Source organism: Chelonoidis abingdonii, chromosome 2 (genome assembly GCF_003597395.2).
Source record: "Chelonoidis abingdonii isolate Lonesome George chromosome 2, CheloAbing_2.0, whole genome shotgun sequence".
NCBI classification, from domain to species: Eukaryota; Metazoa; Chordata; order Testudines; family Testudinidae; genus Chelonoidis; species Chelonoidis abingdonii.
In genome coordinates this window covers 185,477,855-185,547,591 of record NC_133770.1, presented here as the reverse complement: position 1 = coordinate 185,547,591, position 69,737 = coordinate 185,477,855, and the positions used below count along the sequence as shown (strand labels likewise).

The 69,737-nt window shown below is 44.5% G+C and overlaps 1 protein-coding gene across 2 annotated transcripts; it reads left to right on the top strand.

Annotated features, from left to right (window-relative positions):
* The first annotated feature begins 9,692 nt into the window (after positions 1-9,692).
* MYLIP (myosin regulatory light chain interacting protein) lies at positions 9,693-32,740 on the top strand. Of its 2 annotated transcripts, none has more exons than XM_032781203.2 (7): positions 9,693-9,969; positions 11,521-11,711; positions 27,458-27,643; positions 28,782-28,979; positions 29,480-29,644; positions 30,302-30,722; positions 31,256-32,740. In XM_032781203.2, exons 1-7 carry the CDS (start codon positions 9,868-9,870, stop codon positions 31,343-31,345), a joined length of 1,353 nt encoding a protein of 450 aa, XP_032637094.1. In that variant the 5' UTR covers positions 9,693-9,867; the 3' UTR covers positions 31,346-32,740. The 2 variants fall into 2 exon arrangements, with proteins under 2 accessions (XP_032637094.1, XP_032637095.1); XM_032781204.2 differs by lacking the exon at positions 9,693-9,969 and adding an exon at positions 26,343-26,566 and having other exon boundaries at positions 11,626-11,711.
* The last annotated feature ends 36,997 nt before the right edge of the window (positions 32,741-69,737 follow it).

Sequence of the window (69,737 nt, the reverse complement as noted above, 5' to 3'; positions counted from 1 at the left end):
CCATAATGATAAGCACCATAAAAAAGCCTCTGAGGAAATTCATAATTTTATCTTCAGAGCAAGGTTTGAAGTAGGCAGTAAACAAGGCCTGGAGCCACATATAGGACAATGAAGAAAAAACAATAGATTGAACAGTTGCTCACGCATTGAACACCATCCATTCCATGCACTGAATGAGGCAGGGGTCATAGGCTATAGAAAAAAAATAGTGTGTGATCATGTAGTTAGACTGTATTCATGCACAGGCGACCTTAATTCAGGCGTTTCCTAACTTTTGAGTGCTTTGACTTTTCAGCCTTAATTAAGTTTTTAACCAATTTTTTTGCATGTGTGAGTTGAACTTTGCATCATACCCATAAAACCAGCAGCAAAGCATAATAAACCGGTAGTTAAGCCATAAAACAAAACAACTAGCAGTACAATTCTGGCTAATAATGATCTGGCTGTAATAGTATTACATAAAATGAAGCTGAAAGCCACATGACTTTACTGACCAGGATAGTGAAGTTACCACCTTAAAACTCATTTTTCGGTTTGTATTGTTGTTAGTATATGGAACTACATAAGAAAGGAAAATAGATCCATAAACTTAATGGACATTATATAAATATACATTATGTTAGCAGAAGTATTTATCAGCAGAAAATTAAGATGCTCCAATACTTGTCATGATATCTTTACAATGTAGTTTAATAAGCTGATATCTGGGCTTTATAAAGTAGGTAATAAATCAAATAACAATGTTATTTGGAAAATTGTTCTTTAGCAGTGCACAAACAACAGCATTGAAATATCAAGTCAATATAGGTCCACATTATAATAGAAACTAGGTCATTGAAATGGGACATCCAGCTCTGCTTTACCGAAAAGTTTAGGTACACAATGTCATACTGAAAGTGGATCTCAGGATATTTTTAACAACTGTAGGTGTCTTTCCATTTTCTGTTAACTGCTATCATGAAAGCACAACTGCAGCCGAAAGCCTTCCCTTCTGCCTCACCCCTAGAAAAAGACACAAAATCAAAACCGACGTTGCAAAAACACAGCAAAAGGAAATAGAACGTAAGAATGGCCAAACTGGGTCAGACTAGTGGTCCATCTAGACCAGTATCCTGTCTTCCAACAGTGGCCAGGGCCAGAGGTTTCAAAGGGAATGAGCAGAACTGGGCAATTATCAAGTGGTCCAGTCCCAGTTTCTGGCAGTCAGAGATTATGGGACACCCAGAATGTGGGTTTGCATTCCTGACTGTCTTGGCTAATAGCCACTGATGGTCCTATGTTTCTTTATGAACTTGTCTAATTCTTTTTTTAAGTCACTTATACTATTGGCCTTCACAACATCCCCTGGCAATGAGTTCCGCTGGTTGACTGTGCGTTGTATGAAGAAGTACTTCCTTATGTTTGTTTTAAACCTGCTGCCTGTTAATTTCATTGGGTGACCCCTGGTTCTTATGTTATATGAAGGGGTAAATACTTTCTCCATGCCATTCATGATTTTACAGACCTCTCTTATATCTACCCTTTGTTCATCTTAGAAAAGAGATTACTGTCTCACTCTTTGTAACTGACATGTTCCTGAAAGCATCTCTTACATTACCACACTAATCTGCTATGAAACATGCTCTGCCACCAGATTTTTACACTTTTAACTTTTATCAGTGAGTGTGATTTTATTCAAACAAACAAAAGGGGAAGATGACTAATTAATAGACTTCACAGGGAAAATAGTGAAAATTATTATAGACAAAGTAGAATAAAATGCACAAAGTAATATTTATATTCTCTAATCTCTTTATTAGGTGTTATTTGTAATAATAATGTATTAAAATATGTGATTGTGTCCCTTTAAAAATTTAAGGGATACAGCAGAAGTCATTATAAAATCAATATTTGGTAGCTGACCATACAGTTATCACAAGTATTTTCTATTCTAAATATGGGGGAAACTAGTCATTTCAGCTATATCTCATTTACTGTGTGGTAAATGTCAAATATTGACTGTGTCAGAATCAGGTCTATTGTTCATTACATATTGGTCAGTCATGATCACAGAAAGCTTTTAATAGCTACCTGTTTGTTTTGTGTTTCCTACTTTTATTATTTTGGCAACATAATGCCCTCAGTCCTAATTTTTCTAAATGGTGTTTGTTAGTTTCCCAGGAAGATGAAGATAAATGCTGTGTTATGCCTAAAAATAAATGTTGGTGTGCTTTAAGTATCACTATATTGTTCCCAAAATCCCAGCAGTCATGGATTAAGGGTTAGAGATTTGATTTATCAAATGATGTTAGACTTACAGTAGTGAGGACTAATGTTAGGAAAGATTTTTGTCATCTGGGTAATAATGGCTACTGATGTGAAATCCAAAAACTTTGGCTCAGCATTGCTAAAGTATGAAAGAACATTTTAAAGACATGAAAATAATCAATTATGACTCTATTTTGAGAACACTAAAGAATGTGAAATGCTCAGAAATTAAATTAGTGACCTGGAAAACAAGCTCAGATTAAAAGGTGGCATGCTGTTAAGAACTCCTGAAGGTGCAGCGAGAGGGGGAGGATATATTTTTCTGCAAGGAATTTTAAAAAGGTTGAAGATGACATAAGAGAAGCAGATCCTACATGTACCAGCAGATGGTATGTCACAACATCTGCACAGAATTTTGCAGTGATCAATTCTGGGCTCAAATTGAGAAGGATACTGGGGAAGGAATACTATCCTACTTCATAAAGTAATCAATATAGGAAGAAGAGAGAAACTATAGAGGCCCTGATAATTCATTTTAATAACTGGCATGTAAATCTGAGCATCAGAACCACATAAAAAATTATTGAATGCTCATGAAAAATGTTTAGCTTTTATAGATGGAAGCAAATACAAAAAATATGGGTCAACTTCTAATCTCAGTATTTAGAGAAGAGGACTGGGTGTCAGCACTTGTATGTGCTATTCCTGACTCTGCAACTGACTGTTGTATAGTTTTCTGCATGTCACTTAACATCTCTAGGCCAAGTTCAAGGATGATACATCTGATAAAAGATACGTTAGTATAAATTGGGTCAAATCATTGTAAATGGGTGCATATTATATGCTGGTGGCAGAAGGGTGGGGTTTCAGCAGGAAAAGTAACAGAGGTGTAAGAACATATACAATAAAGAACCTCCTGGGGATTTCTTACATCCACCTGCTGCAACTTCCTCCTCCCACTCCCATGTAAATTATTCCAGCTTGTACACACTTAAACCAACTTACTGACATTTAGCACCATGTACATCACTCCTGAATTTAACCCTCATTTCTGGGTCCCCATCTTCAGAGACATACAGAGGGCCCAACATTCAGAGGACTCATTTTCAGTATCTTAAGTAGAGCATCCTAAAACTGAGCTATCCAAAATCACTAGTCGCATCTGACAGTCTTGGTGAAGACGTCTCTCTGATAGTGCTTGGTGGAAAAGAAAGGTGACAACCAAATAACTGCATAAAACTTCTCATTGTAAGATGCTATGTGCTGTTCTGTTTTCATTACACAGCAACGATTATGTTGGTTATGGCAAATTTGCACTAGTGGAAGCAGCAACATCTTTCAATCATTGACATTTACTTCCCCAGAGAACCTTATTCAGCACAACAGGCCTGGAAGTATTTTTTTTAAGTTAAGAAAGAGATATGTGAGAATTTTAGAAGGACCTTTTATGTGCAAAAGAGAGTATTTATGTATATATGGATGGATAAGTGTGCCCCTCAAAGCATCAGTTCAGTATTTTCATTAATGACTTGGATAATAGAGTGGAGAGTATGCTTATACAAGTTGTAGATGACACCAAGCTGGAGGAGTTGCAAGCAACTTGGAGGATAGGGTTAGAATTTCAAAACACCCTTGACAAATTGGAGAACTGATCTAAATTCAACAAGATGAAATTCAATAAAGAGACATGCACAGTACTTCACTTAAGAAGGAAAAAAAACAAATGCACAACCACAAATTGGGGGGGGGGACTGTTTAGGGGCTAATACTGCTGAAAAGGATCTGAGAGTTATAGAGAATCACAAACTGAATGAGTCAACAATGTGAGGCAGTTGTGGAAAAGGCTAATATCGGTCTGGGGTGTATTAACAGGAGTGTTTTATGTAAGACATGGAAAATATTTGTTCCACTCTACTCAGTACTGGTAAGGCCTCAGCTGGAGTACAGTGTCTAGTTCTGGATGCCATACTTCAAGAAAAAAAGAAGACAAATTGGAGAGATTCCAGAGAACAGCAACAAAACAATAAAAAGGTTTAGAAAACTGCACCTATGAGAAAAGTTTACAATAACTGGGCATGTTTAGACTTGAGAAAAGAAGGTGTCATAAACAGATGGTTAAGGGTTAATGTCTCTTTTACCTGTAAAGAGTTGAGAAGCTCAGTGAACCTGGCTGATACCTGACCAGAGGACCAATAGGGGGACAAGATACTTTCAAATCTTGGTGGAGGGAAGGTTTTTTTTGTGCTTTTTGTTTGGTTCGTTGTTGGCTCTCGGGACTGAGAGGAACGGGACATCATTCCAGGTTCTCCAAATCTTTCTGAATCAGTCTCTGTTTCAAAACAGTAAGTAATAGCCAGGCAAGGTGGCTTAGTCTTATGTTTGTTTTCTTAACTTGTAAATGTGTCTTTTTGCTGGAAGGATTTTTACCTCTGTTTGCTGTAACTTTGAATCTCAGGCTGGGGGGGGAGTCCCTCTAGTCTATATGAATCTGAGTACCCTGTAAAGCATTTTCCATCCTGATTTTACAGAGATAATTTTTACCTTTTCTTTCTTTAATTAAAAGCTTTCTTTTTAAGAACCTGATTGATTTTTCCTTGTTTTAGAATCCAAGGGATTGAGTCTAAACTCACCAGGGATTGGTCTAAAACTCACAAGCCAGGATTGGTGGGGTGTAAGGGAGAGAAAGGGATGGTAACTTCCTCTATTCTGCTTTTAAAGATCCAAGAGTTTGGACTGTGTGCCTCTCAAGGCAACCACAGGGGAGGGGCGAGTCTCTGGGGGAAAAGGTGGGGAGCTGAATTGTAATTCTCTTCTCGTTGTTTTACCAGACACAGCAGGAGTTTGGGCTTAATCTGTGGCAAGGAGAATTTAGGTTAGAATATAGGAAAAGTTTCTACCTTATAAAGCTAGTTAGGTTCTGGAGTAGTCTTCCAAGGATGGTTGTGGAATCCCTGTCACTGGCAGTGTTTAGAACAGGCCCTGGACAAGCAGCCACTGTCAGGAATGGTCTAGGTCGTACTCGCTGCCGGCCGCTGAGGTAGTGCATGTGACTGAACGTGGATGAAAGACGTTCAGCACACCTTTCTTTCAGCCCTGAACATTTCCTATGACCCAGATCCCTGATGTTGCGACAGCTTCTATATGCGAGAGCCTGACGCCATCTCATGGATTGCGTCCGCCGAAACCGCGGGACCAGCGGACCCTCTGCAGGCATGCTGCCGAAGGCAACCTGCCTGCCACCCTCGTGGTGACCAGCAGAGCGCCCCCTGTGGCTTGCTGCCCCAGGCATGTACTTGGCATGCTGGTGCCTGGAGCCGCCCCTCGTCTATGCTCATCTTGCTAGATTAATCAACAGTGGTTGACACCATAAATCATGGTGTGCTGCTGGTTCACTTAAGAGAGCTGGCAGGAGAGTGCAGTCACAATGAACAGAGTCTAGTGAGTCCTCTCAGAAAGATCCCAAAGAGTTATAACAGGTAGTTGCATCTCGGCCATGAGAGCTCTCTCTTGTGAGGTGTAGCTCAATTCTACACTCCATTTTGCTCAGTATACGTGTAAAACTCCTAGAAAAGATTATGAAATGAAATTTATTTCTTTCCCGGCAGTATGGAAATGACACACACATAAAGAAATGCTTGGTTTTTTAACAATGCTTAAGTAACCTATGCATGCTATTGTTATATGATATTACTGAGGCCAAGGGCTTAGCATGATTAAGAAAAGGATTAGAAAGGATTAGACATTAATATATTGGAGCTGTTATGTACATAAAATAAGGTTAAAAGAAAGGGAGGGAAAAAACCCAGTAAAGGATATAAATATTTACAGAGATTGTAAGCTCTTTGGGGCAAGGCTCTTTTTGTTTTGCTTTTTAGTTCTGTATGTGTACAGTACCTACCACCATATGCCCCTGAGACCAGATTAGAATCTCTGTGTGTAACCATAATGCAAATAATAATAAACTCTTATGCTTCAAGTATAAATAGGGCCCTACCAAATTCATGGTCCGTTTTGGTCAATTTCACAGTCATAGGATTTTAAAAACTGTAAATTTCATGATTTCAGCTATTTAAATCTGAAATGTCACTGTGTTGTAGGGGTCCTCCTGACCCAAAAAAGGAGTTGGGGTGGGGCACAAGGTTATTGTAGTGGGGGTTGTGGTACTGCTATGCTTACTTCTGTGCTGCTGCTGGCGGTGGCGCTGCCTTCAGATCTGGGCAGCGGGAGAGCGGCAGTTGCTGGCTATGAGCCCAGCTGTGAAGGCAGAGCCACTACCAGCAGCAGCGCGGAAGTAAGGATGGCATGGTATGGTATTGCTACCCTTACATCTCCACTGCTGCCTACAGAGCTGGGCCCTGGTAGCAGCCACCACCCTCTGGCTGCCCAGCTCTGAAGGCAGCAGCGCAGAAGGAAGGATGGCATGGTATGGTATTGTCACACTTACTTCTGTGCTGCTGCTGGCAGGATGCTGCCTCCAGAGCTGGGTGCCCGGCCACCAGCCTCTGCTCTCTTGCCACCCAGCTCTGAAGGCAGCGCAGAAATGAGGGTGGCAATACTGCGGGCCCCCCTAAAATAACCTTGCAACCCCCCTGCACCTCTCTTTTGGGTCAGGACCCCCAGTTTGAGAAAAGCTGGTCTCCCCCATTAAATCTGTATACTATATGGTAAAAGCACACAAAAAAACCAGATTTCGTGGTCCGTGATGTATTTTTCATGGCTGTAAATTTGGTAGGGCCCTAGGTATAAACAAACATTAACTGCCCCGTGATAGGAATAAAGTTCTCTTGATGGCAAGTTCTCATACTTCTCAGGTAGGGGTTTCTTGCACCTTCCTCTGACCATTGTCAGAGAGGATATCTGATTAAATGGACTGCTGGTCTGCTTCACACTGATAGCTCTTATGTTCCTGGGTAAGCGTTACCTCAATAACAATTCCAAGAATACTTTGGTTAGATGCAGAAATTATTGAAACTATACTGACGGTGAAGTATAAATACCTGGAAAAAAAAATCTTAGCCCAAGCATCCACCTAAACTGTCTGTGAAGAAAGGATGGTGAATACAAGCAAAACTCCTCCTAAATAATTTTTTAAAAATTAATCCTGGAACTAACATGTAGTTTGCAAACCTCTTCACTCCACTTGCATTTTGTATCCTTTCCCCTCACCCTGCATGTGTCTTATCTATTTAACCTTTTCATGGCAGGGATTGTGCATTACTCCATTTGTACAGTTCCTAACACAATGGGGACCTTTCTGGGGTGGCATCCAGGAGTTCCTGTAATACAAATTAATAATAGTGGTCAGGCACTATGCTGATGGATGCAGAACAAATACCCAGATAGACAGAAGCAGATGAGCCATGCAGAGTAAACTGCAGCAAGAACATTAATGTCCACCCATGTGGTGACAATCCACTAGTTAGTTCTGTACTCTTTTCATTTTATTCTTAAGATTTTTTTCCAGAACCCCATTTTTCCCTCTCAACTTTTATTCTTGTCAGACTGCCTATTCTTATGCACTCTGTGCTGCCTATTATTCACCTGGACTGCTACCTCTTTCTGGGACCTCCCTTGTTTGCTGATGTGTTCCTTACTTTCATACTGGCTTATGTGACTCCCTACATAGGTTAAAGCAGCTAGAGCAGTGGTAGGCAACCTGTGGCCCACCGGCCACACGTGGTAGGGTAATCTGCTGGTAGGCTATGAGATAGTTTGTTTACATTGACTGTCCACAGGCACAGCCACTCGCAGCTCCCAGTGGCCACGGTCCACTGTTCCTGGCCAATGGGAGCTGCTGGAAGCAGCGGCCAGCACATCCCTGTGGCCCGTGCTACTTCCTGTAGCTCCCATTGCCCAGGAAAGGCAAACTGCAGCCATGCCTGTGGACGGTCAATATAAACAAACTGTCTTGCAGCCCACCAGCGGATTACTCTGACTGGCCGCAGGTTGCCCACCACTGAGCTAGAGACTATTTTACTTTACACTTGTTCTGTGCCTTTGTCAAATGCATACTTCTAGGTAATTATCTAGTGCAGGTGTTTTTCCTCTGGCCAGCCCACACTGTCTATTACAATAGTTCATATCTACTGAGTTCTGTATGCAAGGAGAACAGCCCATCATCCTTTGTGCCCAGGTGCAGCATCACAGTGCATGGAGGTTCGTGAACTTTAGTCTGTGGCACTTTCGCACACAGTTTGCCCCATCTCCTGTGCTTTGTGCACTGTGCAACAAATGGGATAATCAGGACATAGCAGAGATAATAGTGTTAATCTTAATATTGCTATTTCAAATTATTTTCCACTCACAGAATCAGATGAGTCATTTTAGCCTAGAAATAAGATACCAAAATACATTTTTATAACTGTATATTGTACTCTTAAATGAATAATTCTGAGACAGTCCTTGCTGTTGGCTTTTGCCTCAACCTCCTCCATCACTACCACGCAGTGCTGACAGGAGGGAAGGGAGAACAATTGTACCAGAGCCCCAAGTTCAGAGGATCACTTGAATGTAGTAGCATCTGAATAAATAAAGTGAAATAAGAGGGGATGTGGTCACAGCAAACATGATGTACTACAGCCCAAAAGTTCTCTCACCGTGCCTGCCACCACATCCAGCCTGGTCACTTTACACAGCAAGACTGTGGCCAGACACCTATCGTCAGTGCAGACACACTCCCAGACCCACCAGCAGAGACTCCAGACTGAACTCTAAAGCAGATTGGACTAATTTGGGGAAAAATCCCTCTTATTCCAGAACAGAAGTGTCCACACAGGCCGTTATTCACGAATAGCTATTCCAGAGCAACTTCACAGGAAGACAAGCTTTTAGGTTACTTCTATGCTATGGACTCTATGCCAGCCCAGCTATGTTGCCTCAGCCAGGTAGGGTAGAGGCAGCCTACACTACCAGAAGGGGGTTTTCTGTCGGTGTAGGAAGGCCACCACCCAGAGCAACATTCACTTTGGCGAGAGCAGCTCACGTCCATTGAGCCAGCTGCGTCCACACGAGGGGGTTGGTAGCACAGATGGATTAACAGGAGTGTGAGTAAACTTCTAATACAACCAGATATAATGTTTAAGGGCAGCCCAAGCCTTAGCGTGGCTGGCTCCCTGCTTGAAGAGGTTCAGGACGGCCTGGCTGTGTGCAGGCTCAGGGACCTCCACGACCTGCCCTTGCTGGGGCCAGCCGGCTCCCTCTCCTCCCTCGTGGGGACCGAGTCCCGCAGGACGCAGCAAGCCCCACCCCTCCGTCGTCGGGAGGGAGCAGCAATAACAAACCGCCTCCGTGCCACCACGGTCGCAAGAGAACCTCACTCTGATTGGCGAGAGCGACTGTCTGCAGCGATGAGAGACGCGTTGTGATTGGCCTGTTGTTACCGGTCGGCAGCGGAGGCGGGGCGGCGGAGCGGATATATGGGGGAGTTGCCCGCGCCGGCGGCCGGTAAAAGCGTACCAGAGACTAAAGAAGCGCGACGGGCTGGCAGGGCAGGGGCGGCACCGCGGGCTAGACCGGACGAGTGCCCGGGGGGGACCGCGGCGCATTGGGCAGGGTCTGTGGCTCGGGGGGCGGCGGCGGCGGCGGCTCCGGTGTCCGAGGCGGGGGCCGCGCTGGCGGTGGATGTCTGCCCCAGCTATGCTGTGCTATGTGACCAGGCCGGACGCGGTGGTGATGGAGGTGGAGGTGGAGGCCAAAGCCAACGGCGAGGACTGCCTCAACCAGGTGAGCCACCGCCCCGGGGCTCGCGCCGCGCGGCTCCCCAACGGCCCTTGGCGCCGCAGCCGTTGCGGAGAACGCGACCAACCCCCAGTCCCGCACCCTGGCCCCTCCCTTCGCGAGGCGGCGGGGGTTGGGGGGCCGACACTGCCCTGCGCGGGGTTCGCGCGCCTTTGCTAACGCTCCCCCCGCCCTCGAGGGGGGTTGCTGCGCGGGAGAGGGGCAGGAGCCGCCGCTGGTGCTTTTGCTGCTTTCCTGCGGTGCGTCTCCCCATTCTGCCTCCATGTTGGCCGCAGAGGTTGCTGCGCCCTCGGATGCTCGGTCTCACCCGGGAGGGGACCCCACGGGGCGGGGAGAGGCCTGAGCGTCTCCCCTCCCCTTGCGGCGAATTCGCCCTTCTCAGGCGGAGGGGTGAGGGGGCGGGACCCCCTACGCATGGAGCCCACCCTAGCCAGACCCCGGCTTGTGCTGCGGGTGCCCCTCGCGTGGTACCGCAAACATGCCCGTAAGCATTAGACACGTGGCCGGGAGGGGGTTACGCTGGTGCCTCTGATCTGCCCGTCCTGCCTGCCCCAGCTGAACCCTGCTGCCTGCTCAGTTGACTCCACGTTGGCCAAAATAGCCAAACCTGGGTCACTCCGCCTGTGTTAGGCACCTAAACGAGTGGCCTGGTTTTCAGCAGTGCCCTTGGCTTCCTTGGGAGTTGCTGATGCTCATAAGAAGGGCTGTCAGACCAATGGTCCATCTAGTGCAGTATCCAGTTGTGCAGGCAGTGACCAGTGCCAGGCGTTACACAAAGCATGAACAGAACAGGGCAGTTACTGAGTTATCTGTTCACTGTGGGTTCCTTGTTATCCAATTCTAGCAGCAGGCAATCAGAGGCTAGGGACACCTAGGCTCTGAGCATGGGATAGCTTCCCTGACCATCTTGGCTAATAGCCATTGATAGAGCTATCCTTGGTGAACTTAACTAATTCTTTTTTGAACCCTGTTGGCCTTCAAGATATCCCCTGGCAATGACTTTCACAGGTTGACTGTGCCTTGTGTAAAGAAATACTTTCTTTTGTTTGTTTTTAAACCTTCTGCCTATTAATTTCATGGGGTAACCTGGTTCTTTGGGGGTAAATAACACTTATTTACTTTCTCCTCACCATTCATGGTTTTATAGATCTCTATCATATCTCCCCTTAGTCTTCTATTTTCCAAACTCAGCATCATGGAGAATCAAGTCACACTTGCTTAGGTGCCCAGGTTTTGGGGAAAAAATAGTGGTAAGTCCTGTGATGTATATTTGGAGCAACAGAGATGCCTCCTGTTTTTATTGCCATTTCATATAAATATCTGCAGGTTCCCATCTGAAAAGCTTCTTTAATGCTTTGGTTAGTTTTGATAACTTCTTACTGAAAAGTGATTCAGTAAGATAACTTTTTTATTTGAGCTGAGGTTTTGTAATGTGTATGAGCATTTTTTAAAAAGCTACACTTCTGTGTTTGGGAGATGGCTTTGGTATTAGCTATGTTGTAGATCTACTTGTACAATACTTCCATTTTTTTATAGGTATGCAGAAGGTTGGGGATTATAGAAGTTGATTACTTTGGACTGCAGTTCACTGGCAGCAAAGGAGAGAGTTTATGGCTGAATTTGAGAAATAGGATCTCCCAGCAGATGGATGGACTAGCTCCTTACCGATTGAAACTGCGTGTCAAGTTTTTTGTAGAACCACATCTTATTTTGCAAGAACAAACAAGGTAAGATTAATCCAATCTTGAGTGAACTTCATTTCACATTTCCATGTTCTGTAATTTAATACTATAAAGTAGCTATATGTTGTCTGTATCAATCATTTAGTAACTTATATTCAGCTTACTTGCTTTTGAGCTGTATGTATAGCTTGCTGTGAAAACCTAACCTCACTTTAAATGTATTGTTCTGTCTTTTTGGAGATTGAAGAGGAAGGGTGCTACTGTAACTTATTCACCATATGTAGCTAAATATGAGAGCTAAGAACAGCACAGTTAATTCCATACATATTTAATGCTACAAGTGAAAGAAAAATACAGGAGGTAGCGTGTAATATTTATATTGCTTTTGCATGCCCGATAGTAACCTCTCTTCCAATGTGTTACTGCAGGTCATTCTAAACTGTTTGTGCAGGAAGTAGTTTCTACCACAATACTTAAGCTTGCTAAACTCCTCTTAGTCTGGTGTCATATTACAATAATTTTCCAACAGCTATAGGTCTTCTCTCAAGCTACAAAAGGAACAGCTTCTCCTGTAGAAGACTTACAAATAAAGCATAATAACTAAATTGATGATAAATTACAGTTCAGAAAAATGCATAGTTAGCAATCTTTTGAGTTCCAGACTCCTGCAAATATAGTAATGAAGTCTTATTCATTTTAATTTACACTAGAAAATGTCACACACATCTTTACTTGACGGGTCAATAACTTTCTTGCTTTTGAACTAGCAACATAAAGCATTTGTATATTTAATTTCTGTCAGCCATCAAGTTCGTGTTAAATGGGGACCATAAACTGATGAAAAAAGCAGCACAAAATTACGATGATCCACTATCTTAATGCAGCAGAGAGTCCAGTGGCACCTTATAGACCAACAGACATTTTGGGGCATGAGCTTTTGTGGGTGAATACATGCATATGACGAAGTAGTTTATAAGGTGCCACAGGACTCTTTGCTGGTTTTACAGATCCAGACTAACAGGGCTTTCCCTCTGATAAATGACACTATCTTAATGTGATATTCAAGTCTGACAACGCATATCCCAGGATTGTTGGGTATTTCATTTGTTTTACCAGAAATGTTCAGCTAATTCATTTGTGCAGTGTGGCTGACGATCTGATCTGAATGCTTATTACACAGGAGAACTACATATTAGGCATGTCCTTTTCCCCCCTCTTTATGATGTATGAAGACCTGAATTTTTTTCTTTTTAAAAATTTGTGTTTTATAATAGAAATTCCAGATCCTTTCTATCTTGGAAATTCTTGGTCATCCAGAGATTTAGTGAAACTGCTTGACAATTTACTGAAAATAGAGCAGTTGAGAGGGGAAGGTGTTTGAGAGTGGTACTTTAGTTTCCATATTGAACTCCAAAGAACGTTTGAGAGCAAGAGACTCTTATATAAAGATAGAATACTCCTGGGTATTCAGTTAAGGTGTGAGAGCTCACAGCCTAAAGCCTGAGAATCTCCAAGAAGTCCTCTAAAACAAGGGAAGAACTGGCTTGATGTTCTTGATATTTCTCTAGTTGAAAAGACAGGAAAAAAATGTATAGAATTCCTTTATAATAAAAAAAACACAAACTTAGTTTAAACTGAGGGCTTGTCTACACTCCAAGTGTTAGTGGCCCAGCTATGGTGCTGCAGCTATGTGCCTGTTATAGAGTAGTGTGGATGCTTGCTAGAGTGATGGAAGGGATTTTTGTTGATTTATTGTTAATTCACCCCCTTAAGAGGTAGTAGCTAGGTTAACAGAAGAGTTCTTCCACTGAAGTCATAGCGTCTATATCAGCACTTAGGTTGGCTTAACTATGTCTCTCGGGGTAGCTAAGTTAGCCTAAATTTTAGGTGGTCTCAAGCCTGGTCTAAACCTATATTGCTTGTGTAAATTACACAACAAAACTTTTGTGCACTCACATATTGAGGTAAATAGGTGTTTTAGGCTGCATCTGCGATAGATAATTAAACTACTAACTGAACTGGTGGGGTTACAGTGGTGCAAGCTGCAACAATGTAGACCATACTAAGCAATGCTCTTTTGGGTATACATGGCACAACAGCACCTTTGAACTGCATAATGTCTGCTTTTCTTCTAGTCACATTTCTAGTTTAATTCAGTTAATTCCAATGTTTCTGTTCTGCGGAAAGTACTATGTGTGGGCTGTGAAGTCCAGGAGCTACAGCCATACACGTTTACATTCTCAAACTCCAGATGCCATGGCTGTTCTCAGGCCTGCATGGAATAAAGGGAGGACATTGAGGAGGGAGAGCAGGCCAGAAGCTTGTCTAAGCTATCACTGAATAGTGAGCAGGTGCACTGTCATGTTTAGAGGATTATTTGTACCATTACAGCTGGGACACCTTGTTTCTTCATTGACATTGCAACCAGCCAGATAATACAGGGATGAATGATATGATAGTCAGCATTATTCAAAGCAGTTGTGTAAATACCTGTCCATTGTTGATGATGAAAATTTTGTATGTAAAAATGTTAGTGGTGTCAGACGGTAAAAACGGTGGTTAACATGACAATTTCTCTAGTGTAGATAAGGCCAGGATGTCTAGCTTGTGCCACATTACATATTGCCTCTGAAGTTAGCCTGTGTTCTTCACACCTCAACATGACACATGCAGATCACAGCATTGGATTTTCCTTAAATTAACTAAATATCATAATTGTTTTTAAATTGAAAAAGCATGTTAGCTATAAATTACTAGACCCTACAATATTGAAGAGCTGGAGTGACACAGTTGCAAAAAAGTGTTTGAAACCCCCTTTTTTGAATGGTTTTAAAGACAACACAAATAGACAATTTTACTGTTTCATTAGAAAGGTCTCTGTATACTTATACTTATGATTCAACTTAAAGGCCTGGTCTATGCTTAGAAGTTAGATTGACCTTGCTACATTGCTCAGGGCTGTGAAAAATTTCATGCTCTGAGCGCCATAGTTAGGTTGACTTTACCCCTGGTGTGGATGTAGTAAGGTTGAGGCCATGTCTAGACTACGCGCCGTAACGGCGCGTTAAAATCAATTGCTCGGGGATCGATATATCGCATCTAATCTAGACGGGATATATCGATCCCTGAGTGCGCTTATATCGATTCCGGAACTCCACCAACCCCAACGGAGTTCCGGAATCGACATGGCGAGCCGCGGACATCGATCCGCGCGGTTGAGAGAGGTGAGTAAATCGATTTTAGAAATTGAACTCGCTACTATTCACGAATTTGCTGATAACGTATCTAATCGATTATCCACTTAGGATAGACCAGCCCCTTAGAGAATTTTCACTTGACCTAGCTAATCATTCTCACGGGTGGATCTACAGTAGGTGATAAATTCGATTAGATACGAAAATCAGCTATGTGAATGTAGCTGAAGTCGAATATCTAAAATCGATTTACTCACCCGTCCTCACCGCGCGGGATCGATGTCCGCGGCTCGCCATGTCGATTCCAGAACTCCGTTGGGGTTGGTGGAGTTCCGGAATCGATATAAGCGCGCTCAGGGATCGATATATACCGTCTAGATGAGACGCGATATATCGATCCCAGAGCAATCGATTTTAACGCGCCGAGACGTGGCCTCAGACAGGTGGATTAAGTACATCAAGAAAAGCCTTTCATTGATGTAGGTAGCGTCTGCACTGTGGCTCTATTGCTGTAGTGTAGTCATGGTCTGTGTGTTTAGTGTCTATAATTTTCATGTCCGTTAAGTATTCAAAACAACTTCTATAAAATAGATACCAGAAAGCTGTTTTGACTGCTGAGTACTAGCCTCTTTGTTGCCTATGTGGAAAATAGTGTGACTCTTAAATATTTTCTACAGTCTTTATTTTTCTTTGCATTGCTGGGCTTTCCAGGGCATAGCAGATTGTTAATTTGCCTAATCTTTACAGCCATGAAACAGCTTCCATTAGTTAAATAAGTGAAGGTGTTGCATGAAGTATCTTATGCTTGCTTACTTTTTCTTCCTTTTTAAGAGTGGGGAAACAGTTGCTTTTATTGTTGGTGCTCTAGCGTGGGTTTCGGTTTATTGGCTGGCTGCTGGGTTTTTTAAAATCTAAATCCTTTGTTGTGGTGAATGATGGCTGCAAAGTTAACCAGTCTAAACTTGTATCCAGTGAAATAAAAGGTAAAATGGATCAATGCAGGCATAAATCTATTGAAATAATATGCTGTGGCAACTCAAATTTCACAAGCAAGTCTTCTCAGACATAGAAAGGAGCAGGCCTGTTTCAAAGACATATGTTGTATACATTTTTAGTCTTTGAGGCTTCTATGGTGTTCTTTGAGTAAGAAATATATTCCTTTGAGAAAGAGAAAATACTTTTTCATTTTATCTGAAACATTACCAGTTTATGTTCTAACACAGTTTAAAAGACATTTCCATCTTTTGTGGCTTTCAAAATATATTTTGCATTTGTAAATAGACATTTTAACAGATGGTCCAGGCTTTGTTAAAGCATTTTGTTCATTAGAATAACCTATGCTATCAAGCGATCACTTTAACAGGGTTCTTGCTCCATTGAATTTGAAGGAATCAGGTTTTAAGGAGTGGTATTTGCTGTATCAAAGAACTTGCTATAAAACAGTTCTCGTAACAGAAGGCAAACAAGATTTTAGAGCAGGGAAGCAAATGGGTTTGAAGTTGTGATCCAAGATGACTGGCACACTTAAGAAGTTTTAGCTTTATATTTTCAGATGGGTTTGTTAAACTTTAAAACCTCAAAAGTGACTAGGAGTGGCTCTTCTGTTCTTGTTTTAGTGCTGAGAGGCTCCAGAGGCAGCTGTATGGCTCCCCATGGTAATGTAACTTTAGGTCATTGACTGCGAGTAACCCCTGACTAATAGCTACTAGGCATGTCTGACAAATCAGTGACTGCTGCATTGGAACACAGCCCAGGATCTGAAGACATTCAGTTCCTGATTGGCTTAGAACTCTTGTCTCGAGGCAGAAAGTTCTGTTTTTGTGGTTAAAAGGTTTCTTTATGAAACAAGTACAAGAAGCAAAGAAGTCTAGGAACTTGTCAGCTTTATAACAATAAGCAATGTTTGCCAGACTGTATGAGGGGGCAAATTGCTGTAAATAGTAATACAAAATAATAAAACAGTACATTTCAAAAGGAGAAGTATGGTAAGATAAACTCAAAACTTGAGCCCATATGTACAAAATGTGCATTATTTATGAAGTATAGCATTCAAATTAATTTTACAGTAAGTATTATTCTGAATAACATAAAACAAGCATCATTTTTATTTTTTAAGCTCTTTATTTAGAAAGATTTAAACAGACTTTACAAATCCTTACCTGGTAAATATCAGAAACTAAGCTATCATTACAACAGTTCTCTTTTGTATAAAGAGACATTATACCAGAATTTAATGATCAAATCTTTCTATTAAACAGTCTTACCATATTAGAGTAAGCATTTTCACAATACCTGTATTGTTTCTAGTGATTTTATTGAATGAAATCTCTATATACACCTATTTAAGACAAGGCATGTCTATCAAATGTTAATATTTAAAAAAAAGGATAGGTGTATTTTGTCTGAGTATTGAATAAAAGCTAGCCAAATATATAAGTATCAGTCTGCTTTGCTGGGTTAATTGGTGTTCATTTTTCCATAACCACAACCTCCCATATTTCTTTGAACCATTCCTCTGTGGTTGTCTGTTTTTTCTTTTTCCAGTATGAGGCTGTCAGTAGTGAAGTAGCTAGATGAGACCAGTTCCACTGGGAAGCCCCAACAGGATTACCAAAGGAGGCTTTGGTAATAAATATTCAACAATTTGTGATATTTGGCTATGGATTGCATCTCAATACTCTGAGTGGACATGACCACGGGATAAGCATAAAATCTCCTCTTTGGCCATAATTTCTCCAGCATTATTTCCTTTTTATATTTTTATCCTGACTGATGTGAGGTACTGTTGGAACAGTATCTGAAAGAAATTTCATTGTGTTAGACTTAGTCTTTTCCAAATCAAACCCCATTCCTCTGGGGTAATTTGTCCACATCTTTTTTTCCATTATGTAATATGTGGACACTTAATTTTGTTAAGAAAGCTTTCTGCAAAGATTGATGTAAATTAGTTGTTTTATTTCTTAATGGACCAGAAGCCATCACTTCTATTAAACTTAGCTTTCTGTTTAAAACCAGCTTTCTAGAAAGCTGAGAAACATAATGCCTGACTAAAACAAATTTTATTAATGTTATTTCAGTAACCTGACACTGAGGCAAAGTAGGTTATATAATTTACTTGTGTGAATGGGTTGAAAATCAGATATTCATATACAGCTATTGGCACCTTTTTGTCAAACTGACATATTACACTGAAAATTCTAATGAATTAGTATTTAAAATAACTGTTTTACTTGTTTGAAAACCATTTTGTTCAAAAATATGGCATTGCCATATTCCATTGAGAAACGTTTTATGTACTTGTGTATTTTTTAAATATATGTATAATGACTCAGAAAGGAAAATAAGCATTCTGGTTTAAAGACCAGTACAGTGAACTGCTTCATTGCCACATTACCTAGTTGCACTTGTGGGCTAATTTTAAAGAGTGTCTGATTTGTTGATGTAAATTTATAGCTATTTTAGACATTTGATTATATGGGGGGTGGGGTAGAGTGAGGAAATGGCCAGTTTCTCACTTTTTTTACATAGTAACACTGGTTACCCAGGGATTTGGATTAGATATGTTGCTCTCATTTTATTAGAGCAAATAAAAGCTAACTGCTGCCATTGTTTGTTAAATGCATCTAATTGTTTATCTGAAGCTGAGTTGAATAGCTGTTAGGCCATGTCTAGACTACGCGCCGTGTCGGTGCGTTAAAATCGATTGCTCGGTGATTGATATATCGCGTCTCATCTAGACGGGATATATCGATCCCTGAGCACGCTCATATCAATTCCGGAACTCCACCAACCCCAACGGAGTTCCGGAATCGACATGGCAAGCCGCGGACATCGATCCCGCGCGGTGAGGACGGGTGAGTAAATCGATTTTAGATATTCGACTTCAGCTACGTTATTCACGTAGCTGAAATTGCGTATCTAAAATCGATTTTACCCTGTAGTGTAGACCAGCCCTCAGTAACCTTTCCACCCACTTCTACAGAGAGCAAACTAGGATAGAGATACTGGGAAATATAATAGGAGTACACCAGGTGCAGAATTTTAGTTTCTCATATCAGGTGACTTACATTGGGTCATCTTGTTGAGGGGGGTGGGCCTTATTTTTTCAGTGTTTCAATCAGTGATTATTCAGCAGTACTCCATTTTGAGAGATTATACTTCATAGTTCAAATTCACATCATGCAAGGAGCTGCAAATTACATTTCAGCATCAGTGAGAGGGCCTCCAGGTACTGGAGCAGTTTAGCCCCAAAGGACTGGCAGTATTTCTGCCAGGAGCACAGCAACTGGAGATTCCAGGTTGTGCCGCCTATCTTTTGGAAACACTGGTCACTATTGCCTCTCCCACTGCAGAGTGGAGATTGCAGCTCTCTTTTTGCTACTTCAGCCTCATTTCCTTGTAGGCACCATTCAGCTGGAGCGTGGAACAAGAAAGGGATTAAGACAGCACTGTTGGACTGTTCCCATATGTACCTTTCTAGACTAAAAAATTTTAATTACTTTTATGTATGCAAAAAGAATATTTTGAGGTCAGAACTTCCATATTACGTGTGAACTTTTTTCTTAAAGGGAAAGTAGAATTTCAAATGTGACTTAACATCTGGAATAGGTACAGTTATACTTTCTGTGGGCTGCTGAATTTTGCCCGTCTAAATTTCATTATGGCTCCTAAGTAGCTGTTTCTGTTTGCAATAGCTGTCACTTCAGGGACTCTGCATAAATCACATATTAAAGGGAGGAACAGTAGACACAACATGTAGATTTGTGTTACTGATTAGGATTGGTAGTTTTCAGTACCCTTAATTGTTACTTTTTTGTACTGTCAACCATTCATACAAAAATCCTTATGTTGACCACCTTTTCTGCATTAGTAGTATTACTTTTTTACATTGGGAAAAAAAATTAGGTACTATCAAAAAGAAAAATCTAATCCAGTATGCATTTGATTCGGAAATTTTTTTTCTAAGGCCTGGTCTACACTATGGGGTTAGGTTGAATTTAGCTGTGTTAGGTCGATTTAAAAATGAATGCGTCTACACAATCGACCCTTGTTCCGTCGACCTAAAGAGCTCTTAAAATCAACTTCTGTACTCCTCCCCAGCGAGGGGAGTAGCGCTAAAATCGACTTTGCTGGGTTGAGTTTGGGAGTAGTGCAGACACAAATTGATGGTATTGGTCTCTCGGAGCTAGCGCTTTGAACTCTGATGCACTAGCTGGGTATGTAGGAAAAGCCCCAGGCACTTTTGAATTTCATTTCCTGTTTGGTCAGCGTGGCGAACTCAGCAGCACAGGTGACAATGTAGTCCACCAGAATCGTAGAGCATAAAATATTTCTACGCTCCCCCATCATCTCCGTCCCTGCAGTTATCGCAGATTAGAAGGAGGGAAAAAACCCGCTCGCGATGACATGTTTTCTGAGCTCATACAGTCCTCATGCACTGATAGGGCACAGCTTAGTGCATGGAGGCATTCAGTGGCAGAGGCTAGGAAAGAATTGAGTGCGAAGAGTGGAGGCAGAATGCAATGCTGAGGCTAATGGGGGAGCAAACGGACATGATGAAGCATCTGTTAGAGCTGCAAGAAAGCCAACAAGAGCACAGACCCCTGCTGCATGTGCTGTATAACCGCCTACCCTCCTCCCCCTGTTCCATAGCCTCCTCAACCGGATGCCCAACAATGTGGAGAAGGAAGGCACCCAGTCACTCCACTCCAGAGGATGGCCCAAGCAACAGAAGGCTGTCATTCAAAGAGTTTGCTTATTGTAGCCACACTAAAAATCAAAGTGGCCTTGTCCTTCCCTCCTCCCCCACCCCACCCAGGTTACCTTGTCCATTATCATTTTTTTAATTAAGAAAGAAAGAATGCATGGTTTCAAAACAATAGTTACTTTATTTTGAAGGGGTGAGTGTAGTTGGCTTACACAGAATTAAAATCAACAAAGGGGCAGGTTTGCATCAAGGAGAAACACAACTGTCACACCAAAATCTGACCAGTCATGAAAGTGGTTTTCAAAGCCTCCCTGATGCACAGTGTGCCTTGTTGTGCTCTTCTGATCGCCCTGGTGTCTGGGGTGAAATGATTGTCTGCCATTGCTTTCATGGAGGAAGGGGCAACTGATGACATGTACCCAAAACCACCTGCGACAATTTTGCCCCATCAGGCATTGTGAGCTTAACCCAGAATTTCAATGGGCAGCAGAGACTGTGGGAACTGGGGGATAGCTACCCACAGTGCACTGTTCCGTAAGTCGATGCTAGACACATTAGTGAGGACACATTCTGTCGACTGAATGCGCTTAGTGTGGACTATATGCAATTGATTTCTAAAAATCGACTTCTATAAAATTGACCTAATTTTGTAGTGTAGACATACCCTAAGGGTTTGTGTATGCTGCTAAAACATCAATAAAAATATGAAAAAGATTAGGGCAGTATAAAAGACAAGATTAAAATAAACTAATTTTAATGTTGTAGGTGCTTGGTCAGAAGCCACTTGGTACCGTTGTTCCATCTGCCTGAAATGCTTTATTCAGTCAAAAAAGCCAGGGAATCCTGAGTCCTGTGTGGGCTACAATTAGCTAGAAATGTCAAATTGAAGACTAAGGGCTTCTCTACATGGGAGTTGGCATACTAACTAAAGGTGTAAAGTTAATGCACATATATTGGTGCATTAAATCCATGTGTGGATCCTTGCATTCAGAAGTAAAGTGTCCTTAATTCCAAGGATCAAGCTACAGCAAACTAAGGCCATTTTACTTCCAAATGAGAGCATCTACTTTGGGGTATAATGCACTTTAATATATGCACCTTCACTTCACCTTTAGTTAATTCTCTTAACTTTTGTGAGTTATCCTGTATGGACAAACCTTTAGATACTTTGCAATTCTGACAGTAATTCTGTAGATTATATTTTGAAGTAGTCTACTTTATATCCAGAAGTATCCTGGAGCACCTGGCTTCATTCTCAAACAAAAATTTTCATACTCAAAATGGAAGGCAAGCTTTAATATCCTAAAGCTATACAATCTTGAGTGTATTACACTGGAGGCAAGAAATTTTGGATTGTCATGCAAGAATACTACAGCTAAACTTGGAGTATTTGTCCTACACTTCAGAGTAGTAAAAGATTAAACTCTTAACTTCAATTTTTTCCTATTAGTGTTACAGCCTTATATGAATCCAAGGTGGCAGCCCTTTGAGGAAGGTATGGTGACTTTCTGTTACTGCACTAGAAAGCAGTTTTTCTGTATACAAGTGATTTCAGAGTTGCTGTTTTTTCACAGGCTTAGTAATGTCAGAAGTGTGCCAACATCTGGGAGATATTAAAGATTAACACAAGCCATGGTAAAACTTCATTTAAGAGTGAAATTTTGCATTATGAAGATTTGCTGTGGTTTTTATAGCGCTTTTAAAGTTCAAGTGAAACTGTACAGCTGGTTCAGAAAAATAAATTAAAGAGCTACTTGTTTGAATCAGTCACATGATATAAGAGAAGCAGGAATCTTGTAACTCCTAAAGTACTGACTTTTTTTGTAGCAGTTCTAATGAGATTAAAGTAGTGTTTTTCCAGCATGTTTCTAAGTGTTACTGTATCCTTGCATAACTAAAATGTTAAAATATAATATAGCTATGTAACTGTCAATGACTCTTTAATTCAGTTTTAATAAACCGGTTGAACTGAAATAGTTTATGGCAATCAGTGCAGTTTGTTTAAAAAAACTGAAAAGAAACCAATTTAAAGAAGGCTTCAGTTTTTGAATTATTGAACTATTACAGGAATGCTCCTTGGGACTGCCACTTCATTTTTGTCTTGACTTTCCAGTCAGTATTCTGAATGTGCTGAATATCTCTGCCTTGTTGAACAGAGTGTCCTAGAAATGAATGCATTGTTCTGAAGAATTGTGCACCTTTTACCTTAGAGAGCCACCTGAGAATGCCTATCCAGGGAATTCCTGAAGGAGTCTTACTTGGGATATTGAAACAGCAGCTATTCACTGGTTTTTGGAGATCCAATAAAAGCTGTGTGCTCAAGCCCCAAAACTACCATAGTTCGCAAAAATTTGGCTAAATGCCTCCTGGTAGTTAAACTCAATAATAAGACTCAAGAATGCTACAGACAGTCCATTCAGCCCTGCAGATGAACTTTGCAGGATTAGGAGTCTAGCTGTTAAGTCAGGGTCCCAGAAGGGGACATTCTAGTTTTACCTTGAATATGTCCAGGGGGGAAAAAACGCTTCTGGTTCACAACTCTTCATGTTAAGTTACACACCAACATTTTAATTTGGTGATCTGCCCTGAGTAGTATCTGCTGACTTCACCAGATTCTGTGGTTCTGGTTGTTGCATGTGTATCAGGCAACTGGAACCTAGATATTGATTAAAGTTGACTGATGAAAATGACTTTGGGGAGTGTGAACAGAAACAGGTTGTATGAAGAGAGCACTCTGGTCAAAATAATTAGCATTTTAAACTGAGTGCTCTGTAACCACTGATTGGACGGAAAAATTTCTAAAGGCTTTAATCAATTTTGCTTCCTTTCTGCTCCATTCAAGTGTTCTTGTATGAAAATAAAGGTGAAAAAGCTACAGTGGGCTTCTATCTGAAGTATTTGTCTGGCCCCCATTATCTGAATACCTCATAACACCTCTGTAAGCTAGGGAGCTGTTAGCTCCATTTTATAGATGAACTGAGGCACAGAGGCTAAGTGACTTGCCCAAGTTCACACTGGAATTCTGTATCTTCCCTGCATCTTCACTTTTTAGGCTTGATAGGTCTTTAGCAAGAGAAAGTGGAAGTGGTTCTAGAACAGTTGCCTCTCTTGTAGTTGCTTCTCTAATACAGTTCTATCTGCTGGAGAAATCTTGTAGCTTTTTCAGCTCCCTGTTAATGTCTGTAGAGTCTTTTCAGTAACTGTAGAGATTGTCTTCCTGTTTCTCCTGTATAATCAAAGTGCTGTCAACTGCACAAAGCACACTGAAAATTTTTTTGCCTTTTTTCACGTGTAATCTTGTCGCTTGCAACTATAATAGGAGTAAATTTTTTCAGGCAAATGTTTTCAAGTTTGTGGTATCCCTTTAAATGTGTCTGATACATAAATCACAAAGTACAACTCTACCCTGATATAATACTGTCCTCGGGAGCCAAAAAGTCTTACCGTGTTATAGGTGAAACTGCATTATATCCAACTTGCTTTGATCTGCTGGAGCATGCAGCCCCACCCCCTCGGAGTGCTGCTTTACTGGGTTATATCCAAATTCATGTTATATCAGGTCAAGTTCTATCAGGGTAGAGGTATATGTTCAGAGCAGTAGAATGCAGAAGTATATGAATAGGCTTTTCATTTTTCTAATCTGGGGGGCAAAGCTGAACAAATGATTACTGATAGACAGCTATCCTGGCCAGAGCAAGTCTGAGTAGTTTAATTTAGATAACCTGCATTAATTGCTCTTAAAAAGTTAAATATATTGTCAAATTCCATGCATGTGGCTAAAATTTCAATTTGATATGACACCTACAGTTAAACATCTTGCAATTTTTTAATAATGCTTCAGTTTTTGGTTAGAAATAAACTGCACAGCAAAAATAAAATGAATTAATTTTTGCCTTTTCTTTCATGGTGCATAAGGATTGCTTTATAAAACATTTATTTTGGGTAGTTTTTATTTGGTGTATCAGTTCTCACTCTGGTGTGTGATGGTACAGTCAGGTTGAAGACCTAAGCATCGCTTCTCCTACTCTTCCCCCCCCCCCCCCAAGGGGTGTGGAGGAGGAAGAAAGCTGCAACTCGGGTTGCAACTCATCACACTCAGGCCTTGGCTAGCTCACATTATTTTTAGCCTTTACAATATTTTATTCATTAGATAACTTTCTCATTCTAACTGTAGCAAATGTGAAATCTGCTGCTCAGTGCAGCAAGTTGGGTGGCAAATATGTAATGATTACCAAATGTAAAAACTTACTTGACTCAGCATGTCTAAAGTTAAAAACGTAGGGAACTGGTGAACAAATTAGCAGAAGTAATGAAAATGGATAATTCTTCTAAAATAAACATAGTCAAAAATTGTTTAGCAAGATTTAGATAGGTTTTACGTTCATCTCAAAATGTAGAAAATATTTAATTCTTCAAGATCAAATATGCCATTGCATAAAACTTTCACTATTGAAATGGAAGAGCAGAATATTGATTCCCAAATAAGGTCTGGTCTACACTGTAAAATTAAATCAACCCAGCCACGTTGCTCAGGGGTGTAAAAAATCCACATCTGTGAGTGATGTAGTTTAGCCAGCCTAGTCCCTGTGCAGACCATACTAGATGGGTGGAAGAATTCTTCAGTTCACCTAGCTACCCCTCTCAGTGAAGTGGATTAACTACAGCAACAGGAGACCTCCTTATGTCACTGTAGTGAGAGTATATACACTGAGGTGCTACAGTGACATACTGTTGTAAGTGTAGACATATCTTAAGGCCTGGTCTACACTGAAATGTTAGGTCGACCCAACTGCTCAGGGGTATGAAAAATCCACACCCCTCAGCAGCATGGCCACACTGGGGGCTAGGTCGGCTTACGCAGTGTTAGGTTGATAGAATTCTTCTGTTGACCTAGCTACTACCTCTTGGGGAGTTGGATTGCATACCCTGACAGGAGAACTGCTGGCATAGTAGTGTCTACACTGAAGTGCTAGAGTGGTGCAGCTGTAGTGTTTCAAGTGTAGACAAGCTCCAAGACTTTCAGCATGATTGTCACTGTTGAGATGTAACTACAATGATAACTGCAGTCCCTGTGGCAGACTTTGGAGTGGCTCAGCATCTTACTTCAGGATGAGTCTCTGCTTTAACACCCAAAATATGGCAGATTAGTCTGTGATCACATTGATTTACATCACCAATTTTAACTGATTTAAATTGGCAAGCAGGACACCATGACCCTTAATCTTGTTTTGCATTTGTACTCTGTAGTTCAGGGTTTCTCAGACGGGTCACCGCTACTGTAGGGAAAGCCCATGATGGGCTGGACCTGTCCCGTCTGCAGGTCTGGCTGATCGTGGCTCCCACTGGCCGTGGCTCCCACTGGCCGCTTCCAGTAACTTCTATTGGCCCGGGTTCTTAATTTTTACATTTTTATTATCTTAAAAAAGTGAAACATTTTCATATTTAGTTGATTCATTTTTTTACATGAGTTTTGTTTCAGGCTGTATGTGGATGGAAAACTAAATTAAATGCACAGAACCAATATTTTTTAAAAATTTGGTTTTATTCTATAAAACTATGTTGTGTGCTGGATACATAAGATAAAGTTTATCAAACATGTTTTGCATTTAAAACTGTTTAATAAAACAAAGGAAGTATTATCTGTAGTTAGTGAATTGAACTGGTGGTTTCTGGTCATCAAACCTATCAAGATTTTAGAACTAGGACATCTCATCTTCACACCTCATTTTTATTTATAATTCAGAATATTAAAACAGGCTTTCCTACTTTTTTCAGTTCCCTTTCGGTTTCTCAACTTTGAATAAACTTGTCATTGAACTGAACTGGTTGAAGCAACTGACATGAAGAAAACAGTCTCTGCATCTGCAGAAGAGACTACTGTCAAAAGCTGTTTTAGCATTTCAAACTGATTCCCGGTGCTTAGTGAGTGACTGCCACCAGTTCAGTGGTTTGACTTCTTTTAAAACAGCTGAAATTATGTACTGCTTGAAGTTTTTTAGGTACTGTAAATTATTTTAATATCTTATAAGTAGTTTAGGTTTAAATATAGGTTGTCAATTTTAAATTGGTTTAATTTAAATGGATTTAAATAAGTGAATTTTTTTAAAAATTGATTTTTATCCATCTTGTTTTTTTCAGCTGTTTACCCAACATGACAAATACAAATCTAAAGGTCAAAAGTTAAGTCCAGAACAGCAATAACTGGCTGAATAAACATGCTTACAAAGTAAACATAGTATATTTTCACAGCATCTTTGTGGGTTTTTCAAGTATTTTTCATTGGATTCTTTCAGGCTGGGGAACATCACACCACCTCTCTAGGAGTGCTATAGGAGAGCTGTTTGTTTTGAATAAACAAGGAAACCTCCCACAGATTTCTCAACTGAAATTTCACAGAACTGCATGTGCTGATTTATGCTTAGTATTTTACAATATTCACTTCATTTAACTATGAATAATAGTGCATACTGAAGTAATGCATATTTATTTAGAAATGACAGTGCAGCAACATAACTACATGGTAGCCTTTTACATGCTATGAGTGCTTTGTTTCTTTAATCTGTAATTCTCACTTGATGAATGTAACATTTTCAGATATTAACTGATAGGGAGAATTTTTTAATGGCTGTAAGATATTGAAGTATTTGCTCTTTTTGGATTTGCTGGACAGTTCAGTATTTAAATTAAGCTACTGAAAGAAACTCATCTTTTAATGTAGGCTGGCTTTTGAAAAGATAGCATAAGCGTTAACAAAACCAAGTCAGTTTTCTAGTGCTGATGCCAGAACTATTGGGTATTTAATATGCTCAGTGACCATTCTAGAGTGTCAACCAATTATTGACTTCTGTGCTGGTCAAACTTTTTAAAAATAAAAAGTTATTCTCTTGCAGGCATATGTTTTTCTTGCATATAAGAGAGGATCTTTTGGCTGGTAATCTTCAGTGTTCTCCAGAGCATGCCATTGAACTTAGTGCATTGTTGGCTCAGATGAAGTTTGGGGATTATAACCAGAATACTGCCAAGTACAGCTATGAAGAGTTGTGTGCAAAGGAGCTCACTACTGCCACCTTAGACAGGTAAATAACTGCTCCAGCTACTCTAACAACCAGTGACAAAAGTTGTTTGTCATTTACTAATTTAAATTCTTAGTGTCTGGTTATTTGGTGCTACAATTTAAGTGTGAGTGGTATTGCAAAAAATATCAAAGCTAGTGTTAGTCAGCTATTCTTTGAAAGGAAACCAAACTCTAACCAGAATGTTTTTAATGAAAGTGATCCTACATATCTGCTGCATTTGTAGATGGTAGTGTACATTTCTTTTTTGGAAATGGAAAGAGGTAACTGTTTAAATTTTCATTGATTCGGAAGTAAAGGCAGGCTAAATAGTCTGATCAGGGTAATTCCAGTTACCTTGTCCAGCTGCACACTGTGTAAGGACACTGCTCAAGGGAGAGCCAGAACTATTGCTTTTTGATGGATATTCAAGTAAAATCAACATCCCAAAGAAAGAGAACTTGTAAACTATCAGCCAACATTATGCATGTACTGTACAGCAAAAAAAAATTTCCCTGGAACCTAACCCTTCCCCATTTATGGGGAAATTGGATTCACTTAACATCGTTTCACTTAGTAGCATTTTTAGAAACATAACTACAATGTTAAGTGAGGAGTGACTGTATATAATCAAGTTCAAGAATGTCATATAGAAGACTACATTTGTCTAAAGGCACAATACTTTAGATACCTAGACCCTCCATAATTTTAATACCCTTAGATTTTGTTGTAAACTAGCCCAAGACTACTCCCTGCACACGCGCATACATTTTTGTAGTGTAAAACCTGAACATCAAGGAGAAAAATGCTGAATGTTGTATTTGCATGCATGTGAATTTTTTACTGTTAGGAACTTTGTGGTCCGAGAGCCTTTCTACACAAGGGATATGGTTTCTAAAATAGCATGCAGCTTTTTCTTTTATAGTCAGTCAAGTAAATACACTATATGGATCCTTTAAGTAGTCCAAGAATATGTAATTAGTTCTGTCACTTTAATGATCGAAAACACGTAGCCAGCTATAACTAAACAGACCAAGTAATTTAGTACTTTTATATAAGCACCACCTAACTTGATCATTTAGAATCTTGTTAAAATGAGATGTTGCTATAGATTACTGCATATGGCTGAATGGTTCACCTAACCGTCTTTTTTTATCCACAGTATTACTGCAAAGCACAAGGAACTAGAAGGGCTGAGCCAGGCTTCAGCAGAGTACCAGGTTCTGCAGATTGTGTCAACGCTGGAGAACTATGGGGTGGAGTGGCACTCAGTGAGAGACAGTGAAGGGCAGAAACTTCTTATTGGTGTTGGACCTGAGGGCATCTCCGTCTGTAAAGATGACTTCAGCCCCATTAACAGGTAAGTTACTGGGGTGAAAGAATCTAATCTTCTGACTTTTCTGTGAGCTATACTTTGTTTCTATATCTATATAATCAAAACTGTGTTCTTCTAAAGGAAGTGTGTTAGAATCTTTTGTATCTTTGTTCTGGTTTGGACCATGCAAGAGCTGCTGGACCATGCAGTGACTAGGGATTTATCCACTTCTGATAGCCTTTTCATCAGGAGACCTTTGATGTAAAACACTGTTTGGGGCTATACACATAAGTTATGTGCTTACATGGGGACTGTATTAGTGGTATAGCTGTCCTGTACTTGTTCAGTGCAGCATTTTCAATCTAACATTATAGAAAATTGAAAAGGCCTCTTTGTTTGCAAAGTAGCTGTTAATTTCCTCTGGGTAGTCTTAGAGTATGTTTCTCATAGTACACTATGTGAGTGGCTGTAGAAATTGCCTTAGTTTTTAGAGGGAGAATAATCTGCCACACACACATTACTCATCATTTTTTATTCATATTTAGGATTTCTTATCCTGTTGTTCAAATGGCAACCCAGTCTGGGAAGAATGTGTATCTGACGGTCACCAACGAGTCTGGTAATAGCGTAGTTCTCTTGTTTAAGATGATCAGTACCAGAGCAGCTAGTGGACTGTACAGAGCAATAACAGAGACGCATGCATTTTACAGGTTTGTATTGCTAGTGGAGTAAATCACTTGTCCTACCTTTTCAACAGCAGTTGAGTCAAGGATTTAAACTTGGCACAGGATTGTCGGTATTTGACATTTCCTCACACTAACTTGCATTTTAGATATTCCCCTGCAGAATTCCATCATATCTTTGCTGCTACTCCTGCACACTCAACACCAGGAACAGCAGCAGTGGTATGAAACAAAATTCAGACATAGTTCTATTCTGCTTCTGTTACATTCAAGAGCTGGATAGATTCTTATTGCTGAGGTTTTCTGGGGTGGGAATATACAATTCAAGATAAGCAAACAAGATTTCTCTGCACTATCACAATATAAATAGCACTTCCTCAGAATGAAAACTAAATCAGTTTCTAATACAGATACCTCAGTAAGCAGTAGACACTTGTTTTCATTTCTAGCATATATGTTTATAATTTATTGAAAAGATCAAAATCTATAGCTTCATTCCTCTAATTCGGTTTTTAAAAATCCTTGCAAATACAGCTGTCATATAGAAACAAAATTATGTAGGGTAAGCATGCTATGAATGATTTCACCCTTCGTGGGTGTCTGAGCTTAGGGAACAAAAGATACATTGAGGTTTCAGTATTAACTAATCAATTTTTTCACTTGTCTCATGGGTTTGTCTTGTAGGTGTGACACTGTTACTAATGCTGTTATGATGCAGTATAGTCGAGATTTAAAGGGCCACCTGGCATCCTTGTTCCTGAATGAAAACATCAATCTTGGTAAAAAGTATGTCTTTGACATTAAACGAACATCAAAGGAAGTTTATGATCATGCGAGGAGGACTCTTTACAATGCTGGCATTGTGGATCTTGTTTCAAGAAGTGATCAAACGCCACCAAATTCTCCGCTTAAATCTTCAGAAAGTAATATGAACTGTGACAGCTGTGAGGGTCTCAGTTGCCAGCAAACAAAAGCTCTTCAAGAGAAGTTGCGGAAGCTGAAGGAGTCTATGCTGTGTATGGTGTGTTGTGAGGAAGAAATCAATTCTACCTTTTGTCCTTGTGGCCACACAGTATGCTGTGAGACCTGTGCTGCCCAGTTGCAGGTAATTGCAGTGTCACTTGGGATATTCCACACTAATGTATTTAACAGCTGATTTCACTTTACAGTTCATTTTTTACTAGTATAATTAACTGATCTTGACCAATATACTCAATGAAGTTTGGTATTTAAATTCAGTTTGCATAATATCTTAGTTCACAAGAATATGTTTAGATGATAAGCTAAATAGGTGGCGCTGTCATGTAAAAGACAACGTAGGTGAGGTAATTTATTGGACTAGTTTCTGTTGGTGAAAGACAAGTTTTTGAGCTTGCACAGCGATCTTCAGGTCTGTTATAGTATGTAGTCATTCTTTTTGATGAAAATTAATGTATTTTTTGCAGAGAAGTTAGGAATTAGTGGCATAAAAGTTTCTTGTTGTGTCTATATTGGAAATATGGAGACAACAGATCTGAATACTTCAGTCTCACCAACGTTTATTCATTAAGGAGATGACTTTGTGCTCATGAGACATATAGGGTCTCAAAATTGTGGTGAAGGAGCATTCCCTAATACTTTCTATCTCTTTTTCTCCAGTCGTGTCCAGTTTGCAGGTCTCGGGTAGAGCATGTCCAGCATGTGTATTTGCCAACTCACACCAGTCTGCTCAACCTGACAGTGATATGATCTATGTGTACACTTCTAAAGCATCATGTACTTTTTACAAACTGCACTAAAATGAACTACAGCCATTGATTGTGAAGAAGGCAATCACTCCAGCTCCTGCCTGCAATGAGAAGCAAAAACCACACTACATCTCTGGGTCAGAGAGGGGTCAATATTCTCTGTTCAGCATGCCCAAGAAGAGGTTTTGGGACATCTTGTGAAAACAGAACTCTAAAAAAATTCATGTCATCTAAAGGAGGAAAGTTCTTCTTGATGCATGAGCTTGCAATGTGGCAATAGTGCCAAAAGCTAGGTAATTCTGGGAAATGTGGTGTAAAGTCTATTTGATATACCCAGCAGGGATAATTCAATATGTAGTTTTACACATTTTATAATTGGTTTTAAGTTTCTTTTTATTTTGTTCCTTTAGTGTGATCACTCCATTATTTTTAATAGCAAAACTAGTTTTTTTACAAATTTGTACGTCAGTTTGTGTGATGATCATAGTTTCTGTGTTTAGTAATTGTTCTAAAGTGAGGGGAAATTATTTTAAAAAACAGTATTTTTAAAAAACTGAGGTTGCAAGGCCTTAAGCAAGCAGTTGCATTTAAATCAGCAATCTAATGAAAGCTTAATTCATATGGCAGTGATAATTTTGGAAGGTTTTTTTTGCAGCAAATTTTAATTTCTGGATCTTGAGATGTTAGTCAGGGAAGTCTGTCCTGCTTAGTAATGATCCTCCACTGAGGAACTGTTCTGGGGCTTTGCTTGCAAATCAAAAGGGAAAACCATTTCCTCCTCTTGGGGAGGATATAAATTAGCCAACCCTAGAGATGTGTCCAGGTTGCCACAGATTCAACTCTCAGCTGTAAATCTGCCTTAGCTGTGGAGGCTGATTTTGCTTGAATGATCAAAAATCCATTTTGGCCTAAAATAGTGTAAACTTCGTATAATTTTTTAAGTGCTTTCATGAGTTTAACTTTTGAGTTGCTTGGTTATCTTTCTTGCTAAAACTTCTCTTCCACCCCCATTTGGGCGTTTTGGACTTTGGTCAACTAGTGTATTCTCCATGATTCAGAGGAAACTAGAAGACCATATTTGGGTGCAATACTAGCTAAATTAAAGCTAGAAAACTACACTGTCACTTTACTGAGATTTTCTGAGTATACTTTTCATATTGCCTTAATGTAGCAGTAATGTGTATGAATGCATTTGTTTCTTTGCACAGACTTTTGTCAAAATATTAAAACTCTACTTTTTTATCACACATATTAGCGCATAAACCTTACTCCAAGAAGTATTTATTTTTTCACTTTGTAAAGAAATTTTGTTTCCACATGAAGCAAGAACTCTGTCCTATATCATAAACAACTTCTGTCTTTTTATATTCAGGTTAATAAAGGACTTTAAATCAGATGTCTTCCTACATTATTGATAGTGTTTGGAAGTCTGCTTATTAGCTTTGTTGTGAGAAATCCTGCCATGTCGTACATAATTTAACCCATTCTTTTGTAGTTAGCATATTGCCCATTCTTTTTCCTAAACCTGCATATTTTGGGACGGATCTAAGAGGTACTGACCATTTGTAACTGCCATTCTGGTTAATGGTGGTCAAAATCTTTCTGGATCAGACTCTTTTCTCTTCTGTGTTCTTCTCTTGAGCTAGCTGGAGGAGGAAGCTTTTCTCATGTTGTAGCTACTTTTTGCTTTCAAGTGATATGGCCCACTAGTCGCAGGGTCCTTAATTTTTCTTATAGAAACATTCAGAAGAAATAAAAGGTTTCTGTGACTAGAAACTGAAAAATAAGATACTGTTTGACCTAAACAAGCTGCTTTCAAGATTTAGAACTTAAACTTTGAGTTTCATCAGTCCAACCGAAGCAGTTAAAAGAAATCTTTTTATACTAGGGTGTAGACATTTAAAGTTGAGCCACTAATCATCAGCTATATCACTCTTCAATTTTGAATGCTTCATTTAGCACTACTTATCCTATTGAAGCTAAAATCTTTCCTCATTTGGCCTCTACCTGAACACAGTTTAAATTGATAATCCAAGAAACCTTATTACTTGAACCTATTAATGTCATCTAGAGCAAGTGAAATGATATTCTAGCTCAAAACAGTGTAGTGGGTGAAAGTAATTTCATGGAATTTTAATATGTATAGCAAATCATAGTGGCCATTTCTAAGAACGTTGGAATGGCCAGGCCTGAACTAAGCAGTGTACTTCTGCTTTTATTTTATGCAGTTATATGTCCAAAAGGCCACTATTGTTAGGGTGGATAGGAGAACTACAGTCCCTCTTGAAAGCTGAGGCAGAACTTAAGACACTTCTCTGAAGAGTTGTTCAGGGCTGCCTCTACATCTTCTGCTACTTAAGATGAAGTAGCACTTGTCACTGGTAGAAGATACTGAACAGATTATTGCCAGCCACAGGTTAGCTGTCAGACTTTGGCCTGCCTTGCTGTGGACTAGTACATCTTCTGTTGCCAGATGCTCTATTCTGTTAGCAGGGTATGTCTTTGCACTGTTGTCAGGCCCAGCTGTGAGGGGAGTGAATCAAGTTCACAGACTACAGTGATGAGTATGATGTAAATGCTTGGAGCTAGATCTATGGGACTGAATCAATAATGCACAGATCACTCCCCCAAAGACAGGTTCACATTTGTTTTCAAGGAAAATTCATTTTGATGAAAGCTTCATCAGTCACTGGCAAATATATTCCAGACCTTGCTATTTTTACTGATTTTCCTTTTAATACTTGGAGTTTTGAGGATCAAGGAGTGCAGAGTAGCTCTACTATCCTTAAGGGTGTGGAATGCTTTATCATTACTTAAGCTTAAGAGCTCACGATACTTGAATGGTAAATCTGTGATGGTTGTCTGAGCATGAGAACTGTAATCAGGTTCTGCACATTGTAATGTCTGTGGCCACCAAATAAGCTGCCATGCCAGGCATCCAAAGTTGCCTACAAAGTTGTCTTCACCATGTGTTGCCCTTCTGACATGATCTCTCAAGTTCTGCTCTGGTATTTTGTGCAAATGTTCTGGTGTTCTGTCTTATATTAAATTATATTTTGCCAAGCAAACTTGATAATGCATGTTTGTAGTGTCACAGAAGAGTAGGCTTTTCTGCTTAGCAGTTTTGCTTGTCGGTGTCTAGCATTTGGGAGTCTAAATGGTTTTTTCCTGCACTGGAGAGAGGAGTTACTAGAGTTTGTGTGGGAGTAGAAGTACTTCAGGCTCTTGTATGGAACTTGGTTCCTTTTAGCTGCCCTCTTGCAGGTTGTTCCTTGTTAAATTTTCTGGAGAAAATGTCACTAGTGATGAATGGTTGGAGTGAGTGGGTTTTATGGGAACTAGTAACTACAGCCTATTCATGTCTTAACATGATACTGTAACTATAAACAGTTTAAACAACTTAAAAGAATTAGCATTGGAGAGAAAGCTATGCTCTTGTTAGCACTGTTCAAGAAATTAGAGCTGGGCCAATACCTAATCTTTCAATTAACTGGCAGCTCCCATAAAGTTGTGTGATCCAAAAAATTCTTGAATTGTTTGACTTCAAATAAAAGTTGTCAGCTTTTCCAGTGAAAATGAGGAGTCCTTGTGGCGCTTTAGAGACCTACACATTTATTGGGCATAAGTTTTTGTGGTCTAGAACTGACTTCATCAGCTGCATGGAGTGGAAAATATCGTAAGGGGGTATACAGCACATGAAAAGATGGGAGTTGTCTTACCATGTGGGGGGGTCAGTGCTAACGAGCCCAATTCAGTCAAGGTGGATGTGGCCCATTCCCAACAGTTGATAAGATTTGAGTATCACAATGGTCACAACTGCTGGGAATGGACCACATCCACCTTGATTGAATGGGCTTTGTTAGCACTACAAAATTATTTCCGTTTGTTCCAGTGTGTGTATAAATAATCATTGGTACAAAGACCAAGGGCCCCAAGCACTAGGTTATAAATATTCTCTCTTGGCCTGTGACTATTTAAGTATTTTATACAAATACTTCTCGGATTCTGGGCACAAGTCTTCTACTTAATAGGCTGAGAAAAGTATCCAAAGGTGTTGCTTCATGCAGCAACAAACATTTAATTTAACATAAGCATCTTCCCCTATTAAGAGCTTGGTGCATAGGTACGTGAAGTGAAAGTATTGTCATCCCTGAACTAGGAAATGATCTTCCCCACTCTTAACATTGAAACATTTGCATTTATAAAACATGATCACTGCCTCAGTTTCAGTGTATTCACATAAACAAATACACAACACAAGCTATCATCTTCATTGCCTTCAGTTACATCTTTGAGAAGAAAGAACAGCGTACTGCACCAGCCTGAAGTCCAAAACAAAACTTGCCACCTAAGTGGGTATCCTAAGTAGCTAGTTGGCTCTGTGGACAACACTGATAGAATCTAAATCTCTATCACAAGAAAGCTGGCTAAAACTGATAACCAAATTGTAAAGTAACATCAGGCTTGATTGTTTTAAGTCAAGGTAGTTTAAGTAATTGGTAATCTTTTTCCATTTGTATTTTTCTTTTCTAAAGAAAGGTGCATTCTCATTAGTCCGTATACTAATTGATTTATAACTAAATAAGCCTTTATACTAGACTTGGTATATCTGGTGAGCTAGGATGGTACACTAACTAATTTAAGCAATATTTTCATTTTAATTGTACATTTTTAGTGTTAGAAAATGGTGAATGATATACTGCTTAGTTACTAGACAATTAACTTTTTGCTCATGATTTGTCAGCCTGCATTAGAATAACTGGACTTTAAACTAGGGCTGTCAAGCAGTTTAATGGTGTGATTAATTGTGATTTTAACAATAGAATACCATTTATTTAACTATTTTTGGATGTTTTCTACATTTTCAAATATATTCATTTCAATTAAAATGCTACAAAGTGTACAGTGCTCACATTGTATTTTTATTACAAATATTTGCACTGTAAACAAATAGTATATTTCAGTTCACCTACTGCAAATACTGTAGTGCAATCTCTTTATCATGAAAGTTGAACTGACAAAGGTAGAATTATGTACCAAAAAAACCTGCATTTAAAAACAAGTCCACTCAGTCCTACTTCAGCCAATTGCTCAGACAAACAAGTTTGTTTACATTTATGGGAGATAGTATAAATAAGAAGCAGTCAGCAGTGTCACCTGAAAGTGAGAACTGGCATTCGCATGGCACTTTTGTAGCTGGTGTTGCCAGGTATGTTAAACATTTATATGCTCCTTTTTGCTTCGGCCACCATTCCAGAAGACATGCTTCCATGCTGATGCTTGTTTTAAAAAAAAAAAAAAATGCATTAAACTTGTGACTGAACTCCTTGGGGGAGAATTGTATGTCTCCTATTGTGTTACCCACATTCTGCCATATTGCATGTTATTTCAAGTAGGAATGAATGGACTTGTAGGCCCTAAAGTTTTGCATTATTTTGAGTTCTGTTATGTAACAAAAAAAATCTACAGTTATAAGTTATGCTTTCACACTAGACTTGTTTACAAATATTTTCACTGTAAAAATGATCAAAAATATAAAGTGAGTACTGTACACTTCATATTCTGTTGTACTAGAAATATTTGAAAATGTAGAAAAACATCCAAAATACTTAAACAATAGAATGCCAATTGAATTTTAATAGTGCAATTAATCACGATTAATTTTTATAATCGCAGTGATTTTTTTAATTGTGTGAGTTAACGGTGATTAATCAACTGCCCTACTTTAAACATAACAGCATATATCTTTTTTATTAAACAAAACTGCTATAAATGTTTTAGATACTTTTCAAAAATTGTTTCACATTTACAACTAAATGATTTATTAAAGGAACAGCAGGATTAACAGTGAATGGTTATTTTAGGTCAGCCTGCAGAAGTTTTCAAATACACTAGAATTTTGTTCAGTTTATTATAGCTTTACTGCTACTTTTTAAGTATTCTGCTGTATGGGCATTTTCTGATGTAGCAGTTGTTTCTGTAAGAGACAACTCCATCTTCTGTTACACAAGCACATATTAGTGGATCATTGGCTCCACCTGTCAAGACAGATTAACGAATTTACTGTCAATGGTTTTTGCACGCTGTTCGATTTCCTTCTCATAGACTTCCTGCAATGTCTGCTCAGCCAGATGGAGCATAGCTTCAGCATAAGGATTGAACCATATCACTGAAATGTTTGTTCTGAACAAAATGAAAGGGAGAATTTGTTGCGTAAATGAACCGAGCGTTCTCTTCATTTGAGTCTTGCTGGAATTTGCTGGTCCTGATTATGAACTCATCCATGGTTTTCCTGGATGAAGAATTTTTTTGATACTGGTATTTTATTGTCTGATGTATACCTTGTTGCAGCACTTCCGGTGGTAACCAGCAGATTATGCGGAAGTTGTGGGCACTGCAGGTGATGGACATTCATAACCCCTTGTGTCCAAGTTGGACCATGAAACAAAATGGTAAAAAGGCACTCTTACTGAATTATGCAGTGCACTGCTTTAAAAATAAAATTATAAATGAAAAATTCTTCCTACTGCAGCTATTAGTACCACGGTTTAAATGGTATAACTTATTCTAAACCTAGTTTTATACAGAAAATAAAAAATCAACTATTACCTAAATCTTTTAAAATACTTATCTCTAGCAACATACCTAGTAAGTTGGGGTGGGGGATGGGGGGAATTAAATGCCTAATAAAACATTAATCAGGAAATGTTCACCTAGGATGTTTGTTTAAATTGAGCAATAAAACTATCAATTTCAGAAATAATGGTAAAAATGTAATTGATAAATACTTCCAACATACCAATTATATTTTGAACACAGTTTGTTAATAAGTAAGCCATCTCAACCACAAATTTATGACAGTTATTTACTGACACGTAAGACATGATAGGCTGTCCAAGGGAATGTACAAAACTAGGTTTATTAACCAATTGATCCATTGTTAAACTCATTACCTCCTGAGGAGCATTGTTCATAATGTTTCATTCTGACATCCAGGCCTTGCATTGCTTTGCTGCAATCTTTATATTTGGCACACGTTTCTTTTTCACTTAAAGGTACAGAAATTTCTTGAAAATATCTCATAGGGTCTTTTTTTTAACAACCTGCACCTCTGGCAGTTTTTTCCTGCAGTTCCCCATGCTAGAGGCTGCCTTCTGAAGAATATGGTCCCTTCTTCAGTGTCCTGCTTTGACACCAGTGATGTGCCTTCCTTGTTACATAACTCCCCCACCTCTAGAAAAAAACAGGAACCAACAACACTGAAAACTTCATCTCTGTAACCCACATGCCTTTTACATGGCAGTTCTTCGTGGAGAAACTGAGACAGCTGATATAAATTAATGGATTTCTGTTTCTTTGTCTACACATACAAGGAGAGACAGCAAGGTTATCTACTTGAAGTGCCCAGAATCATCCAGAAGCAAGGGCTGGTAGTTACTGGCCTGATCATTGTTTTTCCATAAGCGGGAGACTAAATTTCCATGATAAGGTGAGTCATAAATATTAAAGTGAGAACTGAGCCAGAGTTCAGGTAGGGAGAAGTTATAAAACAGGCCTATGAGAGCACCTGGGCAGGGGAGTTAGTGGATGATCTTGATGAGATACATGAGGGCATCCCCTGGAGTCAGAGGCTGGATCCTGATACCTATGATGACTTAGCCAGTCTCTTCCAACCAGAAGCAGAGCCGCTAGCTCCTCTACAGGAGCAAGCCCTTAATAGTGTGTCATATTAATAAAAATTGACTTCAAGAGTTAGCTGTCTTTCCCCTGACACTTTGTTTATATAGAAATGCAGCCTTTAAATGTCAAGTTTTGGGCTCGGTGCTCATGGATTCAGCATATTTATTTAAATTTTTAAACAAGTTTAGACCTTTATATTCAGATTTCTTTTTAAACAGGTTTATTTTTAATTAGATTAAAATAGATTTTGAATTCATCCTGATTAGCATAGATATGATTACATTGACAAAGGGAATGAGGTAGTATCTTTATCGAACCAGCTTCTGTTGGTGAGAGAGAGGGACAAGCTTTTGAGCTTACACAGCTGGTAGGCCAAAATATGCACCCATGTTTTGAAATGTTTGGCTTTCTACAAAAGCAGATTTTAAAATAGGTAAGCAGGATTTACACTGCACCTGTACTGAACTGACTAGGCAATTTGTTTGACCTTGTGATCGTGTAGAGAGATTATAACTGCTGGAAAAGGGCTTAATGCTTAATTAAGAATTGGGGTTTAGTTGATCTTGCATTGTAACAGACTCAAGCTTTGTCTACACTTACAGTTTTGCAGCGCTGGCAGTTACAGCTGTGGTCGTACAGCTGTGTACGGCCAGCGCTGCAGTGTGTCCACACTGACAGCGACCAGCGCTGCAGTGTGTCCACCTTGCATCATGTTGGCAGAGTGTTGTGAGTGGTGCATTGTGGGCAGCTATCCCACAGAGCACTTCGTCCATTTTGTCGCTGTGGGTTTTGGGAAGGGACGAAAGGGTGCGGGTCATTCGCTTCCTGTTCCAACGAACCGTGCTGCCAGACGGACCCCACCTAAGAGGCCGCACTTAGGCCTTTTAATTTTTTTTAGCTTACCCGTCCCAGCTGCGGTCTGCTCCATGGTCCGCTCCTTTGAGTGAGCGGGCGGGAGGCGGCATGCCCGCTCTCCCACGAGTCCAGCTGGGTTGCGGGGCTGCGCGTCCGGCGGGGGTCCACCATGAGAGTGGGGCGGGGGCTGTCGCTGCCGGCCAGGAAGCGGGGTCGCGGAGCTTGCCGCGCTCTGACCGGGGCTCCAGCCGGAGATTGGGATTCGCGGAGCTTGTCCGCGCTCGGGACAGGCCTGCAGTCGCAGCGCGGCAAAGCCTGTTTCCGGCTGGACTCCGGCGAGCGCGCAGCCCCGCTCCCTGGCTGGAGCTCTGGGCCTTTAAAAGCCCCTGAGCCTGGGGCAGTGAGGGGTATTTAACAGTCTGGGCTCCCGCTGCTGCCACCGGTCCTCAAATAGCCGCTGGAGCCGCCTCCTCTTGATTCCAGCGCTCCATGGCTATTTAAAGGTCCCCGGAGTAGAAGGGGTTTGGGGCTACTTAAGGGCTGGGGTCCAGCTGCTTGCTGCACTGCTATGACTGCCACACCAGTCGACCCCCCTGCCTGCAGCAGCTCTGCACCCCGTGCCCAAGCCACCTCGCCAACATACCCTGTCTCTCCAGTGACCCTGCACACACCTGCAGCCCTGCCAAGCGCCAGCCCCCCAACACTGTGCCGCACCAGCTGCACACTCGGCCGCCCGCACCCTGCCCTGTCTCCAGTCACCCTGCTGCACCCAGCCTGAGCCAGCCCGCCCCAACCTTGCTCCACCAGCCACATCCTTGCCCTGCTGCAGCCAGACCCTACCTCCAGTCAGCTCCTGCCCTCACCATCCTGTCCGGCTGCCTGCAGTTTCCAGGCATAACCCTGCAGGGAGCAGCTGAACAACACATGTGCCCCAGGGATGGCGGGGACAACATGTGAAACAGCATCATTAATAACAATCAACAGCATATATGATGCAATTAATTTTATTATTCATATAGTTATGGAAAGTAAAATATACATGAAAGAATGAGGTTTTTGTTTCCACTTTTTTAAGTCATCGCTGATCTGGTTCTGGTAGTCAATTCCTTTCTTGGCAGCTCTCTTTATTGCAGCCTGTTCTTCATGGTTTCCTTATCTCCTAGTCTGCAACTTTTTATTTTCTGGGGAATACAGATTCATAACTGCTTTCACCATCTTTTAGTCTTCCTTGGTTTTTCTTAAGCGTGCAGCTTTCAGAAGTCTGCACTGATGACGTATCAGGTCACTTTAAAAAAAAACACAGAGATAAACTGTTAATACAGAGCCTGCATTGTTTAAGAGTTTTTGTAGCAACCAATTACAATTCTGAGCATAGCAAGAGAGGCTGAGCTGCAGCTAGGATGGATCCCACACCGCTCACAGGGAAGGGGGGCTGCCACTCATCTGGCAGGGGTGGGGGTTGCTTCACTGTGGAAGCCATGGGGTTCTGTGACTTGTGAAAGGCAAAGAGCAGCTACAGGAATAAACACTGAACCTACACCACATCTGCCAACGCAGAGTATCTCAGAGCATTCTGTTGCACACGCAGCTCACCTGGGAAGGGGTGGGTGGGGTGTGGGTTGCTTCACTCTGGAAGCCATGGGGTTTCCTGTGGCTTGTGGAAAGCAAAAGAGCTACGGTGAAATCAATGTGGCTATCCACAGCTAGGCATGCTTGCAGCAAGCCATAGCCCCCCTGCTCCCAAAACATTGCACCTATATAATAAAAGCTCTACCAGGAACAGGCTCCTGCTGGTTCCTCACTACAAGTCCAGCGGCTGCGACTGAGTAGCTCTTCTGGCTGAGAAATAGCTCCTGCCTGCATTCGACTCCTGGGAGTCTCCACACCTCAGTAGCCTCCCCTCGGGTTCCTCTACACCCCCCCTCCTCTCCAGCTCTGAACCACAGAGCAGGGAGTGTGAAGGAACGACCAGGGGCTGAAAGTTAATGCTCGGATACCTCCTATACCCTGGAGCCCAAGACAGCGTGTGAGTGTCCACACCTGATGACCAGCGGCTGCATCACAGCGCTGGGTCTCGCTACACCGGAAGCAGACCCAGGTGTACAGCCAGCGCTGCAAACAGGGAGTTGCAGCGCTGGCTGAGCTTTTAAGTGTAGACACCTGCTAAGTTGCAGCGCTGTAACCCCCTCGCCAGCGCTGCAACTTGCAAGTGTAGCCAAGCCCTGAAAGTTTACATGGGAATGCCCACTTAACTAATTGAGTGGCTGCATTCCCTTAGGAGCTGCCTACATTTAGTAGTGACAGTGGAAAATGACACACTCTAGATCAAAAGTCCTATTCCCAAAATGGCTATTACTCACTGTAGTATGCTATAATTAAAGTAAAGAACATGTAGCCGGCATGTTGAGTGTGAACTGTAATTAGAAAGCAGAACAAAAACTACTTGAGTTTTTTTTTTTTTTTATTGCTCTATATGTATAGGCAAAAGCCCTTCCTTTTCTCTGCAAGGCACGCACTGCAGAAATCCCCTGCCCTGACTTCCTCTTTCACACCACAAAACCCTGGCATACTTTCTGATGATCACATATTGTGCAACTGAAACTAGCTGGATGTGTAGAGCAAATCTTTTGATGGTTTAAAAAAAAGTGTTTTTTTTATATTTTGCTGTAAAGGATAGGATTTTTTAAAATATTGTTTTAGGAAATAGTGTGAAACAAAGCCTCCTCAGGATTTAATTTAGTCTCCAGTGTTTCTGGGTATCATAGTGCCAGAAAGGTGCCTAAGCACTAAATAGAAGCTGATGACAGCAGCAAGAAGGGAGGAGATCAGAAGTACATTCAAAGTTAGTAAAAGCTGATGTCTAATCATTTACTCATTTGAGAGGCACTTAACATACCTATTTTGGTTTTAAACAGTGCAGATTGAAATCTCATCAGAAGTTTAAGAGGTAAAGTAAAAAATCAAGCTGCACGCTGTGGCACCAGCTACCTTTGAAAGGCTGAAAGCACAAGGGTATTTGCTTGGTTCATATGGCTTTCTCCAAGAGCCTTGCTTAAAATAACATGACAACACACTTGAAAATAGTTTCTCGTAGTCACACAATGCAGAGTTCAGCTGATAGATTATGGTGGGGATTTCTGACGATACTATGTATTCCATGGAAGGAGCACTACACCCAATCTCCCAGGAGCAGAAATCTGCTGAAGGAGGCTAAAGAATTTAAAAACAGGAAATAAACCAGCTAGCATCTCTAAATTAAACTGTGTGCTGCAGTACATATCAATTGTTCTTTACGGTGAGCACTAGTCCCTATTTCCCAAGAAAATATTGATAAAGTTTGCCTTCTCCCCTTCCAAAAATATTTCCACAATTTAAATATTAGCAGCTATAGAAGTGGTGTTAAATAAACACTACTGCAAATTTGATTAAAATTAGTGAGGTTAAGACTATTTGTATCTCTTTTTTTGCAAGTGCAGAGGGCCTCCCCTGTATTTATGTTCTTTAGTAGTCATTTTTCTCCTTCCCTGGAGACAGAATTTTTAGTATTATACAACAATGATCCTGTATTCCTTGTGCACCTAAAACTCCCAAAAAAGTCAAGACGACATGCTCTGCTTAACTCCATTCCAATACAAAAAGTATATTTAGGCTAACTTATAGAAATAATACATATATAGCACTTTTAATTTCAAGCACATTACAATGTCATCAGTGTCATTATCCCTATTGTACAGATGGGGAAACTGAAGCACAACAGTGATGTGACTTACACAAGATCATTTGGCAGGTCAGTGACAGACACACAACTACCGACCAGGTCTCCTGACTTCCAGTCCAGTGCTCTATCCATTAAGCCAAATTCTCTACATACACAATGAACATTGTGTGAAATATTCAGTGGGCCTAGTGACATGCAACACATTATTTTAAAGGCTATAGTCTCAAGTTTTGCTACAAGTAAAAACTGAATGGAGGAGAAAAGCACCAGCACTGGAGCTAGCATGCTTGCTTATTTGTTGGTATGAAATGCAAACCATATTGTTCTGTATCACCTTCTACCTGACAATTAATAGGATTCCTTTTTGAGTGTTCCAGTCGAAAACGGGATATGTGGCAGCCCTACTGAAAGAGCTAATCCACCTTTTCTCAGGCTAAAAAAGATGGATTGTCCCACTCTTTTCTGAGGTGGGGAAGGAAGAATTCTGCTGATTGGCCCCAGGCTGATGGAGGCAGCTGCCTGTGGCTTCAGCTTCCCTCATTTTCTCCAGGCAAAGGGAGATCTGCACACTGAAGACCCACTTTGCAAAGTTCTACAGTGTGGCCAAAGAGTTTCTTCTTTTTATTCACTTATGAACAGGAGTGGTTCTAGCTTTTTTACTGCCCCAAGTAGGGCAGGCAGGCGGCTTTTGGCGGCATGCCTGCGGGAGGTCCCCGGTCCCACGGATTCGGCAGCTTGCCTTCAGGAGGTCCCTGGTCCCATGGATTCGGCAGCTTGCATGTGGGAGGTCTGCCGGTCCCACAGTTTTGGCATACCTGCCGCTGAATCCGCAGGACCAGCAGAACTCCCATAGGCATGCTGCTCAAGGCTGGCCTGACTGCTGCCCTCGCAGGGACTGGCAGGGTGTCCCCGCGTCTTGCTGCCCCAGGCAGGTGCTTGGAGCGCTGGTGCCTGGAGCCAACACTGCTTATAAATATCTTAAATATACAAGTTAGCACACAGGCTTCAACCTTACTAAGGGTACGTCTACATTAGAAATGCTACAATGGCACAGCTGCAGTGCTGTAGTGTAAACACTGCAAGCATGGAAGGGGTTCTTCCATCACTGTAGTAACTCCACCTCCTGAGATGTGGTAGCTAGGTCAATGGAGAAATTCTTCTGTTAACTAACCCAGGCTATGCTGTTTAACTACATCACACAGGGTGTGAAATTTTTCACACCCTTAAACTGATGTAGGTAAGATGACCTATAAGCTTAGGTTTCCTTGGTTTCTCTCCTGTGCTCTATGAAACCACGTTCAAAACAACTGGCTGCATGAAAAGTAGTGGACATAAGTTTTGAGCTTTGTTTTCTATGATATATCAGGACTGTTTTATGTTCTCAACAAAACACCCTTAGGGACAATTCTCATCGGTCAGCCTGCATTTCCCTCGGGCTGCATCTGTTTTCTCTCAATTCACAGCCAAGCAATATGTGGGCACACTGATCATAGAGTCAGAAGGGTACTGTCTCTGCAAAAGAAATATTTGCAAATAAGATTCTTAAATAGAGTTTGAAGCTACAAACAAGAAACTCTATATTCTTCTTCGAGTGATTGGCTCATATCCATTCCAGTAGGTGTATGTGCCGCGCGTGCACGTTCGTCGAAGACTTTTACCCTAGCAACTCCAGCGGGCCGGCAGGTCGCCCCTAGAGTGGCGCTGCCATGGCGGGTATATATACCCCTGCCGGCCTGCCCGCTCCTCAGTTCCTTCTTACCGCCGTGTGGTCGTTGGAACTGTGGAGCGCGGCATAGCTGACCTCCACGTCCCTAGCTTCTCTTCGTTCATCGTTCTAAAGTGTTAGTTTTAATTATAGTTTACCTAGTATAGTATAATTGTAGTTCCAGTGTATATAGTTAGCGGATTCGGGGCGCTAGCCTCTCCCGCACCCCGCGCCGGGCTCATGCCTGGTTCGCCGAGGTTCAAACCGTGCTTGGCCTGTAAAAGCCGATGCCCACCAGCGATCCACGACGCCTGCTTGAAGCGCCTGGGTGAATCGCACATATCTGAGAAGTGCCACATCTGCACAAGGCCTTCAGACCGAGGACAAGAAGGAGCGAGACCAGCGCCTCAAGACGCTCCTGATGGAAGCGGCACTTAACCCTGCGTCCTCGCACCAAGTGCCGCTTCGGCTCCGGCGCCGCGAAAACACCCACGGCACCGCCTTTCTCCGGCACACCGGCTCATGGGAAGAGGCCCTCGATGTCCTCTACCCCGGCTAAACAGCCCCGAAAGGAGCAGCCAACGCCGGCCATGTTGGCCGTGCCAGGGACTTCGTCGACTCCGGGCCCGGCGGGTCCGTCGAGTCCGATCCCTCCCAGCTCCCGCCAGGCTCTGGGGTAGAACTGATGGTCCCGTCCACGCCGAGACCTTCTCGTCAGCCAGGGACCTCATCGGCCTTAACGGAGCCTGTGCTGCCGCCAACCCCGGCACCGCGGTGCGGGTTTTACAATCAAAGGGCAAACCTACACCGATGCGAGACACCGTCCCTGGATTCTCCGGCTCGGCACCGGTCAAGATCCCGGCACCGATCTCGATCCCAAGGGAGGTCTCGCTCACGGCGCCGCTCGCAGTCCCGGCACCGCTCTCACAAGGCGGCACCCGTCGTACTCCGCGGCGCAGGTCGTCTTCGCACCGGTCCTGATACTCCCGGCACCGTTCCGGCTCCAGCCACTGTTACTGGCACCGGGACTTGAGGAGCCGTTCCCGTGCCATCGACGGTCCAAATCCGGTCGACCTCCCGGCACCGAGCTGGTGGTAGGTCCCGGTCTCATCGCGGCGCCGGTATGGCTCACGGCACCAATCTCCGGCACCGAGAGGTCTTCGCCGTCTGCAACGCGGGACCCTCGTACCACTCCACTCGGCTCCACCATGGCCCTCTCGCCAAGGCTCTGTCTCTTCGCGGGCGGACAGTGCGTACACTGGAAGCTGAAGGACCTGCCGCCCCTTTTCGGAGGTCAGCAGGAGCAGGGTCCACAGCAGTGGGGCTTCTGGACCCCTGGGCATATCATCAAGCCCAGGGCCCTCAGCAAATTCCCCCCCGATCGTCGGTCTCAGAGCACAGGGTTCCGGAGGCTACTTCTTCACGCCCTCCTCCATCCCCTGCGGAAGAGCGCAGCGTCCCATCCTCCGGATGCTGAACTCCCGCAGGAGTCAGAAGCAGTGCTCCACTCGGAGCGCCACCAGACCCTCTCCTGCCAGGTCTCTCCTCGTCGTCTTCCCCAGATGAGGCAAGGTGGCGGGGACGAACATCCACCAGTCCCCCCCCGCTGGACCTCAGGGCACACCAGGATCTCCTCAGGCGCGTGCGCAAACATGAACACTCCAGGCTGAGGAGGTCTCTCCGAGATCGAGGACCCGGTCGTGAGCATACTCTCGGCGGATGCGCCCACCGTGTCGCCTGCCCTTCATAAGGACCATCCAAGCCAATGCCACCACCATCTGGCAGTCACTGGCTTCCGTTCCCCCCCGCTGCTCGGGGTGTGGAGCGAAATACATGGTCCCTTTCGAAGGGCTATGAGTACTGTATATTCCACCCGCGCCCGTGTTCCCTCGTCGTTCAATCTGTGAATGAGAGGGAATGCCATGGGCAAGAAGCTCCTGCCCCCAAGTCTAAGGAGGCGAGTCTATGGACCTGCTTGGCCGCAAGGTCTATTCCGCAGGAGCACTGCAGCTACGAGTCTCCAACCAGCAAGCTCTGCTCAGCCGCTACTCCTACAAACACCTGGGCGCGGCTGATAAATTTAAGGAGCTCCTCCCACAAGACGCTTGTCAGGAGTTCGCGCTCTCCTTGACGAAGGGAAAAAGGTCGCACGCACACTTCCCTTACAGGCGGCTTTGACGCAGCAGACTCGGCCGCCAGAACTCTGGCCTCCGGAGTCACTATGCGCCGCATCTCGTGGCTTCAGGTCTCTGGCCTTCCTCCGGAACTCCAACATACCATCCAGGACCTTCGTTTGAGGGCCAGGGCCTGTTTTCGGATAAGACTGACCCTCGGCTGCAAAGCCTCAAAGATAATAGGGTCATTATGCGTGCCCTAGGGATGCATACGCCGGTGACCCACGTAGACCATTCAGGCTCAGCAGCAGCACAGGCGTTACCCCCAACCCAGGCAAAGGCAGGACTTTGCCAGGCGGCGAAATAGAAACGGCAGGCGCAAACGATCAGGCAACCAGGGGGTCAAAGCCAAGGTCCCTCCAAGCCTTCCTCCGGGCCGAAGCCCTCATTTTGAAGGTGCGCCCGAAGGGCGCTGTACCAGTTCCTTGCACGGATCCATCTCCTTCCTTCTCCAACCGTCTTTCGTTCTTCCTCCCGGCGTGGTGCCAGCTTACTTCAGACTGCTGGGTCCTCCGCACGCTGCGGCTTGGATACCACCTGCAGTTTGCTTCGTACCGAATTGTCCCTCGGACCGCCCCGCTCCCTCGTCCCTCTTCAGGGACCCCTCTCACGAGCAGATCCTCCTCCAGGAGGTGCGAACGCTCCTCGACAAAGGGGCCATAGAGAGGTGGTTCCAGAGAACGAGATGGGCAGGGGGTTTTACTCCCGTTACTTTCTGATCCCCAAGGACAAGGGAGGTCTCAGACCCATCCTCGACCTACGCGAGCTCAACAAATACCCTACTCAAGTTGAAGTTCCGCATGGTTTCTTGGGGACCATTATTCCATCCCTGGATCCAGAGACTGGTATGCGCGCCTCGACATGCAGGACGCATATTTCCATATAGCCATCTTCCCGCCCCATCGGAGGTTCCTTCGCTTCGTTGTCGGCGGCCAGCACTATCAATTCACGGTCCTCCGTTCGGCCTCTCGACGGCCCGAGAGTGTTTACCAAAAATCATGGCGTAGTCGTCGCCTTTCTTCGTCGCAGTCGTGTGCACAGTGTTTCCTACCTCGACGACTGGCTTATCCGGGGACCTTCAGAGGACCGAGTCCTTGCGCACGTCCTCATGGTCAGACGCCTTTTCTCGAGTCTAGGCCTGATGCTCAACGCAGAGAAGTCCACTCTATCCCCTACTCAAAGGATAGAGTTTATCGGCGCCGTTCTAGACTCCACCATAGCCAGGGCCGTTCTTCCCTTGTCACGGTTCCAGGCTTTGATAAGCCATCATCCACAGGCTGCAGGCAGCACCTCTAACCTCCATTCGCACTTGCCTGACACTTTTGGGCCACATGGCGGCCTGCACTTTCGTTACGGCGCACCTCGACTCCGCTTCCGGCCCCTACAGTCCTGGCTCATCCCTCAGCTCCGTCCGGCCAGGCGTCCTTTAGATACGATTATCACGATTCCCCAGGACGTCCTCCTTTCTCTCCAGTGGTGGCTGGATCAGTCCGTCGTGTGTGCAGGGCTTCCGTTCCATCGCGCCCAGCCCTCGCTGTCCCTGACACGGACGCGTCGGACTTGGGATGGGGAGCTCACCTAGGTACCTGCGGACCCAGGGTCTCTGGTCTCCTCCGAACTCGCAGAGTAAAAATCCCTCCATATCAACGTGCGAGAATTGAGGGCGGTCCGCCTTGCTTGTCAAGCGTTCCATCGGCAGATCCAGGGCCGCTGTGTTTCGGTTTTTATCGACAAACACAACGGCGGTATGGTACTGTGAAACAAGCAGGGCGAACGAGATCTCCTCTTCTTTGTCGGGAGGCCATGATGTTGTGGGACTTTTGCATAGCCACTCGGTTCACCTAGTCGCTTCCTTTCTCCCCGGGGCTCGGAATACCCTGGCGGATCGTCTCAGCTGGTCCTTTTGCTCCCATGAGTGGTCCCTTCGCCCAGACATTCGCCCTTGCGCTCTTCCGAAGGTGGGGGCATCCCCACATGGACTCTTTGTGCATCCCGCAGGAACAGGAAGTGCCCGATGTTTTGCTCTTTCCAAGTCGCGAGCCGGGCTCGGTGGCAGACGCCTTTCTGATTCCGTGGGTGACGCACCTCTTCTATGCGTTCCTTCCATTCCGTTAACCCCAAGGTCCTTCTGAAGAGGTGCGCACAGGGACAGGGCCCGCTTGATTCTGATCGCTCCGGCGTGGCCCCGGCAGCATTGGTTCTCTCTGCTGCTGGACCTGTCAGTAGCGGACCCTGTTCCCCTGCCCCTTTACCTGGATCTGATCACGCAAGACCACGGCCGGCTTTGTCACCGGACCTCCAGTCGCTGCACCTCTCTCAGCGTGGCTCCTGCGTGGCTGACTAGGTCCGAGTTGCATTGCTCTTCCCCAGTGAGGCAGGTACTTCTGGGAAGTAGGAAGCCGTCTACGAGGGCGACACACGTAGCCAAATGGAACGTTTTACGTGCTGGTGCGCGGAGAGAGGCGCTTCCACCCCACCGATGTTTCCATCCCAATCGTCCTCGAATACCTTTGGTCGCTCAAGCAGCAAGGCCTGGCGGTATCCTCTCTCCGGGTTCACTTAGCGGCTATCTCCACCTTCCACCCGGGGAGCGACGGCCGCTCTGTTTCTCACACCCGATGGTGACTAGATTCCTTAAAGGGCTGGAGCGTCTTTACCCCCAGGTCCGCCACCCAGCCCCTCTTGGGATCTCAACCTGGTGTTGTCCCGTCTTATGTCCCCCGTTTGAGCCGCTGGCTACGTGTTCCCTCCTCTACTTGTCCTGGAAGACAGCATTCCTGGTGCCATCACTTCTGCTAGGCGCGTGTCAGAGCTGCGCGCCCTCGTGGTGGAGCCCCCGTATACGGTGTTCCACCGGGACAAAGTACAACTGAGGCCACACCCCGCTTTCTCCCCAAAGTTGTCTCGGCCTTTCATGTCAACCAGGACATATTACCTACCCGTATTCTTTCCGAAACCTCATTCGTCTCGCAGGGAGCAACAGTTACACTGCGTAGGGCGCCCTTAGAGACGTGCGTAGGGTGCTCGCCTTTGTATATAGAGCGACACCAAACCGTTCCGTAAATCCACCCAACTCTTTTGTCGCCGTAGCTGAGCGAGTTAAAGGGGTTGCCAGTCTCCTCGCAGAGGATCTCCTCGTGGGTGACGTCCTGTATACGGGCGTGTTACGACCTGGCCCGTCTCCCTTCGGGCCATGTAACTGCGCACTCTACTAGAGCCCAGGCATCATCGACGGCGTTCCTGCACCGGTTCCCGTCCAGGAAATCTGCAGGGCAGCGACCTGGTCCTCCGTGCACACCTTTGCTACCCATTATGCCCTGGTCCAGCAGTCCAGGGATGATGCGGCCTTCGGCTCTGCCGTGTTGCGCACTGTGACCTCTCACTCCGACCCCACCGCCTAGGTAAGGCTTGGGAATCACCTACTGGAATGGATATGAGCAATCACTTGAAGAAGAAAACACGGTTACTCACCTTTGTAACTGTTATGTTCTTCGAGATGTGTTGCTCATATCCATTCCACACCCGCCCTCCTTCCCCACTGTCGGAGTAGCCGGCAAGAAGGAACTGAGGAGCGGGCGGGCCGGCAGGGGTATATATTACCCGCCATGGCGGCGCCACTCTAGGGGGCGACCTGCCGGCCCGCTGGAGTTGCTAGGGTAAAAGTCTTCCGACGAACGTGCACATGCGCGGCCGCGTACACCTACTGGAATGGATATGAGCAACACATCTCGAAGAACAACAGTTACAAAGGTGAGTAACCGTGTTTTTCATTTATGTACATACTTGGAACAATCAATTGTCAGAGCTTACTTCAAGTAATATGCAGTCAACTACTATTCTTGAACTTCACTCTCAGTTTTCCTAGTGAAAATGGTGTGTTTAGCTGGGACAGATTTTTACTCTAAAGGTTCAGCTAGACCAGCTAGACTTTGAGTCATTGTTTGTGTGGGTGCTTGCAGTCCGGTAGGGATGGACATTTGCTGGTTCACCTAGGGAAAGTCTAGTGAAGTTCCTGTTTTGGGGAACCGGAGGAGGAAATCACTGGGTACAGGCTGTGGGTCCAAACTGAGAGAGCAAATTTATGGATCAGATAGAAAAACTGAGGACCAAGATTTAGTTGGGTTGGAAGGAGCGTGGGAAACACATGGGGAAAGGACAGACCTGACGCAAGAGATTTGACTAAACAGCCAAAATTTGAGGAGGGGGGAAATCTGTCCTAACCTTCAAACCTCTGGGGAGTCTATTCATCAGTTTGCTACCCAGAATATGTCATCTTCTGTTGGAAAAAAAGGGCACTTTTTTTAAATCACAGAAACCACCTTTCATTGTCTTCCTTTCAATTGCCCAATAGTAAAAGAGAAAGCTTAACCATGCTACAAATAGGGATATTAAAAACAAGGAAATGCCTCAACTTCACATGAGCACTGAGACAATTAGTGGTCTGCATTCCAGTTCAATTCACCGTGAGGCGATTCCTGTTTGTGAACTAGCTCAGGAACCTTTTCAGAATGGTTGCCTGAGATCCTTACCATCACCTAGAGGTTGCTGGAATCTATTTCAGAAATAGCTACAAAAGGAAAGAATTGGCTGAATTCACCTTACTAGAATTAAAGAATAAAAAAAGATAATTACATGAATATCAGTGACATCTTGGGATGTATCTATATACACACACACAATCAGAGGCTTAATTTACTCAACTAGATTCTTGCCTACATGTGTGGAATTGAAGAAGTTATCAAATATGGGGAATTAAGAAGGAGTTTCTTTCCCCCCCACCTTCCTTTGGAACATGGAGCAAGGATCATCTACTAGGACAGGGATACATTTGAAAATGGCCATTGGGAAGCCCAAGAAATCTATTGCCCCTTATTGCAAGGGACTGACATCGGTGGACTTCAATTCTTCCTTTCATATTCTATGATAAGTGTGCTGACTTTGGGAACAAGAAAGTAATTTGTACTTCTGACTCTGAAGCCAAGGACAAAGCTACTAGCCTGCCAGGACCTCATTTCAAACAGTATCTCAAAATGAATTGCCTATAACTGAGTTTTATTAGATTTTTGCAGTGATACTGAATGATAAATGCTTTCATAGTTACAGTTATTTTTCTATTGAGAAGGCTTGCGTGGGTTATGTCATAGCTTTCCTACTCAGATCTGAACCTTAGAGTTCAGAAAATGAGATGCTAGCTTGAAACCTCCAAGCTTAATTACCAGCTTAGATCTGATAGTGCTACCACCAGCCAGGAATTCCAGTGCCTGGGTCACTCTGGTCTCCCTAAAACCTTCCCGGCTTCAGGTCTCTGGCCTTCCTATTGCTCAAGCTATATAATAATACCCCCCACTCTCCTTATAACCAGCGCACCATGATGACGTGATGCAGAAACCAGCAAAGTAAAATAGAAAACCCTCCTAATTGACTATGCAACATCCAAATACTGATGGAGCATTGCTTTAAAAGGAAAGACTAAAGAATAATCACAAAACTCAAAAACACAGAACAAAAGCACAATTACACCCTGACCACATATAATAACGATCACCATCAATCCATCACAAGGGCGAAAACGACTTTACACCACTGCCAACAACATGCTCCGATAGCGCACCGATGCATGAGCAAACACATCCAATCTGCGACACAAGACCACCAAGCTGGCTCACACCCTCCCTGGAAAGGAAACAGCAGTACTTTCCCGGCAGGACGTCTGTCCATGCTGGATAACGCAAGATGCGGCCCTTCCACATACATGCAAAAACCTATCGTACGTAGGCTAGAGCACATCGGCCACCCGCGCACAAACGACGCAAACACTCCCAGCCCCAAAGTGACCTTACCACGGGCCCAGGGGCCCAGCACTTCTCAAAACCAGGACATCCAGGCAAAACTTGAAACAAAGGCCTGCATGAGACTTCTCACTCAAGGAGTCAAGCAAAATCAAAGTGGGGAACATGCTGCAAAACAGCCTCTTCTCCGTCTCACACACTCCAGCTATACGGACCAGGCAAATCGCTACTCCACAAACGCCTCACAGGGTCATAAGGGAGTCATAGCCATGGAGCCGTCGCTCACCACCGGACTGCATGCCACATTGCGCTATTTACTAACCCACACCCACCAGGTGAGGAAGCATGGTCCTTGTGGTCACTAAATTCCATAACTCCCCAATCATAAACAAAATATCACAAACAGGAAAAAAGCTAGAGAGCACGAATCACACATAGCCAGACACTCAAGCTTCCTAGCGAGGCCACATAGCCACCCGCTCAAGACGCTCGAAGGGTACAGCGCCACATTCATAAAAATGGAGCATACCTCGACTCAATTGAATATGAGTCTGCCTGTGAGCCTCCCTCACGATCAAATAGACATGCCAGCACTCCCTATAAAACAAGCAACGCCCACAGAGATTAATCGCATGTTATTGCTACTGGTTGTTTACATATACTTAACCACGAACGTTGCCATTGGCCTATTCCCGTACTAGATTCAACACCAACAATACAAAGAAGTGCAGAGAGCCCGTCCATATAAACACCCACAAAGCCCCTCTAACACCACCGCGACGAGAAAAGCAACACAAAGGACACAAATAAACAGAACCATCAATAAAAAAACCTTTACCATCCTGCGCGCACTCAGGGTATGGCCGCCCGAATCAAGCACAGCGAAGAAATACACGGGGGGGGCGCAGGATCGGGCAATCACTCGACGCACCACTAGCGCAAACGCCACGACATCATCGTGGGCGCAAAGTCGCGGGACGGTCCCAGCTACGCCCCTCCAAGACGGACGCCGAGGACCCCCGATTGCATGCAAAAAAACCAGAGAGACCACCCCAACCCCTCTCCATTGTCAAGGGGCCCAAGCACCGCGCTTGCTTGGCTGGTCTGAGCCGCCCTCCACGGCAGCCAGGTAAGGAACATCAATTAAATAAAATCAAGCGTTCGTTATAAAAAACTAGCCAGAACCCCTGTGAACCAATTCTCTACTAATCCGACAAAGAAAACAAGCACGCTCCAAAACACACTGAAACTTATGCTCTCTGCCTCCATAACACAATACCATCACATGTCCAAGGTGAAGAATCACTTTCTAGCCCAAGCCAGATCTGCCAAGCGAAGCTATCAATCTCAAAGAAAAAACCATAAGACAAATAAACAAGCAGTTCACAACCATTCTATGACCACCACTCTATCAAACACTAAAGAAGAATCTACTATGGCAGCACACAACCCTGTTCAGGAACAGCAGAAAGCCCTGGAAATAAAAAAACACACACACTTACCAAAACACCAAACCACCCACACACCACCATCTTCCAGTCAACACACAACAACATAAGCATAGTGAAGAGGTGAGCAAACAGAAGACCAGTTCTGACACACAACAAATAGACCCTGAGTCGAAAAAAAGACCTGCAGAGCTCACAGAATCCACACCTGCGACTCGGCCATTACACAATACCACGCTCGGCAGTCGACATAACAGGAGCCAATGATCCCGAGGCAAGGAAGCGCCAAAAAAAAAATAACCGTAGCCGCCTCCAGGCGCATAAGTAGCCAGAGAAAAGGCCCAAATGCAGCACACCAACAACCACCGCACCAACTAACGGCTACACCACACAAGCTGAAACCAATTGGCCAGGAACTATACACCAATAGAAAACTCCAGCCGGGGTGGCACCAACTATACGGACACCGAGCGCAACAGAGGCGGAGTATCCCTGTTTTGCCCATGCTAGTCTAGGAACTGTAGGGACCTGACGCTGCTCCTGGGACCGTGGACTCTGCTGAAGACTACACCACACCACCCAAAAACCCACACAATCCCCACCGCCGTCCCAGCGATCCCTCCCACACCACCAAACAATCCCTTCTCACAGCCCAAGACCCCATCACAACACCCCTCCACCCGTACCGAGCCCAACCTCCACATCCCACCCCTAACCTGCGCCACAACCAGACTCACATCCCATGAGAGCTCGCACCTACCAGAACCCAAACCCTGACCCAGCCCCCACCCCAAGACGAACCACGCACCCCCAGAACTAAGTACCACCACAGCCACAGCCCGCATTATGATCCACCGACCAAGCACCCAAAAGGCCAAGACGCTATACTCCTGAGCAACCAACCACCCCTTCCCATCTGGAGCCCTCTCCGAACAACCAATCCTCAACACCATCAATCCCACACCCAGAGCCAGCTCCACACACGCAGTCCTGAAACACTGCTGGGAGACAAAACACGAGAGCATGACACTTGAAACCCAAGGGCATAATCCTATCCGAAGAACTTCCTACCCTAAGGCGTTACAAGGTGTAAAATCAAATAATGAGCATTGCAGAGATCGAGAATGTCCCTTGCCAGTGAAACATCGTAGTCAACCCAAAGAACAACCCCTATCCTGCACAGAGACTAGTATCCACAGGGAAGACCAGCGAATCAGATGGAGGTAGTACTTTTCGAGCCGCTGATGGCCGCTTCACTGCAACCCTAATTACCAGGAGTGGATAATATTTACAATAAAAACGGCTCACCTCTTCGCCCAGTCAGCGCAAGTCACCGTCCAGCCCTCTTGTAAGTGAAGCCACTCATACGAGAGATGAGCATGTAACACCGAGCTTCAACCAGCACAGGTACCAGAGCGCCATTGCTTCGTCAGACAGCCAGTCTGGAAGTCTTAATGACGATGAGAAAGTCCAGGAGTGATGAGTGGAGCCCTGCACTCGCAGGGAAACGGTAAGATCTACTAACGAGAAGTGCATCAGAAGGAAAGTGGACGCTGAAATCCCGATCTATACGCATAATGAAGGAGGCCCTTTAGACACCAGTGTGCACGCAATACCTGATCATAGATCCCTCTCTACCAACACCAGTGGCAAGAGGGTGCACAGAGGCCAAGTAGCAGACACGAGCATGCCCCAGACATCCTCGCCGAGCATAATACCCACAAGAACCAGCAAGCCGCCAGAAGCACGGACTTCCCCCACAAGCAGAAGAAGCCCAGAGAAGATACATTACCCTAAGAGACATAAGGAAGGAAGAAGCGAGGCCTGCCAAAGTCACCCTGGCGCCCTACACGCCTACATCCAAGCACTCCGCTACAATCGAAGCAACAACTATCCCTCAGCAAGCATGCAACCATGACCACAAAAGAGGCAGCTCCAGAGTGGGACGCAGAGAAGAGGGGCCTCTACCAATCATCAGGCAATAGACGTCATCTTTGCAAGTAGGGACCCACAGAAGAAGAGTCAGCCCCAGAAGGACTAGGAGATGCCGATAAGGCAGAAGAACCCTCCTTCAGGTAATGAACATCCTCCATGAGGCCACCGGGATCTAGTTGCGCTCCCACCACAGAGCACACATCACCAGAGACCTGGTGGAGTATCGGGTCCAGCTCCACCCTTAGACGGTAGACCAATGCCAGCAGAACAGACACCATGCCATCGCATGCTCAGACACTGAGATAGCGAGCTCACCATGCAACTGACAGTAATAACCCTGCTTCCTGCTAACCCCAAACTTGTGTGTGATAGCCGGCGCGTGCACCACGCCAGCAAGCAGGTCCCCGCTGAGATATCACGCAACAACCCGACCACACATCATAGGCTTGCAACGGGAACACCTATGAGCATCATGCGAGACCTCCCTGCATACGAAAAGCTTACCTCGATGCGGCGAATGTGTTAAGGCAACTCCGATGCACCGTACACGCACTAAGTGGGCCTTGAACGGCTGCTCGATTGGTGGCGCCGGAACCACCGCGGCGGCGCTCCCGCCCTAGCATCAAAGCACTCACAGCATCACATGCACTCCACCACGCAGGCACGCACAAGGTCAGCATCAATAGGGCCTCTGGTTACTAGGCAAAGACCACTACAGATCCCAGTAACCACCAATATGTCACCCACACACCACTGCACTGACGAACCGAGGATAACACCGCACAGCATCAATCCCACAAATGTCTTTAAGTCAAAGGCCCACACCGATTACGCTGCTATTCCACCCACAGTAGAAGGCCACTAGTAGGAGCCAATATCGACCAGAAGGCCAATAGAGCAGGAACACCATTCTGAAGCCGGATAACGGCACTCCGTGCCAAGTGAACAGGGATAACTCCAGCACTAAACAATATACTGTCCCTCATAACGACCTACAAAACAAGACTGAACACCTAGGACAAGAGCAAAGAAGAGCAAAGGTGACCTCATGACTCATGCCAAGGTATGGGACCGAGTAGCCCAACCACCACTGCACCATATCACCCTTGGTCGAGAGCATGAGAGACATACACTACACTGTCAGGTCAATGGACACACGGAACAACCAGAACTTCAACAGTGCTGGCGCATACGCTACACACACATGGAAACACACTAGGGAACCATCACGCCAAGAAGAATCCGTACCACCTGAAAGTCATCACGAAGGTCCCCGTGTGTAGAGATTGGATCAAGGGAGGCTGAGGCAGACTGGCTTGTTTGTGTTTTTCTAACATGGCTACAGAGGAAAGACAAAATATATAGTTCCTAAATTAATTAAAAACACAGCCCAAACATTGGCCTGCTGAAAACGGCCCTCACACTTCCTCTTAATCCGTGCTCCTTCATAAGTCAACTTGTTCCCCACGTAGCCTTGAGGTGAAGATCCACTTTTCGAGCCAGTGTTACAGCTGTGCTGTCTCTGTCATCGGTCACCGTCCTCCTGCACATGCTCTGCTGCCCCGCCACCAAGGCCTGCCACTCCACAACAGCGGAACTTCCAATGCTGGGGATAGTGAGCGGATCACCCAGCAATGGCAGCTGGATCAGAGACTAATGCTGCGCAGGATGGAACAACAGTTTAGATAAACATATAACCTTTTATTTCAGACCTCTTGCTTTAGTTTTTCCAGAGCATACCCAGCAAGTGGCAGGGATCAGACCACCAGGATTAGAAAGGAGCCAGCACGACAGGCAAGAAGCCTAGATAACGGCCATAGCGGTTAGCCAACTCTCTCTAATGGCACAAACGAACACGCTCTGCTTGCCTCCAGCCAGGCCCAGGCCTCACCCCCGCCCCACCGTCCACATTCCTCGACCAACAACCACACCCTCTGCACCCGTCAGCCAACCCCCTCACTATTCACCAGCCTGGCCGCAGGGCGGTGGGTGAAAAAGAACGGATTCCGGGGGAAGCTCTGCCCGCACATCAGCACAGAGAGCAAGACAGCTCCACTACTAGCCGAGACCCGCCACCTACAGAAGCCCACGGAACTCGCGGAACCAGTGGGAGGGAGAGACGACACAAGCGAGTTGTGTGTTCATACCACGTTGCTCAAGCACCGCGCCCCCCCCCCAACATCTCCACATCAGAACCAGGAACGGAGAAACCGTAGACCATGGGAGCGAAAGGGGAGTGACATGAAACAAACATCAGCACAAACACCCACCTGCGTCTCATCCTAAACACCACAAAGTATCGGCCCCAACCTAAAGCAGACGCAGGCGACAGAGCAAGAGAGACACAGCCCTGTCCCCAAGACTCACAAACTGAGCCCAGATCAAGATAATGTGGCCGAGCACGGGGAGGCGGCTGCGAGAGCTTGAAGCGGCCACAGAAAGTAACCTTGCGGCCACCACCATCCGGACAACTAACACATGCAAACCATAACCCTCATAAAAACAACACAAATCTAGCACCGTTAAAAATTTCCAGTAAGGAGAAACATAACCACAAAACCGTAAAATAGTATAACCCCATCGTAAAACTGTGACCTTACTTATCATCTTGTCTACACTCAACTCCAGCCACATGAAATGAAGTAACAACCTAAATAAACAGATAGCTAAGTTACTGTCCCTTATACCTGAAGTAACAAAAGGACCAAACACCTGACCAGAGACATCACCGGAACTGGATTTTTCAAAGCCAGACGAGGACTAGGAGTGGAATTCATGCACTCCGCACTTTTGCCCATCCCCCTCTAGAGACCACACTCCGACTCCCAGGCTTACAATTCTGTTCCACAGTTAAAGTCAGGTAGAAGACAAATACCGACGGCTTTATATTGTTTTTTGTATTACAGTGTAGTTTAACTGAAATTTAATTGATATATATTCTGCGGAATAAGCTGTTTATTCATTTGTGTCACTTTACCAGCCAAAACTCCTGTACTATAGAGCACACAATGAATACAAGAGACCATCTTATTAATGATCTTCTCTATCTTTAATAACAGCTTCTTTAAAACGTGGATTTTTCTAAAGAATGGGGCCAAAGGCAATTGAATCTGACAAGCTAACGGCCACCAGAATGGTGGAGAACTGAAACAGGGTGAACCCAGGAGAATAAAGGAGACACAGGAGGAAGGTTGGTCCCTTGTCGTGAGCGCAGCATCTATCTTGTCCCGGAAGTTAGGGAGAGACAGAGGACCAGCACTGGAATTCCCTGCTGGTGGTAGCACAATCAAACCTAGCTGTAATTAACTTGAGTTCAAGCAACCATAATCAGTCTGAACTCTAAGGTTCAGATTGAGTAAAGACATCACAATCACCCACAGCAACCCTCGCAATAGAAAAATACTAGTAACTAAGCAAGCATATCATCAGTAGCACTCGCAAAAACAATAAACTCAGTTATACGGCACATTCATTTGAGAACTGTTTAAATGAGGTCCCGGCAGGCTAGTACTTTGTCCTTGCTCAAGATCAGCCACAAGTCAAACAATACTAATCTTGCAATCAGCACCACTACAAGAAACATGACAGGAAAAGAACTCCAACGATAGACCCAATGCAATAAGGGCAATAAATTCTGGGCTTCCACCACAGCACATTATCAAATGTACATTACCCTACACGCCAATATCTGCCCATTTACAAAGGAAAGGTGGAAGGGAAAGAGAACTCCGATAAATTCCCATAATATCCATATCTTTACAATCACCACAAACTATGTAGCCCAAGAATCCCTCAGTGAAAATATAACTCGAGAAGGTTATATGACATTAGCGAGAATCTCTCAAGATGTCAAGCACACACGTAAATTAACTATTTATCTTTACTACTAGAAGCGAAATCAGTTCTATCTATATCATATCAACATATTTAGTATCCTAATATCTAGAAATAGCAAATGCACAACAACCTCAGGATGGTAAACACGATCACGCAACCATCCAGAAAAGGCAACTGACAACGACTACGTCACAAACAGGAACGCCTCACGGTGAATTGACTAGAAGCAACCACACCATGTCCAGCTCATTGAACAGCCGAGCAGTCTTTTTAAATACTCCCATTGTAGCATGGAAGCGTTCACTCACCTTTACTATGGCTGAAAGGAAGACCCAAGTGATCTTGAATAAAAGGCCACAATAATCGTCACAACAGAAGTCGACAACTAGAGCAAAACAGAATAATAAGACTCCCCAGAGTTGAAGGTTAGGACAGATCAACCCTCCTAATTTGCGTTAGCTCAATATCTCTTGCTCACAGCTCACGTCCTTCCCAGTTTTCCCACGCCCGTCCAACCCAACCAAAATCATGGTCATTTTCCACTGATCCAGAAATTGACCTCATCCATTAATGAACCCACAGCACGTAACCCACAGATGATACCTCCTCACGGTAACCCCCACAAGAAACAGGAACATTCACAGAACTTTGACACGTCACACCCAGCAAATCCACTCTCCAGACCTGCAAGCACCACACAAAGACGACATGACACAAAGTCAAGCTGGAGTCAGCGACACCGTGTAAGTAAAAATCTGCCGACGCCTCAACACACCATTTCACTAGCAAACAGACGGAGACGATGAAGCTAACCAAGAAAGAGATACAGAGCATATTATAATAAACCTGAAACAATGATAGCTTCCCAGACGCACAAAAAAGAAACACAGGACCTTTGATAACTCTACTTCGACATCGCCGCTCATATCACAATTCCAGTGGGACACGCCCACCAGCGTCGCACACATCGCTCGACAGAGACCTTACCCACAACTCCAGCGCGCGCAGCTCGACCCACAGAAGTGACCAACAAACTACAACCAGAGCCACGCGTACAAATATCCACTAACACGGAACCGCACCGCCCTCCAATTCCTCAGCCCGGCACTCACCGACATGGGGAAGAGAGACGGCTCCTGGCAATGAAAAACAACGCTCTCAAAAAAACACAGTTAAAAAGGCAGGAACCGTGATTTCCTTCAACTAGTGACCAGACAAATCCATCCAACAGTAGTGAACTACCCCAGCCTTACAAACTAGGCGTGAGGATCGAGAGAAGAGAGATCACAAGGTCAGCCAAGAGCGAACGCGCATCAACAACCCCTGGACGCACGGAACAAGGAGACTCACTGTAAAAAAAGATGGCAACAGAGGACCGGCCCGACTGCCCTGAACAGACCTTTCCATAGGATCGGAAACACCGCCTGCAGCAACGCCGCACGGTCGCATGGCTCTATACGAGTGCCGCAGGATACCATGCCCGAAACGCAGACAGGACATCGAACAGCCCGCACCACAGGAACATCACCCACGAGACATCACCACTAACGAGGAATGGCAACCCCTAACTTCGCTCACTACGGCGACAAAGAGTTGTGATGACGAACGTTGGTCCTCATACAAGGCGAGCGCCCTACGCACCGTCTCAAGGCAGCCAACGACACCACTATCAACCATTCTCCACGCGAGAAAGACCTCACGGAACCGATACGGGTAGGAAAGCTGCGCTGACATGAACGGCGAGACCATTTGGACAAAGGGGCGACAGTTGTAATTAGTCCCAGGGGACCGAGACTACGCAGCACCACCACGAGCACGCAAATCGACGCGCCCTAGACAATAACCAGCCTAACCAGGAAAGCGAATCTCCAGAAAGAAGAGAGAGGACACTAGACCAAGCCGCTCAAAACCGGGACCCATAAAAGAAGCGAGACAGACCAGTCTGAGATCCCCAGAGGCCCTAGGAGACCAGGGAAACCTCCAACTTAAAGGACACCAGTCACCATCGGGGAGAAACAGAGCGCCGTCCTCCCCGGTGAAGGAAATACCGATAAGTAACCCAGAGACAGAGATCCGAAGAAGCCAGCCTCTGCTTGAGCCGACAAGGTCCGGCGCACCTTGGAGAAACACCGTGGGGTGGAACGCCCTCCCGCACCACACGTAAAACGGCTTCCACCCGCGCTACCCGTGCTGTCGCCCTCGATAACGACGCCTCACTCCCCAGAATAACCTCCTCACGGGAAACAAATAGCAACTCGCACCAGTCAGCCTAGCAAAACCACAGACTGAGAGGCAGCGAATCGGAGCAGTACAAAGCCGCCGTAGAGAGCTGCGTGACTCAATACACGTAAGGCAGGGAACCGGTCCTACTCGCGCCAGGCTCACGCAGATAGAACCATGCGCCGGGGACCACGCCGAGGGCATCAGAAATCAAGCGGCAGCCCTTCCAGTCAAACTGGATAACGGAATGCAGAAGACGCATAGAAGAGAGTGCCACCCCGCACACGACACTAAAAACGGCGTCCCGCCTACCGCCCGCCTGCTACGACAAATCGGAAACAGCAAAACATCGGGCAACACTCCCAGTCTGCGAGATCACAAGAGGTACCATGGGCATGCCAACCCACCTTCGAAAAGTGCAAGGGACGATGTCAGCGAAGGAACCATCACATAGAGCAACCACGACACGCAAACACCAGGGTAACCGCGCCCCCCCGCAGAAGAAGATCGCCTACAACAAACAGGAGAGAGACAGAGAATCTTACACCCCGCGGCCGGAATACACCCTGCGAATCGCCGCACGTCATCCTCCCCACGATGGCTCGCCCAGACAATCGCCCATCGCCACTCACCAACAACGGCATCCCCCCCACATAAGGACCCTACACTCAGCAACCCCGACCAACGGAAAAGGAGTGCCGAGAATTATTGCTCCCTTCCAAAGGCGACAACAGACCGTAGAACCAACGCCTTATCTACGTCAGTGGGACGCCAAACCTTCATGACTTCCCTCCAGACCCCGATAACCCCAAAGTTCGAAGGGCACAGGAACAAGGCCCCTTCCATCTGAACAGCTCCCGGCGTGGACCACACCACCACCAGAAACATGGTTCCTACAGCTGCTGAGAACCCGTCAATACAGGACCTGTACCGCTCACCTTTACCTGCAAACTGACCCAAGCAACGACACGCCAGCACTTGTCAACCTGACACCCTCAGACGCACTAGCAACACCACGACTCATCAGCGTGCGCTCCGCAGCATAAAGACAAGACCTCACGAATACATATGCTCTTCCCACCGCTGAGCAGTCAGGGAAGTAGAACAGCAGTCCTACAGAGAGCGCAACTACCACATGGAGAAACTTCCGAACTGAGTGCGACGAGAGGACGCTTACCACCCCATCCAGAATATCCATCCCAATAGACCTCGAAAATACTGGTAACGCATCAAGAACCGCACAAGGACCTGGCGAAGACACTACCGGACACCTTAGCGGCTACATAACCACAATTCCACAACCGGAAAACCCAGACGCCGCCAGCTCGAGTTACTCAACGAACCAACACCCCAGCAAATGGCACAGATCATCTAAAAAGGAGCTGACGATTTACCCACCAAAACCCACTCCGCGACCCACCCACCTACTTCGAAATCATCAACTGTCTGCAAACGTACTTAAGGTCCAACACCCCCACCCCGTAAAAGACGAGCCGCTGCCCCTATGTAGAAAACCCCCCACTAACCTAGCACGAGAAGACCACATTCCTGCCTAACACCCACTATCGCCTAGGGCACGTCTCAGAGCTCCCAGACGTGCACCTCACCAGTGGACGAACGCCAACACTAAAACACAGTACCAACCAGCCAACAAAGACACCACACTCGACCTATCCGCAGACTCCCAACACCCCAGCAACACCCACCAACAAAATGACAAAACCAAGACTACAACCATGTCAACCCAAGGAAACACGACAACCTACCCACGACACAACTAACGAAACACCCAAAATCATCACACAGCCCTCCAGGCCGAGCACACAGTGTAAAAACCTTAAGACAGATAAGCGTAGAGCGCGCCGAACCCCTAGCGATGCTCAAACCAACCCGCGAGCGCATCGCCAACACACCCACACTAAGGCAACAAGAGCAGAACAAAACCCAGTCAGTAAACTCCAACAACCAACTCTTAAAAAGACGCGATAGCTGAAAGACAAGATTACAAGGGGTACCATACTCCTCGAACAAAACGGACCTCACACCGGTGACTCCTGTACGGGCAGGTTAAATCGGAAACCAGAACCCCAACGAAGAACAACGCGCACATCATAAACAACAACCAAGAGCACCAAAACAGGCAACAAATCACCACCCAAACGCAAAACAGGAACGTATATCCACCAAACTGAAATATATACCACAGGAAATTCAAGGCACGAGACCTCGTCCAACCAGGCAACACTTGCTACCACCCATCAACCGGCCCCCTGGTCCAACAGCACGTCCAGAGATGAAGACGCCATCAGGCTCCTAGCCACGTAAATAGCACACAAGAGATAGACCACATCACAACCGACTCAAAAACCACACCAACCCACACACCCACCGACCTAGTAAGGATGGAGCATCACCAACGAAAGAGAAATGGACTATCCAGAAGCACACCACACCTTAGAAACAAAAAACACCCGTATACTCCCCACCCAGTCCAACTGAAGATTCTACAAGAATAAGCACTAATCCATATACACATCACCCGCCCTCCACTCCCCACACATCGAAGTACCGCAAAAAACCTGAGACGGCACCGGCAGGGGTATAGATACCCCATGGCGGGCCACCTCAGGGGCGACCTGCCCCGTGGAGTGCCAGGGTAAAGTCTCCGACGAACGTGCCAGCGGGCGCGTACACCACTGAAGGATAATAGCAACACATCTCGAAAACAACAGTTACAAGTGATAACGTGTTTCATTCATATCAACTGGAACAATCAATTGTCAAGCTACTCAAGTAAAAGCATCAACACTAATCTTAGAACTTCACTCTCAGTTCCTAGGAGAAAATGTCCGTTTAGCATGGGACAGAATTCACTCTACAAGTAACCTAGACACCCAACTAGCTCATGTTAAGATGTGGGACATCGCATCCCAGGCAACCTAGACAGTCTCACGAGCTCACTAGAGAAACGTAGAAGTACCCTTCGAGAGCAGGAACACGAGGAAGGAATCACACTGGTAAAACGCATGCAAGAACAGAAGTACCAAACCCGACGAGAAGAGCAAATTATGGAACCCAATTAGAAACAATAGAGGACAAAATTAGAGATGGGTTAGAAGGAGCGTCGGACACACCCAGAGGAAACAACCAGACAGACCTAACGACAAAAGACGTACACACAAACCAGCCACAAAACGCCAGGCGGGAACACACAACCACCCAACCCCTAAAACCTACAAACAAAACTGGGAGGAGCCATCAATAACAGTATGACACCCCAGAATATTGATCATAAACGCTGAATGGAAAAAAAGGGCACTCTTTCAAAATCACAGAAACCACACCCACCATTCATTGTCTCCTCAATTGCAACAATAAGTAAAAGAGAACAACCATGCTACCAAGAGGGATGAAAAAACAAGGAAATGCACTCAACTTCACACCATGAGCCACCAGCACACATCGAAGCTCTACATTCAGCTCAATGACAACCGAATACAACCCTGATGGAGAAACTAGCCTCAAAGAACACTTTCAACGAATTGGTTTATCTGCAGACCGTAACACCACCACCTAAGGCATATAAACGGAATCTATTCAGACCATAGCTACAAAAGCCGAAGAACTGCAAAACACCCACTAAATTAAAAGAAAAAAATAATATACATAAAATCAAGTGACACCATTGGAATCCCTAAAACCTAATACCACCCACCACACACAACACACACACAAGAGCTAATTACTCAACATAGAACGCTACATGTGTAGAACTGAAGAACCAAATCAAAGAGAGATAACAAAAGAAGTTCAACATCCCACCCACTACTTAGAGAAAGGAGCAAGGAACATACTACAAGACAGGAGATACATGAAAGGCACATTGGGAAACCCCAAAAAATCATGCCACCTTACTAGCACACGAGGGAAGAGGTCGACATTCATCTCCATCCTTACATCCCATTCATGCAATAAGCTGAATGCTGCGACTTGGACTCCTGAACCCAGAGCAGACCACCAGCGACAAAATAACATCAGCCTGCCCGGAGCCCACTCAAACAGCTCATCCAAAATGGAAATTGCTATACACGGGAGAATCTTTACTCAAGATTCGGCAACTGACATACCTCCGGAAAGAGAAAATGATTCCTAGTATACACACGTTCATCCCCTACTCACACCGCCCTCCGACATATCATAACTATCACAATACACACAGCTGACTTAACTCAGAAAATGAGACTGACACGAGCTGAAAACCCCCCCAACGCTCAACACTCCCACCACCAAGATTGAAGTCCAAAAAACCCACCCAGAATTCCAGCAACAATGGTCACATCGAGAGACCACATAAAACCTTCCCGGGGACCCCCACAAGACAGATCGCCCTGAACTCAAAAAACAACAAAGGAAACAACCCGCCTTGTCTCCCGTGACTTCCTCCCGGAAATCACCCGTTAGTCCTCCCACCAATTCCTGTGAGCTGCAGACCAATCCCTGACCCAACTAGAAAAAAAATCCAACGTTTAAAAGAAAGCTTATATAAAAAGAAGAAAAAGACATAAAAAGGGTCCGTACAAGTGACAATATACAGGGTTATGCTGCAAAGAAAACAAAATGAATACCCTTATCAAAGAAATACAATGTAAAATATCCAGCAAACTACACACATGAAAAAAACAATATAAAAACCTATAGTCTCTACCGTTACATAACTGGGAAACAGAAAGGAAACTGGAGATACAGAGCGTACGCCAGAAGCCAGAGAGCAAAAGAGACGAGACAAAGAACCACACCAAAATTCCCTCTGAGCTTGAACAATCCAGTTTCCTGATGGTCCTCTGGCCGGATTGGTTCCCTTGTTAACCTTAACGTCAAGAACTTACCCTTACATCTTTTTAGACAGTTATAACACTCATGTGCGAAGTTGAAGCTACACAGAAAAAATAAGGTCCACATTTACGCAGGAGTTATCACTCTTTAAAGATTGTGTTGATTCCCTACTGAATATTTAAACATCAGTTGGTAGGTTTTAAGAGGATGGTTAGTCCGATGGGCCGCATGCTGGCCCGCAAGGTTAACTTGTGGCCCGGCACAGCCCACAACCCCCCCTGCCTCTCCCCCCATTTCCTAGACGGCTCAGTTGAGCAGCACTGGGCGACAGGGCCAGGCCCATGCCTGCGCCGCCCGCTTTCAGAAAGGCGGACAGAAACCTGGGAGGAAACGCAGGGTGATGCGATCTCAGCCTACCCCCCAGCAGCCCCATGGCCACGGTCCCCGTTCCCCAATGGAAGATTTGGGGGGGGAGCGGTGCTTGAAGCAACAGCAACACACACACTCCTGTGTCTCTCCTCCCCCACGTTCCAGCCACTTCCTGGAGCAGCGTGGGGGCAGGGCCGGCAGGCAGGGAGCCTGCTCTGCCCCCAGTGCATGCCGGGCCAGAGCCTTCCCCCCGAAACCCTTCTACACCCCAACTCCCTGCCCCAGGCTGGTGAAAGTGAGGCAGGGTTGGCGAGTGCAAGGGATAGAGACAGAGGGAATGGAGTGAGCAGGGGGAAGGGCCTGGGCCTCAGGCTTGGAGGCAAGGCAGAGGTGTTCAGTTTTGTGCCATTAGAAAGTTGGCAACCCTATCTGGCCCTGATCTAGCTCTTGCACTGTCTGCTGGCTCCCTTCTAAATCCTGATGGATTCTGATCCACTGCCACTTGCTGGGATCTCTGGAAAAAACAGCAGCAAGAGTCTGAAACTAAAATTTAAAAATGTTTAATTACAACTGTTGTTCCACTCCTGCCAGCATTAGTCCTGATCCAGCTGCCATGCTGGGTTGACTCAGCTCACAACCCCACATGACATTCGCTGTCTGAGTGGCAGGAAGCTGTATGGCAGCAGGCAGATGCATGCAGGGGACAGGCTGACCAATGACATAGGAACAGCACAGCTGTAACACTGGCTTCGAAAAGCATCTTCACCTCAAGCTACAGGGGAACAAGTGACTATAGAAGGAGGCACGGATAAGAGGAAGGTGAAGGGCACGTTTCTCAGCAGGCCAATGTATTGGGCTGTGTTTTTAATTAAATATTAAGAGAACCTCATCATATGTTTGTCTTCCTACCTGTAGCCATGTTAAAAAAACAACAAACAAGCCAGTCTGCCTCAGCCATACCCCTGATCCAAATCTCTACCACAAGGGACCTGGTGATTACTTTCAGAGGGTAACGGATTCTTCTTCGAGTGAGGGTCCCTAAGTGTATTCCACATGTGGGTGCGGATGCGCACCATGCACCTGAGTCTGGAAGTGTTTCCACGTAGTGTCCATTGACCTGCACATGTGTAGTATGTCTCCTCATGCTCTCGACCAAAGGTATAAGGGGCAGTGCGGGTTGACACCTCTCCAGTTTCCCTCTTATCCACCCTATGGCATGAGTCATGAGTCACCCTTTGCTCCTTCTTTGCTCTTAGTACCCTAAGAGTCGTTCCTTGTCTTGTAGATAGTTTATAGAGACAGTATAGATTAGTGTAAAGTTCTCTGGCTGGGATTTCATCCCCTCACCACTCGGGCACTAAGGCCAGGATCCCAAGCTTCAGAAATGGTGTCTCCTGTCCTCATTCCTTCTGTACGAATGATGAGCCCTAACAGTGCCTCTACTATGGGTGAAAGCAGCAAAAAATCCTGTGGCACCTTATAGACTAAAAGACATTTTGGAGCATGAGCTTGCGTGGGTGAATATCCACTTCGTCAGATGCATGGGTGAGGTGCACATCTTGGTGACTTGCGCTATCTGTAAGTGCTTTCTGCCCAGTACCAGAGAGCACCATGAATGCCACCTCTGCAAGTACCTCCTGTAGGATGCAGTGAAGCCCTGAGTGCACTTGGATGCTGGCCAGGGAGCCCCCCCAGTACAGCAGCCACCACCAACTACGAGCACCCCTTCAAGCACCACTCATAGTGCGGAACCGCTGGCATCGAAGCCTAAACACAAGCCGCATCACGAGAGTAAGAAACTCTCTCATGGACAAGAGGAGGTCCTCGCAG

Bases quoted from the DNA above. Each gene is read 5' to 3' on its own strand.
- MYLIP (XM_032781203.2), top strand. From the start codon at position 9,868: ATGTCTGCCCCAGCTATGCTGTGCTATGTGACCAGGCCGGACGCGGTG. The intron at 29,645-30,301 runs GTTTGTATTGCT...TTTGTCTTGTAG, and splicing joins GAGACGCATGCATTTTACAG to GTGTGACACTGTTACTAATG. The intron at 30,723-31,255 runs GTAATTGCAGTG...CTTTTTCTCCAG, and splicing joins CCTGTGCTGCCCAGTTGCAG to TCGTGTCCAGTTTGCAGGTC.